Genomic DNA, 72,089 nt, shown 5'->3' with positions numbered 1-72,089 from the left:
TGAGCGCCTATGGATGACGTAGGAAGTGTCACGTTAGAGCAGAGATCCTTAGTAAAAGATAGAGATGGAAAAGAAGTTCAAGAAATGGTCAGACAGGCCACTTCCTGTAAAGGAATCTCTCAGGTTTTGACCTGCCATTTGAGTTCTGTTATACTCACAGACACCATTCAAACAGTTTTAGAAACTTTGGGGTGTTTTCTATCCATATGTAATAAGTATATGCATATTCTAGTTACTGGGTAGGAGTGGTAACCAGATTAAATCGGGTATGTTTTTTATCCAGCCGTGTCAATACTGCCCCCTAGCCCTAACAGGTTTTAATGACATTCAACTCAGCATTGAAAAAGGAGCAAGTTTAATGTAATTTTTCCACCTGAGCAATTCTGACCACACTCTGAGAAGACCATTACAATTATTAAAAATCCTCTTGACTGGAAATCTGACAAGACTTAGGTTTATTATCCTAATCGTATTATCTGTATTGAAGTAGAAAGCAATGGGTTAGAAGCCTACATAACCACAAGCAAAATGCAACATCCATTTATGCCCAGCTATGTAAACACCAACATTGATTTATCCTGCAATAGATGTTGTTCGCTTTGAGAACAATACAGTGCCACTGACACCAAAGCCTGTGGGCTCTCCTTCACTGTGGCCAACGTGAGTAAAACATTTAAACATGTTAACCCTCGCAAGGCTGCCGGCCCAGACGGCATCCCTAGCCGCATCCTCAGAGCATGCGCAGACCAGCTGGCTGGTGTGTTTACAGACATATTCAATCAATCCCTATTCCAGTCTGCTGTGCCCACATGCTTCAAGATGGCCACCATTGTTCCTGTTCGCAAGAAAGCAAAGGTAACTGAACTAAATTACTATCGCCCTAGACCCACTCCAATTTGCTTACCACCCCAATAGGTCCACAGACGACGCAATCGCCATCACACTGCACTTTCCCATCTGGACAAGAGGAATACCTATGTAAGAATGCTGTTCATTGACTACAGCACAGCATTTAACGCCATAGTACCCTCCAAACTCCTTATTAAGCTCGAGACCCTGGGTCTCGACCCCGCCCTGTGCAACTGGGTCCTGGACTTCCTGACGGGCCGCCACCAAGTGGCGAGGGTAGGAAACAACATCTCCACCCCGCTGATCCTCAACACTGGGGCTCCACAAGGGTGCGTTCGCAGCCCTCTCCTGTACTCCCTGTTCACCCTTGACTGCGTGGCCATGCACGTCTCCAACTCAATCATCAAGTTTGCAAACGACACTACAGTGGTAGGCTTGATTACCAACAACGACGAGACGGCCTACAGGGAGGAGGTGAAGGCCCTCGGAGTGTGGTGTCAGGAAAATAACCTCTCACTCATCGTCAACAAAACAAAGGAGATGATTGTGGACTTCGGGAAACAGAGGGAGCATCCCCACATCCACGAGACAGTAGTGGAGAAGGTGGAAAGTTTTAAGTTCCTCGGCGTACACATCACAGACAAATTGAAATGGTCCACCCACACAGACAGCGTGGTGAAGAAGGCGCAACCTCAGGAGGCTGAAGAAATTTGGCTTGCCACCAAAAACACTCACAAAATTTTACAGATGCACAATCAAGAGCATCCTGTCGGGCTGTATCACCGCCTGGTACTTCAACTGCTCCGCCCACAACCGCAAGACTCTCCAGAGGGTGGTGCGGTCTGCACAACGCATCACCGGGCAAACTACCTGCCCTCCAGGACACCTACACCACCCGATGTCACAGGAAGGCCAAAAAGATCATCAATGACAACAACCACCCGAGCCACTGCCTGTTCACCCCGTTATCATCCAGAAGGCGAGGTCAGTACAGGTGCATCAAAGCTGGGACCGAGTGTCTGAAGTTTTTCAGCTTCTATCTCAAGGCCATCAGACTGTTAAACAGCCATCCCTAACATTGAGTGGCTGCTGCCAACATACAGACTCAAATCTCTAGCCACTTTAATAAATGTTAAAAATGGATTTAATAAAGGTATCACTAGTCACTTTAAATAACGCCACTTTAATAATGTCTACATATCCTACATTACTCATCTCATATGTATATACTGTATTCTATACCATCTACTGCATCTGGCATATGCTGCACGGTGTAACGGCTGTCTTCTGTTGAAATGGACCAAGGCGCAGCAGGTATGTGAATACTCATCTTTAATAAAATAAAGGAGTAGAGCATCCACTTAACAATTCAAACAATATATAAGACAGGAACAGTTTTGCAGGCACACAACACGCAGTGCAAAAACAACTACCCACAAAACCAAGTGACAAACATACTCCTACATATATGACTCCCAATCAGGAACAACGATCCCCAGCTGTTCCTGATCAGGAGTCACAAGACCAACACAGAACAATCACACACACAAGACTGCCACGTCCTGACCCCAAAACTACAACAACAGCTCCATCTGCTGGTCAGGACGTGACAGTACCCCCCCCCCCTCAAGGTGCAGACCCCGGAATGCACCTAAACAACGAAAAAACACCAACAAACAAAATCCCCAACAAAACCCATAAACAATAACCCCTAAACAATAAGGGAGGGAAGGGAGGGTGGCTGCCGTCAACGACGGCACTGTGCTACACCCTCCCTCCCCAACCCACCTATCCTGGAGGTGGCTCCGGTGCAGGACGTGGACCCTGCTCCACCCTCGGCGTCGCCCACTTCGGTGGAGCCGATAGCTGCGCCAGGCAGACGGACCCCTCGAGCCGGGCCGGAGGACAGGAGGGCCCCTCGGGCTGGGCCGGGGGGCAGGAGGGCCCCTCGGGCTGGGCCGGGGGACAGGAGGGCCCCTCGGGCTGGGCCGGGGAGCAGGAGGGCCCCTCGGGCTGGGCCGGGGAGCAGGAGGGCCCCTCGGGCTGGGCCGGGGAGCAGGAGGGCCCCTCGGGCTGGGCCGGGGAGCAGGAGGGCCCCTCGGGCTGGGCCGGGGAGCAGGAGGGCCCCTCGGGCTGGGCAGGAGAGCAGGAGGGCCCCTCGGGCTGGGCAGGAGAGCATGCGGGCCCCTCGGGCTGGGCCGGAGAGCATGCGGGCCCCTCGGGCTGGGCCGGAAGGCATGCGGGCCCCTCGGGCTGGGCCGGAAGGCATGCGGGCCTCTCGGGCTGGGCCGGAGGGCAGGAGGACCACTCGGGCTGGGCCGGAGGGCAGGAGGACCACTCGGGCTGGACCGGAGGGCAGGAGGACCACTCGGGCTGGACCGGAGGGCAGGAGGACCACTCGGGCTGGACCGGAGGGCAGGAGGACCACTCGGGCTGATCCTGACAGGCCGGGCACCCTGGCAGATCAGGGCAGGCGGGCACCTCTGGCAGAACCGGGCAGTCTGGCCACTCTGGCAGAACAGGGCAGTCCGGCCACTCTGGCAGAACAGGGCAGTCCGGCCACTCTGGCAGAACAGGGCAGTCCGGCCACTCCGGCAGAACAGGGCAGTCCGGCCACTCCGGGCAGCTCTGACGACTGTTGACTGGCGGGCAACTCTGGTGACTGTTGACTGGCGGGCAGCTCTGATGACGACTGTTGACTCCTGATGCGTGGGGCAGGTCTGGTGACTGTTGACTGGCGGGCAGCTCTGATGACGACTGTTGACTCCTGATGCGTGGGGCAGGTATTGGACGTACCAGCCTGGAGACACGCACCTCCATGCTAGTGTGTCTAGCGGGAAACACCGGACCGAAAGGGCGCACTGGCGGTCTTGAGTGCAGGGTTGGCATCACCCCTTCCGGCTCGATGCTCCCCTTGCCCTGGCACCTGCGGGGCGCTGGTACTGGGCGAAGTGGGCTGTGCGTCCGTATAGGCGAGATGGTGCGCACCTCAGCGTAACATGACGCCCTCCACCTCGTACGCACCTCCCTGTAGTCACGGGTAGCTGGCTTACGGCTCTTCCCTGGCCTGGCCAAACTACCCGTGTGCCCCCCCCAAAAAAAATCTTGGGGCTGCCTCTCGGGTTCCCTTAGCTCCCTTAACTTGTCCGCCCAGAATTTTCTTTCGTCCTGCCAGGTCCATTCTTCCATTTTCTTCTCCTGTGGCTTCCTCCTCTTCTGCTGCTTGGTCCTTTGGTGGTGGGTAGTTCTGTAACGGCTGTCTTCTGTTGAAATGGACCAAGGCGCAGCAGGTATGTGAATACTCATCTTTAATAAAATAAAGGAGTAGAGCATCCACTTAACAATTCAAACAATATATAAGACAGGAACAGTTTTGCAGGCACACAACACGCAGTGCAAAAACAACTACCCACAAAACCAAGTGACAAACATACTCCTACATATATGACTCCCAATCAGGAACAACGATCCCCAGCTGTTCCTGATCAGGAGTCACAAGACCAACACAGAACAATCACACACACAAGACTGCCACGTCCTGACCCCAAAACTACAACAACAGCTCCATCTGCTGGTCAGGACGTGACACACGGCCATCGCTCATCCATATATTTATATGTACATATTCATCCCTTTACATTTGTGTTTATAAGGTAGTCGTTGTGAATTTGTTAGATTACTTGTTAGATATTACTGCACTGTCGGAACTAGAAGCACAAGCATTTTGCTACACTTGCATTAACATCTGCTAACCATGTGTATGTGACCAATAAAATGTGATTTGATTCTATTGGTAAATTTCCTTTTTGTATTATTCTAATCCATTTTAAGAGGAAATTAATCAGATTACATTACTGAGTTTGGGTAATCCAAAAGCTATGTTACGGATTACAATTTTGGACAGTTAACTAGTAACTGATTACATTTGAAAAGTAACCTACCCAACTCGTTACTCCCCAACCGTGATTACGATCCAGGTAAATTTAGATTGCGCACTAGGAGTTCTAGTGTGTTCAGGCAAGATTCTCTGGTTGACACAACACCACCTTGTTTTTTACTGATGTGGAACCAAGTAACAAAAGTTATTTCTGTACAGTATGCATCCCACTTTGTCCTGTAATGTGCCTGCTAGGAAGTAGGGAAGACGGTAGCCAACCTAGAACCACACAACGCATCACTGCACTGGCCTTCCTATCAGTCAAAACGAACAAAAGAGTGTAAACCGCAGTGCTTCAGCATGGACATTTAGTTAAGGGAATTAATGGATTTATTGACTATGGAAAGAGCGACGTCGGCCCTCCAGGACTATGACAATGGTCTAGGGTCTATGGGACATTATAACATATGTATATCAAAGAGCATAGCCTAATATATTAACGGTCTGTATTGGTGTGTGAACTGCACCACCCCAGGCTTGATTCCTGCCAGGTCACACACGATGCCTGGCTGGCTGTGGCAGGACTCGCTGGGTGTCCTGTATTTTCTGGTATCATGCTTCACTATGAGGGAAATGGGTTTCTGTGATGGACAACATGCTTCAAAACCACTGTCATACTCAACACCCCATATTTGCTTAAACAACTCAGAATTTTCCTTGCTGCACGCCTCAGTGATCACTCCCACATCCCAGTCCCCAACCTCAACATCCCAGCAATGTGTCCCGAGTCAAAACCCACAGAGCCTAGCACCATCCTATTGTCATCCATCCTCTCCGGGTTGGCAGGAATTTTGTCATCATCTTCACCCTGGTTGTACCTCAAGCTGACCAGACAGGTGAGAGTGCACAGGGAGGCTGTGTTGGGGTCCAGAATCACAGGGCTGTGTTGAGTTATTCCCTACATCTTCTCCCATACACTGAAGGACAGGTTGGAAAGCAGGGCTCTCTGAAGACAATCTGTCCAAGGAACATCGCACGTAGAACTCCTCAACCTCCAGAAGTCACGCCTTAGCTTCCTTGTTTTGCTTTATGTAACCGTGTTTCGCCACAAGCAATTGTCCTTGCAAGAGGCTGTATCACTTGGTTACAAATTATGAGCTATGACAGAGGACGACTGTGTATCGTTTGGATGTTGCAGGACTTGACCAGCATGCCACAGCTAACTAGCTAACGTTAGCTAGATACTCACACACAAACAATCTCAACTTCTTTCTAACCCCAAACCTTCTCATCAACTGTGTTGTTAAATATATAAAGCACGGTTTTTGTTGTAATACAATTAGTAGCACTACTCATAATATGTTACAAACCTGTGTTGTATGAATGATTGCACGTTTTGATCGTCGGATGAAAAACGTTTTTGTTTGTTTTTTACGCTAAAAGTGGGAAGCCACTAATGACGTCGCAAAACCGAAAGCTAATGTTCACATGTTATGTTAAAACATTTAAGAAAGACAAATTGTCCGATGTTTCTGTTTTATAATATATATATTTTTATCTAGGACTATTTATTATTATCAAAGTAAATATTTTGGTATGCTATTTCATCACCCACACTTGTGTAACTTACGTAATTGGTGTTTACGGAATTTATGCTGTCCAATCAACATTCAGATCTAGTTGCTTCCATCTTGTCACATGACATCAAGGTTGATATTTGTCTCAACTATAAATGTGTTGCCCTGCTCCCGAGCAGTGATGCCAACTTAGCAATTTTGTTGCTAGATTTAGCAACTTTTCAGAGTACCCTGGCAACTTTTTTTTCAAACAGCACCTAGCAACAAATGTAGCAACTTTAAAAAATGTATTTGTAACTTTTAGCAACTTTTGAAAAGTGACTCAAACGCTAAAATGCATTTTCCCTCTAAATGACACAAAAACGATTTTCTCTGTCACACACTCAGTCACAACACACGTGCCTGGCTGCAAAAGTGTATTGTGAGTGACGTCAGCAGCAGGCGCTCAGCTCGTGCACAGGCAGCAGCAGGCCAGCAGCAATTTCAGCAAATTAAAAATCATTGTTGGCTGACTGCAGCAGCAGTAGTATGCGTTCGACGAGACAAACCCAATAAATGTAGTTGGTCACAAATGTTTGATCTTGAACAGAACTTACAACATCAATCAACATGTCTCAAACAAAATTGTACAGACAGAAGTGCAGAAAATAGTGGGAGTCTGTAACGCCCTGGCCATAGAGAGGGGTTTTTGTTCTTTATTTTGGTTAGGCCAGGGTGTTACATTGGGTGGGCGTTCTATGTTCCTTTTTCTATGTTTTTGTATTTCTTTGTTTTGGGCCGTGTGTGTGTGGCTCTCAATCAGGCACAGCTGAAGTTCGTTGTTGCTGATTGGGAGTCACACATAAGGAGCATGTTTTTCCTTTGGGTTTTGTGGGTAATTGTTTCTGTTAGTGTTTTGCACCTGACAGGACTGTTTGGCTGTCGGTTTTCTTGTGTTGTTTCATATAGTGTTCTTTCTGTTATTAAATGCAATGATGAACACTAACTCCGCTGCACCTTGGTCTACTCTCTCTCACGACAGCCGTTACAGTACCTGAATTTAAAGGGTAGCTGAAGCCAGTATTTGGGGATGATTGACGGCCATACTGTGCGTACTGCAAATCAGATATGCTGCAAAAATGTATGACATCAAAAAACATTGTGCTACAGCAATGTATATAAATAAATCAAAACCGTACAACCCCACAACGCTGTCTACATTACCACAGTTGGTTAAAAAAAAGTGGATAACTGCAAAAGCGCAGAAGCTACTATGGCAATGGCCACTGCAGAGCATTGCTCGCTGCTAGCATGTGACCATTTAGGTATGGCTTGCAAAGCTGCCTTTTCAGATTCTGTGGCAGCAAACTTCCAAATGCACAGCACCAAGTGCACAGAAATGATTAGGGGAGTACTGGCTCTTTATCTTCTCAAAAGGGTAACATCAGATGTGGGGCATGTGAAGTTCAGTCTCCTTTTTGATGAGTACACTAATGTCAGTGTCTCGAAATACCTGGGTGTGGTGATTCGATATTTCAGTGCTAAAAAAAGAACCGTTGTGTCCACATTTCTTGGGCTGGTTGAATTGGAGGAGGGCGATGCCAGATCAATAGCAAAGGCGGTAGTTGAGTTTCTTGAGAAGTGTAACCTTAAAAAAGAGAATCTTCAGGGTATTGGCACTGATAATGTGTCTGTTATGACTGGGTTGCACAACGGGGTGCACAAGATTTTAAAGGAAGAATGTGCATTTCCCAATTTGGTACTCATCCGCTGTGTGTACCAGTCTTTACAATTGGCTGTCTGTCACAAAGCAGTGTATGCCACCATGAATTGTGCCAGAAACCCCTGCAGATCACCAAAGTGTGTGCCACACGTTGGCTATCAATTGAGCCTGCGGTAACTCGTATATTGAGCCAGTGGGAAGAACTGAAACTCCACTTTGAGTTGACCAAGGCCAGTGAGCGTTGCTACATGACGGATGTGCTCCACGCCATGTACATGGACAAGACCAACTATGTCTACCTGACATTCTTGAAATCATTCCTGTCCGACATACAAGTTGCACTGAAATCATTTGAGGGAGAGCAAACAGATCCTGTCAAGCTTTTGGACAATCTGGTACACCTCTTAACATCAATTTGCAGCAGAGTAGTCAAACCTATGGCAAAAATTGATGTCCTGAAGGATGCCATTGATGGACATCTCAGTCCATCACCATACCTTCGGTACCTTTTCGAGAGCACGGTGTACCAACTCAGTCATGCGCCAGAGGACAAAAAGGTCATTCGGAGACTGTGCATCAACTACATTATTGCTTTAAGCAAGGAGCTGCAAGCAAGGCTCCCAGACAACCTTGAAGCCTTGTGAAACATGGCCTTGTTCAGTGTTAAGGAAACGCTAAAGCACAATAAAGGCACCACTGAAATTATTAAAGTAGCTGAGCTACTGGGATACCAGCCCCAAACAATTGATACAATTGTTTCCCAATGGAGAAACATCCATCTGTTTAGGTGGGACTCAACTGAAAATACAGTCAAGTTTTGGAGTGAAGTCAATAACTACACGGACTCTTCCGGGTCAAATCCATTTGAAGAACTGTGCAAAGCTGCACTCTCCCTGCCACACTCAAATGCGGAGGTTGAACGGCTGTTCAGCCAAATGAGTGTGGTCAAGTCAAGGTTAAGAAATAGAATGTCACTGCACACTCTCAACTCCATACTCCTGGTGCGGTACGGACTGAAGCTGGCTGGTGATACCTGTTACCAGCATAAACTACCAAGTGAAGTTCTGCAGCAGTTTGGCACCACAGCAGCATACAGCTTTAAGGCCACTCCATCCTCTTCTGCTGGTTCCAGCTCCGTGATAATGCAGTTGGACAGTGAAGATGAAGAGGATTTCCTTGCCAATCTATGATTCATCATATTTACAGTACGTATGCAAGGAGTGGATTTTCTGGAACTGGTGGAAACACACAGCTGATGGTGGCAGTGTGTACTGCAGTGTGTGCGAGAACAGTGGCAATATCTGGAGGAAACCATTGAGCAGCTAGCCAGCCAGGCAGCACAACAACCTGGAGAGAGATGCCTAGCGCATACATCATTATTTGAGTTAATTTGCTTGTTCAATAAGATAGCATATATATCTTGTTATTAGCCTGTACCTATAATTGTTGATCAGTTAGGTAGCATATTAACTACCAATACACTGCTTAAAACTATAATTGTTCAGAATGTGTAGGCTTACTAGTTAAAATGAAAATAAATAAAATGTAATTGTTCAATAATGTGTAATTGTTCAATAATTCAATGTGTTGTGTTTAAAAATAAAAATGTGATCATATAAAATGTGTTGTGTTTATATTGCTTTTACAAATAAAAATATATAATAATAAACAAACAAATCTAAACTAACAAATGTCAAATCATATTTTTCGCCGAGATGGCCAGTCAATTTGAGTGACGTTTTTGTGTATTCCACGTAATGACGCAGATTTCCGTTATTACGTAATGACGTCATCACGTCATTTAGCAACTTTTAGCAACAAATCGACCTGCCTCTAGCAACTTCCCCTGAAAATTAGTTGGTAACACTGCTCCCAAGTGTGTAAAGTGTCTCTGTCTGTTTATACCTTCCTTCAAACGAAGACAATGAACAACCTAATTCGGTCTACAGTTCGCTGTCTTCGGTTGAGTTTGTCGGTCTATCCACCGAAGCAAGTTGATGGACAACATGTATCGTTAGTGTCCTCGGCCCGGCTCATGTGTTCTGCGGCCTTACAGAAAGACCTTGGTGATATGGTGAAGAAGGACAAGGTGGTGGTGTTTATAAAGGGGACGCCTGCCCAACCAATGTGTGGTTTCAGTAATGCCGTGGTTCAGATATTGAGGATGCATGGTGTGAATGAATATGCTGCATATAACGTGTTGGATGACCAGGATCTCAGACAAGGTCAGTACAGCTCGCTACTTTTTACTTCAAAATACTAGTCTAGATTTTATCCCGATCGTTTTTAACCTTGTAGTTAGTAACAATAGTTTAATTAAGATGACAGAAATTAACTATATGTATGTATGGTACATCAACCTGTCCAAAAGTAGTTGTGCTCCTTTTCAAATCTAGCTAACTAGGTTCACAGTATTTTTTTTTTTTATCAGTGTTTTGCAGCAAGGACAAAGAGGGTGTGGTTAATGTCAAACATTGTACTACTTATGTACTGACATTTATTAGGCTTGTTATAGCAATATGTTACTAGGTAGTCCCCTTCATTTTTACTGTGGCTGTTGCTATACAGTGGGACTAGTAGAGACGACATTGTGTAACAGTCTATGAACATAAGGAAATGCTAACTTGCAACACAACAAGTGCGTCAGAGGAAAGTCAGTTGGGGAATTGTTATCTGACAACACCAGCATACTGCTGAAATTGGGCCATAATGGAAATATTGTATGGATATTGTTAATATTTACACATGTTAACTCTTTCTGTCTCTCTCACAGGAGTGAAAGACTTCTCCAACTGGCCCACGATCCCACAGATATTCTTAAATGGAGAGTTTGTGGGCGGCTGTGACATCTTCCTACAGATGCACCAGAATGGAGACTTGGTAGAAGAGCTCCAGAAGGTTGGGATCCGCTCTGCGCTGCTGGACGCTGAGAAAGAATCCAAGTAGACAAACCAGTCGGTCGGTTTCCAGTTTAGAGAAAGCTGGTGGTTGACTTAGCCCCATAACCCCCTAGGCACTTGTGTAGATCTTAGATTTGTTATATGTACATGAAAGCGCACCTTTTTAAGCCACATAGTGAATGTTTTCAGAAGACACTGGCAAGGTGGAGCTACAAGCATGGTGTGAAGGCAGCTTAGTGGTTAAGAGCGTGTAACCCAAAAGGCTGCTTGTTTAAATTCCTGAGCCAACTAGGTGAAAAATCTGTCGATGTGCCCTTGAGCAAGGCACTTAACCCTAATTGCTCCTGAAAGTCACTCTCTGGATAAGAGCGTCTGCTAAATGACTAAACTGTTCTGTACATAACCATTTATTTCAGATCTACAAAAGAGCCTGGGGGCTAAGGGTTGATTTGGGATTGGGTGTATGAAATGTCCCTTCCACAAGTCCTATAAGAATGTGTGAAATACAACAGAACCTGCAGAAGATCAAACTGCCCTCAGGTGACTAGGATATGAGATATCAAACCAGCCAGGGGATCCCTTCAAAACGTACTGCCTGTATACGTTTACTGTTTGACTGCATTATTCCACTAACATGTTCTCGCTAAAGCATTTAGAGCCGCTCAAATGCAACAATCCACATCTTTCCTTTCTTCCTCAATATGATCACTGATCCAGTTTAATTATATAGCGAGAAGTAATATGATGAAGCTTGCTTTTGTCAAGTCAATAGTCTCATGTGGAGGAAGGGAGAGTACACATTAAAACAATATTCAAACAGGACTACTAGACTTCCTGACAATCAGTACATCAACATTTCCATCTGCTGCATACATTTATCTAATGCTTATGTAGTATACTATATATTTAAGATATTGTACATTGAAATATTATTACATGTATTTTAGGTGCACGTAAACTCTCAATTAAATATTTTCCCACACAAATGGTCAGTGTTATGGAAATTCTAGATTGTATGTTGCACTCTGGAATGCCTTTCAGTGTGAGGAAAGTATTTTGTAGTTGACTTGTGTGCATGTGCAGCAGTCTAGTGCCCTTGTAACTATTGATGCTAATTTTGTTGGAGCTGGTTGTTGCTTTAGGGGTCACTGTGCCCTGCCTGGAAAATGATCTAGCCTTACTTGGCCTATTTTCTGCACGTGCTCTCTCAGGAGGGTTTTCTCATTTGCGCAAAAGTCCATCTTTTTGCCGTGAACTGAAAACAGATGTGGTTGAGGAGTGTGTCAATTCGTTGGTAGGAAAACAGTGTCTTCCTCGATAGCCACCTTTCATTGAGAATACTTGTATCCTACCATGGAAGAGTTTTGAAACCTGACACTTCCTCTTTGAATCAGCTTTTGTTTTGTCAGAGGAGTCCTTTTTATTTCACCTTTACTTAACCAGATAAGCTAGTTGAGAAGTTCTCGTTTACAACTGCGACCTGTCCAAGATAAAGCAAAGCAGTGCGACACAAACACAGTTACACATGGAATAAACAAAACATACAGTCAATAACACAATAGGGGGGGGAAAGTCTATATACAGTGTGTGCAAATGAGGTAAGATAAGGGAGGTAAGGCAATAAATAGGCAATTTAGCAATTAAACACTGGAGTGATAATGTGCAGAAGCGGAATGTGCAAGTAGAGATACTGGGGTGCAAAGGAGCAAAAATAAATAATAACATTATGGGGATGAGGTAGTTGGATGGGCTATTTACAGATGGGCTATGTACAGGTGCTGTGAGCTGCTCTGACAGCTGGTGCTTAAAGTTAGTGAGGGAGATATGAGTCTCCAGCTTCAGTGATTTTTACAATTCGTTCTGGAAGGAAAGGCGGCCAAAAGAAGGGTTGGCTTTGGGGGTGACCAGTGAAATATACCTGCTAGAGCGCGTGCTATGGGTGGGTGTTATGGTGACCGGTGAGCTGAGATAAGGCGGGGCTTTACCTAGCAAATACTTATATATGATCTGGAGCCAGTGGGTTTGGCGACGAATATGAAGCGAGGGCCAGCCAACGAGAGCATACAGGTCGCAGTGGTGGGTAGTATATGGGGCTTTGGTGACAACGGATGGCACTGTGGTAGAGTGTTGGAGGCTATTTTGTAAATGACATCGCTGAAGTCAAGGATCGGTTGGGTAGTCAGTTTTACGGGGGTATGTTTGGCAGCATGAGTGAAGGATGCTTTGTTGTGAAATAGGAAGCCGATTCTAGATTTAATTTTGGATTGGAGAGGCTTAATGTGAGTCTGGAAGGAGAGTTTAAGGTCTAACCAGACACCTAGGTATTTGTAAATGTCCACATATTCTAAGTCAGAACCGTCCAGAGTAGTGATGCTGGACGGGCGGGCAGGTGCTGGTAGCGATTGGTTGAAGAGCATGCATTTAAGAGCAGTTGGAGGCCACGGAAGGAGAGTTGTATGGCATTGAAGCTCATCTGGAGGTTAGTTAATACAGTGTCCAATGAAGGGCCAGAAGTATACAGAATGGTATCGTCTGCGTAGAGGTGGATCAGAGAATCACCAGCAGCAAGAGCGACATCATTGATGTATACAGAGAAAAGAGTCAGCCCAAGAATTTAACCCTCCCCATAGAGACTGCCAGAGGTCCGGACAACAGGCCCTCCGATTTGACACACTGAACTCTGTCTGAGAAGTAGTTGGTGAACCAGGCGAGGCAGTCATTTAAGAAACTAAGGCTGTTGAGTCTGCCAATAAGAATGTGGTGATTGACAGAGTCGAAAGCCTTGGCCAGGTCTATGAATACAGCTGCACAGTATTGTCTCTTATCGATGGAGGTTATGATATCGTTTAGGACCTTGAGCGTGGCTGAGGTGCACCCATGACCTGCTTGAAAACCAGATTGCATAGCGGAGAAGGTACGGTGGGATTCGAAATGGTTGGTGATCTGTTTGTTAACTTGGCTTTCGAAGACCTTAGAAAGGCAGGGTAGGATAGATATAGGTCTGTAGCAGTTTGGGTCTAGAGTGTCTCCCCCTTTGAAGAGGGGGATGACCGTGGCAGCTTTCCAATCTTTGGGGATCTCAGATGATACGAAAGAGAGGTTGAACAGGCTAGTAATAGGGGTTGCAACAATTTCGGCTGATAATTTTAGAAAGAGAGGGTCCAGATTGTCTAGTCCTGCTGATTTGTAGGGCTCCCGATTTTGCAGGTCTTTCAGAACATCAGCTATCTGGATTTGGGTGAAGTTGAAATGGGGAGGCTTGAGCAAGTTGCTGTGGGGGGGTGCAGGGCTGTTGACCAGGGTAGGGGTGGCCAGGTGGAAAGCATGGCCATCTGTAGAAAAATGCTTATTGAAATTCTCAATTATCGTGGATTTATCGGTGGTGACAGTGTGTCCTAGCCTCAGAGCACTGGGCAGCTGGGAGGAGGTGCTCTTATTCTCCATGGACTTTAGTGTCCCAGAACTTTTTGGAGTTTGTGCTGCAGGATGCAAATTTGTTTGAAAAAGCTAGCCTTTGCTTTCCTAACTGCCTGTGTATATTGGTTCCTAACTTTCCTGAAAAGTTGCATATCGCGGGGGCTATTCGATTCTAATGCAGTATGCCATAGGATGTTTTTGTGCTGGTCAAGGGCAGTCATGTCTGGCGTGAACCACGGGCTATATCTGTTCCTGGTTCTACATTTTACTGAAGGAATGTGGCATTTGTCAGCTTCAAGTTCCTTGGCCTGCACATCACTGACAATCTGAAATGGTCCATTCACACAGACAGTGGTGAAGCAACAACTCCCCTTCAACCTCAGGATGAAGAAATTAAAATTGGTCCTTAAGACCCTCACAGATTACAGATGCACCATAGAGAGCTTCCTGTCAGGCTGTATCACCGCTTGGTACAGCAATTGCACCGTCTGCAACCGCAGGGCACTCCAGAGGGTGGTACGGTCAGCTCAACGCATCATCGGGGGCACACTGCCTGCCCTCCAGGACCCGGGGTCACAGGAAGGCCAAGAAGATCAAGGATTTGTCACCCAAGCCACAGCCTGTTCACCCTACTACCATCTAGAACATGGAGACGGTGCAGGTGCATCCAAGCTGGTGTGCATGACCAATAAAATGTGATTATAGAGCGTTTAAGCTATAACAATTGTTGTGAAATTAAGATTGAATTGTTCCTGTAAATTGTGGAAGTAATGCATAATGTAGAAGATTAGGCTGAAGTATTTGTAACACCTTGGCATTGAAGTGATGTGTTTTGACTAAATGGAGCCTAGTCTCTAGCAGTGCACTATGGGAGCATGACCAAGCTGGTTTTCATGGCCTCCAAGTGGCAGTATTCAGGAACTGCATGATCAATTATAATATAATCTCCCCAAATGACTTCTGTAAAGCATCTTCACTTACTCCTTGGTGGAATAAACAATCGCCTTCTCACCTTTTGTTGCTTTTCCCTGAGAGGCTAGAACAGGCTGGTGGGAGGAGCTATAGGACAGGGTCATTATAATGGCTGGAATGTAATCATTGGACTTGTACCAAATGCATGGAAACATTTGACTCTGTTGCATTAGATTCCAGTCAAGACAATGAGCCTGTCCTACAATTCCTCCCACCAGCCTTCTCTGGACTAGAATGAACAGTGTACATTTTCTACTGAATACAGGACTCTTCAGAAAGGATTTGAATATTGGGAATGGACATTTTCTTCTATCAAATTGATAAGTGACTCACTTTTTTCCTAAATGTAGTTTATTACAAAATACTATTTTACACATTGATATTACAAAAAGCACTATCTACATACAAGACAAAACAAAAATGACATCACTAGCTGTACAAATGAGAGGAGACAAGTAGAGAAAGCCACTTCCAACAATTGGGAAAGTGCGTGTTTGAGATTGGTAAATCAGCTAACTGAACTGTGGTCAATCATAATAAGAAGTCATTCAGGATGCGAGCCAGATTTGTCGAACAGTCATTCTGTCGTCGGGGGGGGGGGGGGGGGGGGGCTGGGTGTACTGCTCTGGACACACCACATGGAGAGGCTGTGAGGGGAGGTTATGGGCAAAAAAGTCAAATAAAAAAGAGTCCAAGATGAAAAAAGGAAGAACGAGGGGAGAAGTGCCTTCAGAAAGTATTCACACCTATTGACTTTATCCACATTGTGTTGTGTTACAAAGTGAGATTAAAATGGATAATGTCATTCTTTTGTCAATGATCTACACAAAATACTCTGTCAAAGTGAAATAAAAATTCTAACCTTTTTCTATTAATGGAAAACAAAACACCAATATATCTTGATTAGATAAGTATTCAACCCCCTGAATCACCTTTGGTAGCGATAACAGCTGTGAGTCTTTCTGGGTAAATCTTAGAGCTTTGCCCATTATTCTTTTGAAAATTCTGTCAAGTTGGTTGTTGATGTACTTTTTTTCCTATTGCTAGACAGCCATTTCCAAGTCTTGCCATAGATTTTCAAGCCGATTTATGTCAAAACTGTAACTAGGCAACTCGGGATCATTCAATGTCATCTTGGTAAGCAACTCCAGTTTATATTTGGCCTTGCTTTTTAGGTTATTTCTTTATGTAGTGTTGCGGTGTCTCGCTTGTCGGGATGTGTGTTTTGTCCTATATTTTTAATCCCAGCCCCTGTCCTCGCAGGAGGCCTTTTGGTAGGCTGTCATTGTAAATAAGAATTGGTTCTTAACTGACTTGCCTAATTAAATAATGGTTAAATACAATTTAATAAAATATAGTCCTGCTGAATGGTGGATTTATCTCCCAGTGTCTGTTGGAAAGCAAACTGAACCATGTTTTCCTCTAGGATTTTGTTTTCCTCTATTCCTTTTTTTTTTTTTTACTCCCTAGTTCTTGCAGACAACAAGCATACCCATAACATGATGCAGCCACCACCCTGCTTGAAAATATGGAGAGTGGTACTCAGTGATGAGTTGTATTTGCGCCAAACATAATGCTTTGTATTCAGGACAAAAAGTAAATTTCTTTACCACATTTTTTGCAGTATTACTTTAGTGCCTTATTGCAAAAAGGATGCATGTTTTGGAATATTTTTTATTCTGTACAGGTTTCCTTCTTTTCACTCCGTTTAGGTTAGTTTTGTGGAGTAACTACAAGGTTGTTGATCCATCCTCAGTTCTCCTATCAAAGCCATTAACCTGTTTTAAATCGCCATTAGTTTCATGGTGAAATTCCTGAGCGTTTTGCTTCCTCTCTGTCAACTGGGTTAGGAAGGACGCCTGTATCTTTGAAGTGACCAAAGAGTATGTGATAACTTCACCATGCTCAAAGGGATATTCAATGTCTGCTTTTTTTTTATTTTTACCAATTTACTAAAAGGTGCCCTTCTTTACGAGGCATTGGAAAACCTCCCTGGTCTTTGTTGTTGAATATATGCTTGAAATTCACTGCTGGACTGAGGGACCTTACAGATAATTGTATGTGTGGGGTACAGAGATGGGTTAGTCATTTTAAACACCATTATTGCACACAGAGTTAGTCCATGCAACTTATTATCTGACTTGTTCAGCAAATGTTTACTCCTGAAGTTATTTATGCTTGCCAAAACAAATGGGTTGAATACTTATTAGCTCAAGACATTTCAGCTTTTCAATTTTTATAAATTTGTTATGGCAAGCCTAAAACATAATTCTACTTTGACATTATGGGGTATTATGTGTAGATCAGTGACACAATCTAAATGTAATCTATTTTAAATTCAGGCTGTAACACAACAAAATGTGGGGGAAAAGTCAGGGGGTGTGAACTTTCTGAAGGAACTATACATGTATAATCGCAGTGCCTTCCTTATATAAGTTCCAGATGTGTATTGAGTACCTGGACCTCCTTGAGCAGCTTGGAGACCTGGTGGAAGTTGAGGCGAGTATCGATGGGACAGTACACACACTTCATGGCCAGTGGCTGGTACGGGGCTAACGCATCCAGGTAGAAGTCTGGTTCTGTGGGAGTAAGATATAACCATTTTAAAAAAACATTCATAGTTCAGTAGTTCATTCAGTAGACCACATATTTGGAACCTTGGGATCTAACCTTCTGTTTTATATAGTCTAATGGTATTCGAACAATGGAACAAAGTTTTAATGACAGGTCAAGTCTCTTGTGACAGACTAGCTAGCGCAGGATTTGGTTTTGGGTTCTGAGATTAGGGACAGGCTACCATGGTTGGTAAACTTGCCATGTTCTGGTACAGTTGTGCTCACCAGTGAAGATAATAGTGTTGAGGCTGGATTTGCCTCACAGTCCCATAAAGTGCACCACGTCGCCGAAGAGACGGGGGCCCGGTGAACACCACACACGTCTGACGGAACTCATTACTGAAGTCGCCATGGATACTAGGGTAGTGCTTCAACTTGTTGGTCTGGATCAACTGAGAGATACATAGACAGAAAGACAGACAAGTGTCTGAGATAGGCCAACATACAACTATAGCTAAATTATCAAAATAATAGTGTTCAAAATTCTGATAGATTGAGTAAATTAAAGATCAAACTGTAAAATATGGTGCAATGTAATTTCAATTGGCAGAAACTCTCTTTAAAACGAATCAATTTAAAGACCAGCAGCCTTACCTCAGCGTGAGGGAAAGGAGGTTCTGGAAGGTAGACCTTAGACTGCTTATTGTGACAAAGCCTTCCGGAAGATAAGGAAAAGGGGAAAAGACTGGGTGTCACTGCTCCACAGGCCAGTGGCAGGTCTGCTACCAACAGTAAGTTTTAATTTAACCCATTTATGCACAGAGCCCACTAATTATTGGGACAGCGAAGTCTTCTTTTAGCTCTATACTCCAAAAGTTTGAATTTGAAACGATGACTATGAGGTTAAAATGCAGCCTGTGAGCTTTCATTTGAGGCTATGTTTATACATATCAAGTGAACCATATAGACATTACAGCACTTTCTGTACATCGTCCACCCATTTCAGGGGACCAAAAGTTTTGGGACAAATTAACATGTCTATTGAAGTAGTAAAACGTATTTGTTCCCTGTTTCTAATGGTAAATAAATGTTGTGTCATTTTGGAGTCTCTTATTGTAAATAACAATAGAATATGGAGCATATGCTGCAGATGTGCGTGTAGGTTGTGTGTGTGAGAGTATGCAGTGATAAATAAGTCAATTGTCCATAAAGGAAACGTCAGACACACAACTATCAAATCAAATTTTATTTGTCACATACACATGGCTAGCAGATGTTAATGCAAGTGTAGCGAAATGCTTGTGCTTCTAGTTCCGGCCATGCAGTAATATCTAACAAATAATCTAACAATTTCACAACAACTACCTTATACACACAAGTGTAAAGGAATGAATAAGAATATGTACATAAAAATATATGGATGAGCGATGGCCGAACGGCATAGGCAAGATGCAGTAGATGGTATAGAGTACAGTATATACATATGAGATGAGTAATGTAGGGTATGTAAACATTATATAAAGAGGCATTGTTTAAAGTGGCTAGTGATACATTTATTACATCCAATTTTAAATTATTAAAGTGGCTAGAGATTTGAGTCAGTATGTTGGCAGCAGCCACTCAATGTTAGTGATGGCTGTTTAACAGTCTGATGGCCTTAAGATAGAAGCTGTTTTCAGTCTCTCGGTTCCAGCTTTGATGCACCTGTACTGACCTCGCCTTCTGGATGATAGCGGGGTGAACAGGCAGTGGCTCGGGTGGTTGTTGTCCTTGATGATCTTTTTGGCCTTCCTGTGACATTGGATGGTGTAGGTGTCCTGGAGGGCAGGTAGTTTGCACCTGGTGATGCGTTGTGCAGACCGCACCACCCTCTGGAGAGCCTTACGGTTGTGGGCGGAGCAGTTGCCGTACCAGGCGGTGATACAGCCTGACAGGAGCCTCTCGATTGTGCATCTGTAAAAGTTTGTGAGTGTTTCTGGTGACAAGCCAAATTTCTTCAGCCTCCTGAGGTTGAAGAGGCGCTGCTGCACCTTCTTCACCACGCTGTCTGTGTGGGTGGACCATTTCAGTTTGTCCGGGATGTGTACGCTGAGGAACTTAAAACTTTCCACCTTCACTACTGTCCCGTCGATGTGGATAGAGGGCTGCTCCCTGAAGTCCACGATCATCTCCTTTGTTTTGTTGACATTGAGTGTGAGGTTATTTTCCTGACACCACACTCCGAGGGCCCTCACCTCCTCCCTGTAGGCCGTCTCGTCATTGTTGGTAATCAAGCCTACCAATGTAGTGTCGTCTGCAAACTTGATGATTGATTTGGAGGCGTGCATGGCCACATAGTCATGGGTGAACAGGGAGTACAGGAAAGGGCTGAGAACGCACCCTTGTGGGGCCCCGGGGTGGAGATGTTGTTTCCTACCCTCACCACCTGGGGGCGGCCCATCAGGAAGTCCAGGACCCAGTTGCACAGGGCAGGGTCGAGACCCAGGGTCTCGAGCTTAATGATGAGTTTGGAGGGTACTATGGTGTTAAATGCTGTGCTGTAGTCGATTAACAACATTCTTACATAGATATTCCTCTTGTCCAGATGGGTTAGGGCAGTGTGATTGCGATTGCGTCGTCTGTGGACCTATTGGGGCGGTAAGCAAATTGGATGGGTCTAGGGTGTTAGGTAGGGTGGAGGTGATATGGTCCTTGACTAGTCTCTCAAAGCACTTCATGATGACGGAAGTGAGTGCTACGGGGCGATAGTCATTTAGCTCAGTTACCTTACCTTTCTTGGGAACAGGAACAATGAAGCATGTGGGAACAGCAGACTGGGATAAGGATTGATTGAATATGTCCGTAAACACACCAGCCAGCTGGTCTGCGCATGCTCTGAGGATGCGGCTAGGGATGCCGTCTGGGCCGGCAGTCTTGCGATGGTTAACATGTTTAAATGTTTTACTCACGTTGGCTGCAGTGAAGGAGAGCCCGCAGGTTTTGGTAGCGGGCGCTGTCGGTGGCACTGTATTGTCCTCAAAGTGAGCAAAGAAGTTTCGTTTGTCTGGGAGCAAGACATCGTGGTCCACTGTAGGTTAGTCACCCTGTTTTCACCCAGTTTTAATGAGTAAAGTCATTGCATATAAATTTTAAAAAATCACGACACAGCTGTGATGGAAACAGGAAGTTTCGGTACAATTTTATAAATGCCGACAGATAATTTGTTCATTTGAAATGGTGGGATCTTTTTGTGTCAGTATAATGTATATGAGAAATGGCGGTGGAAATTATTATATCATATATTGATTTATTGAACTATCATATCGACGTAAACTTGGAGTCAGGCGATGATGTGGTGTGTGGTCCTCCCACTAGGACTCGGGAAACCATGCAGTTTATTAAGCTTCAGATGAAATAAGTTATGATGAACTTCACAGGGTGGTGAAGTGTACGGTGATCTTGAGGCTCCTTTCCAATAAATATTGAGGGTCTGATTCTTGTGACATGATGATCGATGCTTGACTGCTGTTTCACAAATAAAAAATATTCTGTCTCTTATCCATAATAATGTCATCATGTAGACTAGCCTACCTGCACTGTATCTGCCAGCTGTTGGCTACAGTGCACATACCAAGACCAGAGTAAGGCACATTTGCTATTTAATTTAACAGTTTGTGACAAAAACTATTGGTAGAGTTTACTTTTATTCAGTACACGAAAACTTCAGCTAAAAAGTACATTGTTTGTGCACTATGTCATCACGCACTGATTTTTATCCGGCAACAAGTCTGTTTGGTGGAAACGCCACTGGTGGGGAAATTAGCATTTTTTCTTTATGTGGATTTCACCAATTGGATCGAAACCAAGCTAGTGAGATTAAAACATCTATTTTACAAGAGACCTGTTTGAGATAGCAGTAGTCAAATCCACAGATGACAGCACAAACAGACTTGGGACCAGGACACCACATACCTAGGTTACTGCAGAAGTCCCCTAGCATGCCATCTGGGTTGGCATCTGTGTTAGGCCAGTCAGAATAAGAACATCACTGTTCTTCAGGGCACTCTGATCCATGGGCTGTGGATGTGTAGTGAGGAGGGAGGAGCCAGATACATAGGAAACCTTCTCATAATGTGATTGGATGATCCAGTTAGAGCTACCCAATGAGTAGCCAGAGCTCAGTGGTGTGACCTGCACGGCACCAAACAGCTCCTGGAGAGAGACATGATAGAAGACACACGTTAGCTTCAGTTATTAGGTGAATTAATGCGTATGTGTGTTTGAATTATAGTGCACAAGACAGACTTCTTACCACTTTCTGCGAGTAGCCCACGAGTTGCACCTTGCTGAGAGCAGAGTTGACATCCTGAATACTGTAGCATCTCTTCCAATCGACACTTCTACAGCATCCTTCAGCGGGCTGGGAAGCAGCCTAAAAATAAATTAATGTCTCTGTATGTCTTTTTCTCATGAAAATAGTGTGCTCTCAGTTTGTGAATTACAAGTATAACATAAGCTGACAAATCCTAAAATAATACATATCCTAAACTAATTTGTGCAGGGCATTGGTCTGGCAGGTCACCTTTGGATTTCCTTATTCTTCCAGCAGGTGGCAGACTGGGCCTTGGGAACTCTCTCCATGAAGTTCAACAGCTTCTCCATCAGAAGTCTAAGGGCAGATAGGTAGAATCAGCCGGATGCTATCCAGAACAGTTTTTAGGCTTATTCAATCCCTTCTAAGATCCCCTTGTCATTTTTCTGGAATGTTGACATTCTAATAGTTTTAGAATGTGAATTGCTAGAATCCCATTCTTGAATCATTACATTTTCCTGCAATGATGCTAATCGAAGTGATTCTAGAATGTGTTTTTAAAATGTCAATTGCATTTTTCTGGAATGTTGCCAATTCTGGTGATTCTAGAATGTCGCAGATGATTCTAGTCACATCAAGTCACCCTCTCTACCTGCCGATCTGCAGCGTTGGCTCTGTGGCATACACTGTCCCAGTGAAGCCTGTGTGCTCCGTGATGTAAGGCATGGCCATCATACAGTGGTAGTTGGAGATCAGGATGACGTCTATGGTGGACAAGTCCAGCAGCTCTTTCTGAGTGAGGAGGATGGACAAGGATGCGAAAAGCATGACTAATATATCACCACATTATCAGGCGATGTTACCCACAGTGGCTTCTAGTGCCCAGGTTAATTTAATGTACAGGTTGATGGTTGGAATTATATCCAGGTATACATTACCTCAGGGAGACAGAACTCTGGCTGTGAGTCCACAAAAACACGCCCTGCACACTCCTTCAGCTTCTGAAGGTAGACGTGTGCAGGAATGTTGGTAAACTCAATTCATGAATAAATCCAAACTAGACAAAAAAAATGTGACCTCATACTTTCTCAAGGTTAATCGTGCTGTCTTTAAACACCCATCCTGGGAGCTTGGAAAGCCTTGGGTTGGAAAATATACAGGGTACTCTCATCATCATGGCATGGCACTTGTTGGGGCAAATATGTCTATTCACAGTAAATGTCTTTGCAACGTCAACCTAAGGAAGAAATACAGTATAAAAGAGGAATAACCCCGATGCATACTGCTGTGTGGCGGATGTACAGCTGCCTTCTTGATAACATCACTTCTGTCTCGCCTGTGTACCAGAGGCAGAAACTGTAGCACAGATGTGGTATCCAGTCCACAGTCCAACATGATTGTGGTGGATTTGAATTTAGGACATTGCAAGGCAGTGTGGGGTGACCTGCCAGACAGTACTGAAAGGAAGAGATGCTACACATGTCATCTCTCAACAGGCATGATAACAAGCTAGCTAAAACAACAATAGCAACTTGCATAGCAAATGCAACAGAATAAAACGCTGCGATACTGTCTTGTCAATTATTGGTTGCTGGCTTGTCGGTGTTCAAAAACTTGCAAATGTATGATAGGTAGCTAGCGGGGCAGCCATGACTAACAACATTTTTTTTTAAACTACTGTAACGTTAGTTAGCTAGCCTAGCCAAGTAACGTTTGCCATATGAACTACATTACTTAGCATACCAAAAAATAGCGTATCAGTTATGGGGTAAATTCTCCCCTCCCCGTGTTAAATCAACCCACCAATTTCATATTTATCGAGTATAATGACAAATCAAGTTAATCTTCAGCATGTCAGTATTGTGGACACAAACGTCGAGTTTACCACTGGAGTTTCTAAACTCAGAGGCACAACATCGCGAGACTTCTGGGACAACTTGCAAAACATGCCTAGCAGACCAGACCAGGGTTTGGGGTTTTAGAAGTCAACGAGAGAAGTGAATAATTCTTACTTGGTTGTTAATTTTCTCGAAATCTATAGGCACAACCTAGATTCTAACCAAGGTATTAAGTAGATAAACATGTTATTACTCCAATCTCGTGAAAAATACAAACTGACATGTTTTCATTTTAGTAAAAAACAACTTTATATCGAAGGAGTGCCTTTGATTTGAAGGTCAGTACATGCGCAGTTTGGCGCGAGACGACTGTTAGACTCGAATGTTTCTGCATATCTTCTTACTGTACTGTCTTTGGTCTTACTTCTGGACTACCCACATATAGTGATAGAGGCCTCTAGTGGCAAAAAGCTGTTATAAACTGGGTGGTTCGAGCCCTGAATGCTGATTGGCTGACAGCCGTGGTATATCAGACCATATACCATGGGTATGACTCAAAAACAATGCTTTTTACTCCTCTAATTACTTGGTAACCAGTTTATAATAGCAATAAGGCACCTCTGGGATTTGTGATATATTGCCAATATACCACGTCTAAGGGCTGTATCCAGGCACTCCGCATTGTGTTGAACATAAGAACAGCCCTTAGCCGTGGTATATTGGCTATAGACCACACCCCCTCGTGCCTTATTGCTACATTTTACCATGGTCAGCACAATTGAGGGCTTCCACCATGCATTTAAAGTAGTCAACTGGGTGGGGATTCCTATGGGTTGTAGTCTCACTGACGCTGCCCATGCTGTCACAGACGTTATAATGGCACAGATATAAAGATGAGATAACTCAGCGTTTCCCAACCTCGGTCCTCCAGTACCCCCAATAGTAGGCAGTTTGTTGTAGCCCTGGACAAACACACCTCATTCAGCTCATTGAGGGCTTGATGATTAGTTGACAAGTTGAATCAGGTGTGCTTGTCCAGGGTTACAATAAAAATGTGTACTGTTGGGGGTACTGGAGGAGCAGTGTTGGGAAACGTTGCAGCTGGATCTATGGGATTAGCACTTTGTTGAAAACTTCATGACATCAGTTGTTGCATTTACAGTCCCCTACAAGTGTTCTTGCATGAAAGAGTTCATGGCATGTCAAAGGTATACGCCATACAATGAATTATTAGCCAGAAAAACGTTGTGTTGTGTAAGGAATATGACATTTTAATGAAAGCTATTCCCAATGTAATCCTTACTTTACTGAAGGATTGGTCAAGCTTTTCATTACATGCACTAATATATTGCCAATATATATACAGTGATAGTGTAGAAATATTTTAGATAGATGTGAAAATATGTATCAGTGATAAGGTGGGTAAACCTGTAAGCATTGCCAAATTTGATATACAATTTTGATTTTACATACACACACAGTGACAGCCAATAATTTGTGAATTTGTTAATTTATTGTGAAATATTTTCTAATTGATTTAGAATTTTAGGTAACATCCTTGAAAGGTATACATAGCAAATGATCAAAAAAGTATCTACAGTATTTGTCAAAATCGAACTTGTCTAATTGTGTAATATATACTTTTTCAGTGTCTCTCTGGTTTTATTTGTTTACTTTTCTGTGATATTTTGTTATTTGTGATATTTGCATTTTGATCTGTACAATGTTTGTGTCATGCAATAAATATGCAAATAATCACAAGCGATTGCCAACCATACTATTATCACCGACAGAACAATGAGGCAGATATTTCACCACATGTATAAATGTGAAGCATCTGCTTGGCGTTTCCCTCACTACCAAATATGATAGTTAGAGGAAATCCAGTGGCCTGCAGTGGGAGAAGATGGAACGAGATGGATTTTCGCCGACATTCTGCAAAATTTCTCATCGACTAAACATTTCATCTCAATACAGTTTTCTGTTCCCAAAACTAGAATATGTTACGAACAGAGTGGACTGGTTTTGTAGACTTTAGCTTTTGCCAAAGGTTTAAAAAAATTACGTTGTTTAAAACGAGTGCAAAGGCGAATTGAGTTTTGGACATGCGCACTTTACAGAGTAGACGTTCCCCAACAGAAATATGCAAATATAAATTGTACGCGCCAATAGGATCTTGCTAGCTCGCGCTTGGCTCCGCCCACCTCCTTGTTTGTTCTGCCCACTATGACTAATTTGTTCCCGTTTAAAACGACAGGTTGTGGTGTATCTTGGTTTAGTGGTTTAGCTATACAAACATCTTTGCTACTACAGCAGACAGAAGCAATGAAGACACACGAGACCATGCTTTTTGAAGGCAGTCTGTAGCTAGCAAGTGCTAATGCTAAGCTAACCAGCTAGTAGCTACGTCAGTTGGTGCATCACTAGTCCCGATTTGTCTAACCCAACTCCTACTAAATGTGTGTCCACAGACAGTGAATGCACTAAGGAAGCCACTCCCGAATGACATACTTTAAACAGGTTTCACCTGATAATGTTGACCTAGCTAGCTAGCAACCCACGAGCAACTGGTACGTCTTTCTAAATAACTTTATCAGGCAACCTAGAGGTCGATGTTCGCTAATGGTGGACTCATAGTTATTAGCTAAAAATATTTATCAGTGGTCAAGGACAGGATCAGGTATGGATACGTTACTGAATTTAATCGAACTAATTTGTCATTTGTAGTTGTTAGCTTTAAAAGGTAAACCATATTATAAAACTAAAGAGTTATAACTAGCATCACAAAGCTAACAAATAAAAGTTTTAAACGTTTGGCATCTATCCATTCCTAGTTACTCATGATAGCTAACGTTAGTCAATTACGTTCATATTTGCTAACGTTCATTTATTCATGCCATGATCTAGCTGGTTGTAACTAAATCAGTCTTAACGTCGTGGCTAGTTAGTTAATGATTTATGTAATGTTTTAACTATCAGCTATATATACACATTGAGGATCCAAAGACAGCTTGCTAGGTGCTGTCTTTCATCACATAATTTGACTTCATGCTCCTTTATTGGGTAACTGTAGTCTCATGTAATATACGAAGACTGTTGAAATACACTTCCTACGCCGTATCTACCATCTAGATATGTGCTTATTCACGCTGACTCACTGACATTCTAATGCGTTTACAGATCACAGGTGCACATTGAGTCTCTTCGCAGCTATGGGAAACTCCTGTAGCAACAACCTGGGAATCCCACCAGCAAAAGGGCCTAATGCAGTGGGATGTTCAGATTTCATGATGGATCACACTGTAGAGGTAAACCGTGTTGTTATTTTTGTCATTTTCCTACTAGCTAGGAAAAAGTATCTTTCCCAAATACCAAACCAACTGGTAACAATCATTTAAACTGTCTGTCACCAGGGAACATTCTTTAGGTTATACTATCCATGTGTAGCGTCCGACAATGCTGAAAACCCAGACTGGATCCCTTGTAAAGGATATTTCTATGGGCTTGCAGACTTCATGAAAATCAACAGAGGCCTGAGTGAAAAGATTTTCAATTACCTCTTTGGTAAATACTTTTACCATTTAGTTATTTTAGCTATAGTGATCCTGGAACATCAAAATCAGGTGGGCTAGATTTACAATGTTTTATGTAGTATACAGTAGAGGTTATTAAATCACCAACTGTGCTTGAGTTGTTATAACATGTTGTTTCTGGTGTTTTATAAAGGATCTTTTAAGATACCTGCTGCCCTGAATGGCTCATATAAACAAAATGGGAAGTATCCAGTAGTCATCTTCTCTCATGGACTTGGAGCTTTCAGGTACAAACAGAAGTTTATTGTTCACCTTAAATGTACATCCTCCATTATATGGACATTATATTATGTCATTATATGGACATGATCTTATGCCTCACCTCTTTTCCTCCCAGAACTTTATATTCAGCCATATGCACAGAACTGGCCTCACAAGGCTTCATAGTAGCATCAGTGGAACACAGGTACTCCACACTCTCTACACACACACTGTAAACACAGTCTCTGTCCACTTCATTCATGAAAATAGACTTTGAAAAGCGCTCCCTAATCTAATGGACAGAGGAAGGGATGAGATTCCAGTCGACAGTTAATGTTCTTAAGCTAACAATGACATAGAACTCTCCATAAATACACAGACAGTCGCCCTCGTATAGGCAGCAGGCGTGAGCGGCCTGCCTGTTTATCTCAGGGGAGGAGTGGTACAATGGTACAAACTAGGTCATCACATTTTTATCAGTATGGACTGCTGGTACTATATGGATAGCATAATGGCTGGTCTGTGGCCTAACCCTGTCTGTCATGGGGTTATGGCCTAAAGCCCACCACAGCCTATACAGGTTAAGCTTGCTGCTGTGAACTTCTGTGAATTTCAGCGGCACTGAACTGGCTATTGTGTTGTGTTAAAGATGCAGTTAAATATATTGTCACTCTTGCACCTAACAATGGAATGCAATGGAGCAGAATTGTCTGTTTTCTCTTTCCAAAAGAGTTCAATTGCTATTTTTTACCCTGTAGGCACCTGCAACTTACCACAGATCAGATATATTACACATAAACGAGAATCACTTGCCTCCAACCAAATTCATTTGAATTTGGAATAATTTAGTCTTGAAAGTTTTTGACTTTCAAGTGAAAAACCTCTATTTCAGTTAAGATTGTTTTTTTTTTTGTTCCTGTGCAGTTGTAAATCCAACAAATACACATGTTAACACCAAACGTTTTATCAATCTGTATGAATCTGGTTAGTTTGTCAGCCGTTTTATCAATCTGTAGGAATCAGATTGGTTTGTCAGCTGTTTTATCAATCTGTATGAATCAGATTGGTTTGTTAGCTGTTTTATCAATCTGTATGAATCAGATTGGTTTGTTAGCTGTTTTATCAATCTGTATGAATCAGATTGGTTTGTTAGCTGTTTTATCAATCTGTATGAATCAGATTGGTTTGTTAGCTGTTTTATCAATCTGTATGAATCAGATTGGTTTGTTAGCTGTTTTATCAATCTGTATGAATCAGATTGGTTCGTCAGCTGTTTTATCAATCTGTATGAATCAGATTGGTTCGTCAGCCAAACGAGTGAGTGTGATAACGGAGGTGTTAATGCTATATGTGTTAGGCCTAGATAGACAATCTCTGACTAATGTACAACATTACTGTTTATCCACACTTAATATGTCATATTATATGTATGTATTAATGACATTTCTGTTTATTTACACTTAATATGTCATATTATATGTATGTACAGTACCAGTCAAAAGTTTGGGCACACCTACTCTTTCAAGGGTTTTTCCTTATTTTTCCTATTTTCTACATTGTAGAATAATAGTGAAGACATCAAAACTATGAAATAACACATGGAATCATGTAGTAGTGTTCAACAAATCAAAATATATTTGAGATTCTTCAATGTAGCCACCCTTTGCCTTGATGACAGCTTTGCACATGCTTGGGATTCTCCCAACCAGCTTCATGAGGTAGTCATCTGGAATGCATTTCAATTAACAGGTGTGCTTTGTTAAAAATTAAATAGTGGAATTTCTTTCCTTCTTAATGCGTTTGAGCCAATCAGTTGTGTTGTGACAAGATAGGGTTGGTATACAGAAGATAGCCCTATTTGGTAAAATACCAAGTCCATATTATGGCAAGAACAGCTCAAATAAGCAAAGCGAAACGACAGTCCATAATTACTTTAAGACATGAAGGTCAGTCAATACGGAAAATTTCAAGAACTTTTAAAGTTTCTTCAAGTGCAGTCGCAAGAACCATCAAACGCTATGATGAAACTGGATCTCATGAGGACTGCAAAGTAAAGGAAGACTCAGTTACCTCTGTTGCAGAGGATAAGTTCATTTTAGTTACCAGCCTCAGAAATTGCTGCCCAAATAAATGCTTCACAGAGTTCAAGTAACAGACACATCTCAACATCAACTGTTCAGAGGAGACTGTGTGAATCAGGCCTTCATGGTCGAATTGCTGCAAAGAAACCACTACTAAAGGACACCAGTAAGAAGAGACCTGCATGGGACAAGAACCATAAGCAATGGACATTAGACCGGTGTAAATCTGTCCTTTGGTCTGATGAGTCCAAATGTGAGATTTTTGGTTCCAACCACCGTGTCTTTGTGAGACGCAGAGTAGGTGAACAGATGATCTCTACATGTTTTGTTCCCACCATGAAGCATGGAGGAGGTGTGACGTTTGGGGGTGCGTTGCTGGTGACACTGTCTGTGATTTATTTAGAATTCAAGGCACACTTAACCAGCATGGCTACCACAGCATTCTGCTGCGATATCCCATCTGATTTGCGCTTAGTGCGACTATCATTTGTTTTTCAACAGGACAATGACCCAACACCTCCAGGCTGTGTAAGGGCTATTTGACCAAGAAGGACAATGATGGAGTGCTGCAGCAGATGACCTGGCCTCCTCAATAACCTGACCTCAACCCAATTGAGATGGTTTGGGATGAGTTGGACCGCAAAGTGAAGGAAAAGCAGCCAAGTGCATAGCATATGTGGGAACTCCTTCAAGACTGTTGGAAAAGTGTTCCTCATCAAATTGTATTAGTCACATGCGCCGAATACAACAGGTTTAGACCATACAATGAAATGCTTACTTACGAGCCCCTAACCAACAATGCAGTAAAACATTTTTTTTTTTTAAAGAATAAGAAATTAAAGTAACAAGTAATTAAAGAGCAGCAGTAAAATAACAATAGCGAGACTATACACAGGGGGTACCAGTACAGAGTCAATGTGCGGGGGCACCAGTTAGTTGAGGTAATATGTACATGTAGGTAGAGTTATTAAAGTGACTATGCATAGATAACAACCGAGAGTAGCAGCGGTGTAAAGGGGGAGGGGCATTGCAAATAGTCTGGGTGGCCATTTGATTATCTGTTCAGGAGTCTTATGGCTTGGGTGTAGAAGCTGTTTAGAAGCCTCTTGGACCTAGAGTTGGCACTCCAGTACAGCTTGCCTTGCGGTAGCAGAGAGAACACTCTATGACTAGGGTGGCTTGTGTCTTTGACAATTTTTAGGGCCTTCCTCTGACACCGCCTGGTATAGAGGTCCTAGATGGCAGGAAGCTTGGCCCCAGTGGTGTACTGGGCCGTACGCACTACCCTCTGTCTGCCTTGCGGTTGGAGGCCGAGCAGTTGCCATACCAGGCAGTGATGCAACCAGTCAGGATGCTGTCGATGGTGCAGCTGTAGAACCTTTTGAGAATCTAAGGACCCATGCCAAATCTTTTCAGTCTCCTGAGGGGGAATAGGTTTTGTCGTGCCCTCTTCACGACTTCACCACCACTATTGTGTCATCGACAAACATTAATATTGGTGTTGGAGTCGTGCCTGGCCGTGCAGCCGTGAGTGTACAGGAGGGGAATGAGCACACACCCCTGAGGGGCCCCTATGTTGAGGATCAGCGTGGCGGATGTGTTGCTACCTACCCTTACCACCTGGGGGTGGCCCATCAGGGAGTCCAGGATCCAATTGCAGAGGGAGGTGTTTAGTCTCAGGGTCCTTAGCTTATTGATGAGCTTTGAGGGCACTATGGTGTTGAACACTGAGCTGTAGTCAATGAATAGCATTCTCACATAGGTGTTCCTTTTGTCCAGGTGGGAAAGGGCAGTGTGGAGTGCAATAGAGATTGCATCATCTGTGGATTTGTTAGGGTGGTATGCAAATTGGAGTTAGTATATGGTTTCTGGGATGATGGTGTTGATGTGAGTCATGACCAGCCTTTCAAAGCACTTCATGGCTACAGATGTGAGTGCTATGGGTCGGTAGTCATTTAGGCAGGTTACCTTAGTGTTCTTGGGCACAGGGACTATGATGGTCTACTTAAAACATGTAGGTATTACAGACTCGGAGAGGGTGAGGTTGAAAATGTCAGTGAAGACACTTGCCAGTTGGTCAGCGCATGCTCTCAGTACACGTCCTGGTAATCCGCCTGGCCCTGCGACCTTGTGAATGTTGACCTGTTTAAAGGTCTAACTCACATCGGCTGCGGAGAGCGTGATCACACACTCTTCCGGAACAGCTGGTGCTCTCATGCATGTTTTAGTGTTATTTGCCTCGAAGCGAGCATAGAAATAGTTTATCTCGTCTGGTAGGCTCGTGTCAATGGGCAGCTCTTGGCTGTGCTTCGTTTTGTAGTCTGTAATGGTTTGCAAGCCCTGCCACATCCAACAAGTGTCAGAGCCGGTGTAGTACGATTTGATCTTAGTCCTGTATTGACACTTTGCCTGTTTGATGGTTCGTCGGAGGGCATAGCAGGATTTCTTATAAGCTTCCAGGTCAAGAGTCCCGCTCCTTGAAAGCGGCAGCTCTACCCTTTATCACAATCCGGATGTTGCCTGTATTCCATGACTGCTGGTTGGGGTATGTACGTACTGTCACTGTGAGGATGATGTCATCGATGCACTTATTGATGAAGCCAATGACTGATGTGGTGTACTCCTCGATGCCATCGGAGGAATTCCGGAACATATTCCAGTCTGTGCTAAAAAAACAGTCCTATAGCTTAGCATCTGCTTCATCTGACCACTATTTTATAGACCGAGTCACTGGTGCTTCCTGCTTTAATTTTAGCTTGTAAGCAGGAATCAGGTGCATAGAATTATGGTCAGATTTGCCAAATGGAGGGCAAGGGAGAGCTTTGTATGCGTCTCTGTGTGTGGAGTAAAGGTGGTCCATAGTTTTTTTCCCTCTGGTTGCATATTTAACATGTTGATAGAAATTTGGTAAGAAGGATTTAAGTTTCCCTGCATTAAAGTCCCAGGCTACTAGGTGCGCCGCCTCTGAATGAGCGTTTTCCTGTTTGCTTATGATGGAATACAGCTCATTCAGTGTGGTCTTAGTGCCAGCATCAGTCTGTGGTGGTATGTTGACAGCTACGAAAAATACAGATGATAACTCTAGGTAGATAGTGTGGTCTACAGCTTATCATGAGATACTCTACCTCAGGCAGCAAAACCTCAAGACTTCCTTAGCTATCGTGCATGAAGCTTTTTTGAGAGAATGCCAAGAGCGTGCAAAGAAGGTATCAAGGCAAAGGGTGGCTACTTTGAAGAATCTCAAATATAAAATATATTTTGATTTGTTCCACTTTTTTGGTTACTACATGATTCCATATGTGTTATTTCATAGTTTCTATCTCTTCACTATTATTCTACAATGTAGAAAGTAGTACAAATAAAGAAAAACCCTTGAATGAGTAGGTGTCTTAACTTTTGACTGGTACTGTATGTATGCCATTACTGTTTATTTATACTTAATATGTAATATTACACATGTACTCAAAAAGTTTTCCTATATCCTATTCATTAAAGCACACTTGTGTATTTTTTAAAAGAAAACACTTTTTTCAGATCTCTGTCAGCATTGTACAACAACCGAAAGGATATAATGTCAGTATAGCTGCCGCTGAACGATAGCTATTTGGTGTTTTACTCTAGGGATGAATCTGCATCTGCGACATACTTCTACCATCAAAAGCCTCAAGAGCCTGAGAAAGATGAGGCGTCGTCGCCTAAACCCAACCCTGAGCCCCCAGAGAACCTGGTAGAGGAATGGATGTACTACCGATCTCTGAAACCAGGCGAGAGTGAATTCCCCCTTAGAAATAAACAGGTACACATTGAATATGTCACATACAGTGTAATCATGTGTAGACCCTTTTATCTGCTTGTCTGAGCCATTCCTCAGGACCATACATTTGAGTAATACATTTGTTTTATGAATGTGATATCACTACTGCCATAACATGGAATATTGCATTTGTATTATATTTTTACATTTTAGTCATTTAGAAGATGCTTTTATCCAGAGCGACTTACAGTAGTGAGTGCATACATTTTTGTACTGGTCCCCTGTGGGAATCAAACCCACAACACTGGTGTTGCAAGCGCCATGCTCTACCAACTGAGCCACACTGGACATAATACTCCGCATTGCATTCTGTTAGGAAGAGAATTTCATGTATTTGAGAACTAAGCATAATATTGAACTGTCTATTTCTAGGTGAAACAGCGAGCTGACGAGTGCATAAAGGCTTTGGATACACTCATCCAAATCAACTCAGGAAAAAAGATGGAGAACGTGCTTCAGACAGAGTTTGACTGGACGACTTTGGAGGTGAATATTTGATGTCTTAAATGAAACAATCAGTGACCAGCGGCTTTTGAACCCTTTTGTGTTCTCTGCCGCTGGGAATGGCTAAATTAACTTATTTTAGACAATACTCTGCCTACTCACAACACCACTTGACCCTTTATGTAGAGCAGGTGTTCCCAAACTGGGGTAAGCGAAATACCGTCGGGTGTACGCCAAATAAAAATATGATTCACATAAAAAAATTCAAACAGTCCATTTATATTTTCCAACGGGGCTATACATTTGGGTGAGTTTTCTTTCCGCCCGAGTAGCCTCGTTTCACTGCCAAAAATAAAATTAAACCATCTAGTGTTCAACGAAATAACAACACAATGTCAAATACAGGTAGCCTAGTCAAATAATTAACATCCAATCATATTAACCGTTACTCTCTCGCGGGAATTCCACTAACGGTCCGTATGTAGCCAAATGTAGCTGCTGCTCATTCCGTTTTCTCAAAAATGGATAAATGGTTAAAAAAAGTAAGGCCCGCGTCCATAGAGACATACCAGCTCTACTGGTAGTACTGCTACTACCATCAGTACTACATCTGCACCTGTCGACGACACAAGTTTTTCTGCTTCCACGAGCCCATCCAATGCTAGCATCAGTAATTCTACATTTGTTGTTAGCCCTGCTAGCATGGACACTGACAGTTGTGAATCTGATGCAGCTGAAGAGCTACTGCCCCCTTACCCGGGAAAGCACCTAACAACAGACAGGGACGTTGGACCATCGAAGAGGTGCAAATATGATGAGAACTATATTGATTTGCGGTTCACTTATATTGGGAGTAGTGCCTTTCCTCAGTCACAGTATGTTATATGTGCAAAAGTACTATCTCACAACTCGATGAAACCTTCACTCTTGCGCAGACATTTAAAACAAAACATGCCAATTTGAAAAATAAGCCACAGGAGTTTTTTGAGCGAGAATTAAGACAACTTTCGAGTAGTGAGATATGTATAAAAGCAACAGATACCATTAATAAGAAGGGGCTAGAAGCGTCTTATATGGTAAGCTACCAAGTGGCTAGGACAGGCAAGCCCCATACTATTGTGGAGGACTTAATTCTTCCTGCTGCCGTGTATATGGCTGGGACAATGCTGGGGGAAAAGGCCAAAAAAACTATACAGACAATTCTTCATCAAACAACTTTTTCACGACGCATCAGTGACATGGCAGGAGATGTTTTGAAATAATTATTGTTTCGCATACAAGCCAGTGAATTCTATGCGTTACAGCTGGATGAGTCAACAGATGTGGCGGGCCTGGCTTAGCTCCTGGTATATGTCCGTTACGTTTATGGGAGGTCAATTAAGGAAGACATCCTCTTCTTCAAACCACTGGAAACCAGGACTACAGGAGAGGGTATTTTTTTAAGTACTGGACAGCTTTGTGACATCAAGTGGACTTTGATGGTCAAGATGTGTTGGTATCTGTACTGATGGCGCAAAAGCCATGACAGGGAGACATAGTGGAGTGGTAACGTGCGTGCAAGCAGTTGCTTCCGACGCCACTTCGGTACACTGCAGCATCCACCGAGAGGCTCTTGCTGCCAAAGGAATGCATGACAGCTTGAAAGACATTTTGGACACTACAGTGAAAATGGTTAACTTTGTTAAAGCAAGGCCCCTGAACTCTCATGTATTTTCTGCAATATGCAATGATATGGGCAGCGACCATGTAACGCTTTTACAACATACAGAAGTGAGCTGGTTATCAAGGGACAAAGTATTGACACATTTTTTTAAATTGAGAGACGAGCTTAAAGTTTTCTTGACTGACCATAATTTTCACTTGTCTGACCGCTTGCATGATGACGAGTTTCTCACACGACTGGTCTATCTGGTTGATGTTTTTTCTCGCCTGAATGATCTGAATCGAAGATTACAGGGACTCACCGCAACTATATTCAATGTGCGGGACAAAATTGAGGCTATGATTAAGAAGTTGGAGCTCTTCTCTGTCTACATTAACAAGGACAACACACAGGTCTTTCCATTGTATGATTATTTGTGTGGAAATGAACTCAAGCTTACGGACAATGTCAAATGTGATATAGCGAAGCACCTGAGTGAGTTGGGTGTGCAATTACGCAGGTACTTTCCCGAAATGGACGACACAAACAACTGGATTCTTTATCTCTTTCATGCCCTGCCTCCAGTCCACCATACACTAGGTTGTAGTCATTAAAACTTGTTTTTCAACCACTCCACAAATTTCTTGTTAACAAACTATAGTTTTGGCAAGTCGGTTAGGACATCTACTTTGTGCATGACACAAGTAATTTTTCCAACAATTGTTTACAGACAGATTATTTCACTTATAATTCACTGTATCACAATTCCAGTGGTTCATAAGTTTACATACACTAAGTTGACTGTGCCTCTAAACAGCTTGGAAAATTCCAGAAAATGATGCTATAGCTTTAGAAGCTTCTGATAAGCTAATGGACATAATTTGAGTCAATTGGAGGTGTATCTGTGGATGTATTTCAAGGCCTACCTTCAAACTAAGTGCCACTTTGCACTGGGAAAATTTTTAAAAAATCAGATAAGACCTCTGAAAAGCAATTGTAGACCTCCACAAGTCTGGTTCATCCTTGCGAGAAATTTACAAACGTCTGACGGTACCACGTTCATCTGTACAAACAATAGTACGCAAGTATAAACACCATGGGACCACGCAGCTGTACTACCGCTCAGGAAGGAGACGTGTTCTGTCTCCTAGAGATGAACGTACTTTGGTGCGAAAAGTGCAAATCAATCCCAGAACAACAGCAAAAGACCTTGTGAAGATGCTGGAGAAAACAGTTACAAAAGTATCTATGTCCATAGTGAAACGAGTCCTATATAGACATAACCTGAAAGGCCGCTCAGCAAGGAAGAAGCCACTGCTCCAAAACCGCCATTAAAAAAATCCAGACTACGGTTTGCAACTGTACATGGGGACAAAGATCGTACTTTTTGGAGAAATGTCCTCTGGTCTGATGAAACAAAAATAGAACTGTTTGGCTATAACGACCATCGTTATGTTTGGAGGAAAAATGGGGAGGCTTGCAAGCCAAAGAACACCGTCCAAACCGTGAAGCACGGGGGTGGCAGCATCATGTTGTGGGGTGCTTTGCTGCAGGACGGACTGGTGCACTTCACAAAATAGATGGCATCATGAGGCAGGAAAATGATGTGGATATATTGAAGCAACATCTCAAGACATCAGTCAGGAACTAAAGCTTGGTCGCAAATGGGTCTTCCAAATGGACAATGACCCCAAGCATACTTCCAAAGTTGTGACAAAATGGCTTAAGGACAACAAAGTCAAGGTATTGGAGTGGCCATCACAAAGCCCTGACCTCAATCCTATAGAAGATTTGTGGGCAGAACTGAAAAGGCGTGTGCGAGCAAGGAGGCATACAAACCTGACTCAGTTACACCACCTCTGTAAGGAGGAATGGTCCAGAATTCACCCAACTTATTGTGGGAAGCTTGTGGAAGGCTTCACAAAACATTTGACCCAAGTTAAACAATTTAAAGGCAATGCTATCAAATACTAATTGAGTGCATGTAAACTTCTGACCCACTGGGAATGTGATGAAAGAAATAAAAGCTGAAATAAATAATTCTCTCTACTATTATTCTGACTTTTTACATTCTTAAAATAAAGTGGTGATCCTAACTGACCTAAGACAGGGAATTTTTACTAGGATTGAATGTCAGGAATTGTGAAAAACTGAGTTTAAATGTATTTGGCTAAGGTATATGTAAACTTCTGACTTCAACTGTATGTGCAACCTTTCAAACACACCCTTCTCATTAACCTGTGGTGAGTTATTCACCATTTTTGATGAACAAATTAAGTTTTATATGTAAGATGGCTAAATAAAGAGCAAAATGATTGCTTATTATTATTTGTGCCCTGGTCCTATAAGAGCTCTTTGTCACTTCCTATGAGCCGGGTTGTGACAAAAACTCAGTCATTGTTATGTTTAATGAATGTATTGTATAGTGTGTGTGTGGCAGGCTTACAATGATGGCAAAAACAACATTTGAGAGTGCGCTGACCCTAGAGGGGGTACGCAGCTGGAGGTTGAATGTTTGAACGGGTACGGGACTATAAAAAGTTTGGGAACCTCTGATGTAGAGCAAACTAAAGAAACAGGGCCACCTGTTTTTTATTTTGTTGAATGACAGTTTTTAATAACTGTTTTGACATATTCCTCCACATTGGATAATTAACAGGACCTACAAGTTGTGCATGTTGGCTGAAAGTTCGATTGGTATTCAGTCAACTCGTGTTCAAACTTTTAGTACGATTACTTTTTCTGCTGTTTGAATCATATCCGGTGTTACTGGTAATGAATGACATCACCCTGTATCTTCCTTCTTTCCCAGAACTCTATGGACTTGTGCCGGATAGCGGTGATGGGCCATTCTTTTGGGGGAGCAACAGTGATAGAAGCCCTCTGCAAAGACGTCAACTTCAAGTAAGAGTTACCCCTCTCAATTTCATCACATTCCAAGTCGCTTCAGTTTTCACATTTTCATAACATTTTCCTCTCTCTACTAAAGTCTAATCAATTTCATCAAATGGCACATTAAGGTGAGATGGTTCAAAATGTTTCCTTGGAACATGGTGCTTGAATCAAACCAAATCAAATTGTATTTGTCACATGCATCAAGTGTAGACTTTACCGTGAATTACTTACGATCCTTTTCCCAACAATGCGGTTAAAAAGTAAGAAAATTAACAAATAGATAAAGGTAAATAGTAACACAATAAAACACCAGAGTTGTGAGTTTGATTCCCCCACAGCCCCATATTTTACACTGAAAATAATACACACTATACAGTGTCGCTTTGTATAAAAATATATTCTAAATTAGTGTTTCTTAAACCTCAATGTGATGTTGCAGACCAGTCCCCTGTCATGGAAATTCAACACCTTGTCGTGGAAATTACCACCAGGGACACCTGAAATCAATCTTGAATGAATCATTGTTTATTAACAGCAAGCTGGAGAGGTCACAGTCAAACTTAGATGCATAAAGTACCGGTCTGAAGTGAGCTCTGTCGGCGCAGTCCCGTTTGTTCTCTTATATACTGCTGACACAGACAAGTTATATTTGCATGGTTCATAGGGTTGGTTCCTGCATGTGTCTGGCACTGTCTCCTATCTTAAAGAACATATTCTGGCCATTCTGCCAGATGGTCCTAAGGAGGGGGTGATGTCACCTCGCATATCTTTACCAAGCACAGGCAGGAACCAAAGAGTATTTATGACACGAAAAACAAGATGAACATTTTCAAGGCTGTCTCTTCACACAATAACATTTTCCCATCACATCCCTCAGATGGTTGTTGGCGTACATCAATTAAGTCTGTTTTTCTAGTGCTGGAGAAGTACCTAGCTCTCTTGCTAAATTAACCCAGTGCCGTAAAGTACTTAAGTAGAAATACTTTACAGTACTACTTAAGTCGTTTTTTGGGGTATCTGTACTTTACTATTTATATTTTTGACTACTTTTACTTCACTACCTTCCTAAAGAAAATAATGTACTTTTTACTCGCTACATTTTCCTTGACACACAAAAGTACTCGTTACATTTTGAATGCTTAGCAGGGCAGGAAAATAGTCCAATTCATGCACTTGTCAAGAGAACATCCCTGTTCATCCCGACTGCCTCTGATCTGGCGGACTCACTAAACACAAATGCTTCATTTGTAAATTGTGTCTGAGTGTTGTAGTGCCCATTGCTATCCGTACATTTTTAAACCAAGAAAAGGGTGCCGTCTGCTTTGCTTAATATAAGAAATTTGAAATGATTTATACTTTTACTTTTGATACTTAAGTATATTTAGAACCAAATACTTTTAGACTTTTACTTGAGTAACTTTTTATTAACGTATCTATACTTTTACTCAAGTATGACAATAGGGTACTTTTTCAACCACTGAAATGACTATATTATAATATTGTACCGACCTTAACATAACACCTAGAAACCTCGTCAAGAGGTTCAGATCTCTTGGCATAACAGATAAGATGTTGGGTTGATTGTTGCTGGACCCAGGTTCGAGTCCTGGTTGGGGCACCCCCCGAACTCACAATATTATTTGTATATTTATGTTGATCTCCTCAGGTGTGGCATTGCCCTGGACGCATGGATGTTCCCCCTGGATGAAGAGATCTATGTCAGGGTAAAGCAGCCGATCTTCTTCATTAACTCTGAGAAGTTCCAGTGGGCCGGGAACATCAGTCGCATGAGGAAACTGGACTCCTCCTCCACATCCATGCAGAGGAAAATGATCACCATCAAGTATGGAAAGAAAATACATTCACTGTTACTGAGATGACAATGTGAAAGACGATAGATTAGTAGATTTTGTTTCCACACCTATAGACTGGTTGGTTGTTTAGCAACAAAACCGATCCGTGCGCAACTATGGGGCAAAACAGACACAGTTAGCTTAAATTGTTGTAAGCTATCTTTGGTCTCCAATGTTTATTGAAAACATAAATAAATTTGCAGTCTCAAATACATCGTACAATTGTTGGTTAGCTAGCTAGCGATTTTTTTTGCCATTTAGCGCTGTGGTTCCCTTTTGATTAGCCATATTAGCATTGACATGAAATCAGTCAAAACAAGAGAAGGTATCAAGAACAAGATGAAATTAGCCACTTTCTTGTCATTCTTGCGAGTAATCTGGCTGTCCAGAATCACAACAACCTCTCCCTCAACGTGATCAAGACACGGGAGATGATTGTGGACTACAGGAAAAAGAGGACCGAGCACGCCCCCATTCTCATTGACGGGGCTGTAGTGGAGCATGTTGAAAGCCAAGACAGTCGTGAAGAGGGCACTATTTCCCCTCAGGAGACTGAAAGGTTTGTCATGGGTCCTCAGATCTTCAAAAGGTTCTATAGCTGCACCATCGAGATTATCTTGACTGGTTGCATCACTGCCTGGTATGGAAACCGCTCGGCCTTCCGACCGCAAGGTACTACAGAGGGTAGTACGTACGGCCCAGTACATCACTGGGGCCAAGCTTCCTGCCATCCAGGACCTCTATACCAGGTGGTGTCAGAGGAAGGCCCTAACAATTGCCAAAGACTCCAGCCACGCTAGTCACAGACTGTTCTCTCTGCTACCGCACAGCAACGGTACCGGAACGCCAAGTCTAGGTCCAAAAGACTTCTTAACAGCTTCTACCCCCAAGCCATGAGACTCCTGAACCAATTATCAAAGGCCCCTCTTTTACGCTGCTGCTACTCTGTTTATCATCTATGCAGTCACTTTAACTCTACCTGCATGTACATATTACCGAAATTACCCGGTGCCCCGCACATTGACTCTGTACCGGTACCCCCTGTATATAGCCTCGCTATTGTTATTTTACTGCTGCTCTTTATTTTTTACTTAACACTTTTTTTCGTAACTTCTTAAAGCATTGTTGGTTAATGGCTTGTAAGTAAGCATTTCACTGTAAGGTCTACACCTCTTGTATTCGGCGCATGTGACAAATCAAATTTGATTTGACTCCTGTCCAATGGAAGCATGCAAATCTTTTTCGTGATGTTGTCGGCTCAGCCCTCTCTTTGGTCCAGTTGAGTTGTGCAAGAGAACAAACAAGCACCCTTGCTAAATCTGCTTTCCTGCTGGCCTTTATAACTCGTGTCTGGCACTTACAATGCCACTTCCTGATTTTGAAACCAGTATGGGTACAATAAATACCTCAGTCGTTTATTGCCTTCCAAGGAGGATCTTCTTTTCACTCTTTAAATGGTTTCAGTTCACCATTCAAAGAACACAGTTGCCTCAATTGTTATGTGAGGGGCACATCATGACATTAAAAAATATATATTCTGTAGCTGACCCTGGCATCCAACTTCTTTGTGTTTCTCAGGGGGTTGGGTTAAGAATTGTTTTATTTATTTGATATGAAAATGACAATGGAGTAATCTTATATTCTCTTCTTCCCGCACAGGGGAACCGTTCACCAGAGCTTCCCAGACTTCACCTTTCTGACTGGCAACTGGATAGGGAAGATCCTGAAGCTGAAAGGAGAGCTCGACCCTCAGGTCGGCATTGATCTCTGTAATAGAGCATCACTAGCATTCCTGCAGAGACATCTAGGTAAGGATCTGTACAGAGTTAATTTGATTTGTAAACAAGGGTTGGTTGGTTCAACAGGTGCATCAGACATGTCCAAATGTCATTGTGTGTGTGGAAGCTTTTTTCCTTAGAATATATTTTAATTTGATAAAACAGAGGAATGTGTCAAACGGGTTTGCCTTTGTTTTGCAGGTTTAGATAAAGACTTCAATCAATGGGACCATCTAATAGAGGGCAAGGACCACAACCTCATTCCAGGCACCAATGTTACCGAAATATCTTAGTTCAGTTCCATCTGCGCTATGGACCTCACACAGAGGAATGCATGGTTTCCAGCCAATTCCAAGTGCCAATATTTATTGCACTGAGCCTTGAATGTAGTTTTAATCATGGATATGTCAAACAGAGCACAGTGATTTCTACTACAGTCAGTCTTCACCAGTACATAAATGATGATTGCTTGGAGAGGTATACTGTATCTCCAAGTAATGTCAAGCTAATCAAGTTTTACGGTTTTGTAGGAACACTGCACTCAACAGTATCTTTGTACCTGAACTAATTATGGTTGTAGTGTATAACATTTTACACCTGTATGGGATATTAAGTCAATTTTGAAAAGGCAGGAGTCTTTGGAAATATAATTCCAAGACTTTGTTTATGACGCCTAGATGGTTAATTTATGTATCTAGCATGATTGCACAGATTGATAGAATGTAGCAAAATACTACTTGAAAAGACGCAACAAAAATAGCAAATTGATGATAATAGTCACAAGGATGAGATGTTTGATTCCTTTGAACCAGCTCCATGAATGTGCCTTAATCTACCTGTATTTCCATCCTTTTGGGTCATATTCATTAGGCACTAAAACAACCTGAACTTGTCCAATGAGGACAACTCATTTCAGTTCTGTTTGGCACAAATACAGCCCATGATCACTCAAACGTATCAACTTCATTTCCATGTGTTTCAATTCGTACACTACTGTAATCCAATGCATCTGATTTGTATACAACTATAAAATGATGGATACTGAGTCCGTGATCAATTATTCTGTGGGGAGAAATGACCAATGTGAAGATTATGAACTCTTTGTAGTAATGTCATCAAATAATGCAAACAGCATTGACACTAGACTGCTGAGGACATTGTAGTAGTAGTGGTGGTGTGACAAGATTAAAAACAATCATAGCTGCTGGTAGGACAAAGAGAACGACATGTGGAAGGAAGTGCAAGATTATGTATTGTGTAAACAAAAAATTCTCAGAACACACTGCACATTTCTATACAGGAACAAACATCTTGTGAAAGCCTTTCATTGTCCATATTCAATGTTTAAACGTCAACAATAATTGAATATGGAAATATATAGAACTTTGGCAAAATGACTCAAACTAAACAGATCAATTGTGCAGTGTTCCATAAATACACTAGGCTGACAGACACTGGATGAAAGGAGTTTCCATTTAGAATACTGATGAAACATATTGCAACAACCATCCAAAGACAGTGTCATGTTATTTCAAAGATTGTCAATTTTTCTAAACTTGGTATGGACAGAGTAGTATACTACAAAGCACAATTAAGGAGTTTGCCAGCTAACTAATATATATTAAAAAGAATAATTGGCATAGTCTAATTGATTCAGCCAACTAAAACATCTAAATTTCACTTTTTTTATATTCCAGAAAATCAATAGCCATTTCTGGTTGCTTATCAAAGTTAGCTGGCTAACTCATTGAACCTGCTTTGTAGTAAACCCTCTGAGGTATTTCTGATCTAGAGACAAATGGCTAACTTGAGCGAAATGAGGTGACGATGGGTGCTTACAGCTAAATAAAGGAAAAAGCAAAAGCAAATTACCAAATAAACTAGACACAGAATGCAAACAAAATGCCACTGAACAGATTGATTTAACATGGAATAGAACTGAATGTGTGCCTGCACAGCAACACACTAGTCACTGGACTGGCTTTGTTCCTGGGTGGTCCGAGACTCTGACACAAAGATGATGTCATCATCGGAGTTCTCCTCCACTCTCAGGCTGAGATGGGTCACCTGTGACATCACAACTTCTGTATGGGAGAAAGGTGAGGGCAGAGAGATGTGATAAGAAAATCAGAAATACAAATATCCTATTTTTCCTGGTTAGGAATGGTTGATCATATCAATGAGCTCTAGGCCCTCTATTCTTTTCACCAATGACCTGCCACTGGCAATAAACAAAGCATGTGTGTGTCCATGTATGATGATGATGCCCTTCCTTTTTTCCACATTGTTACGTTACAGCCTTATTCTAAAATGTATGACATAAATGTTCTCAATCTACACACAGTACCCTATAAATGACAAAGCGAAAACAAGTTACCATATATAAATAAGTATTCAGACCCTTTGCTATGAAATTCGAAATTGAGCTCAGGTGCATCCTGTTTCCATTGATCATCCTTGAGATGTCTCTACAACTTGGGAGTCCACCTGTGGTAAGTTCAATTGATTGGAGGTGATTTGGAAAGGCACACATCTGTCTATATAAGGTCCCACAGTTGACAGTGCATGTCAGAGCAAAATCCAAGCCTTGAGGTCAAAGACAGGATTGTGTCAAGGTAAAGATCTGGGGAAGGGTACCAAAAAAATTCTGTAATACTGAAAGTCTCCAAGAACACAGTGGCCTCAATTTTTAAACCGGAAGACGTTTGAAACTCCCAAGACTCTTCTTAGAGCTGGCCGCCCGGCCAAACTGAGCAATCGGGGAGAAGGGCCTTGGTCAGGGAAGTGTTCAAAAAGCCGATGGTCACTTAGAGCTTCAGAGTTCCTCTGTGGAGATGGGTGAACCTTCCAGAAGGACAACCATCTCTGCAGCACTCCGCCAATCAGGCCTTTATGGTAGTGGCCAAACAAAGCCACTACTCAGTAAAAGGCACGACAGCCCACTTGGGAGTTTCCCAAAAGGCACCTAAAGGACTCTCAACAACCACAGCTAATGAAGTCACTGAAACCCTTAAGAGTCGCAATCTATTTTGGAATGGTTGGCCAGTAATAAACTGGTCCTGAACATCTCTTAAAGAGCATTGTATTTGGTACAAATAATTCCCTAAATTCTAGACCTCAGCTGAATTTGGTAATGAATGGTTTCATTACTTAGCGTTACCTTAGATTGTAAACAGTCACGGTCAAAAGAAATTCAATGGCTGTAAAGATGGGGAGAGGTCTGTCCTCAAAGAGATGCTCTGCTTTATTGACACCACACTCCAAAAAGCAAGTCCTGCAGGCTCTAGTTTTGTCTTATCTTGACTTTCATAGAGTCGTGTGGTCGAGTGCTGCAATGAAAGACCTAAAGCTGCAGCTGGCCCAGAACAGAGCAGCACGTCTTGCTCTTCATTGTAATCAGAAGGCTAATATAAATACTATGTATGCCAGTCTCTCTTGGCTAAGAGTTGAGGAAAGACTGACTACGTTTTGAAAATTCCAAATTGTTAGCATAGTCAACTTACACACAGCTCTGACACACACACACTTACCCCACCAGGAGTCTTTTCACAGTCCCCAAATCCAGAACAAATTCAATAAAAAGTGTACAGTATTATATAAAGCCATTATTGCATGGAACTCCCATCTCATATTGCGCAAATGAACAGCAAACCTGGTTTTAAAAAACAACAGATAAAGCAACCCCTCACTGCACAACGCCTCTCCCTATTTGACCGAGACTAGTTTGTGTGTATGTATTGACATGTAGGCTGTGTGAGCCATTTTTAAATTGATGTAGTTCTGTCCTTGAGCTGTTCTTGTTTATTAATGTTCTGTATTACCGTAAATTCCGGACTATAAGCCGCAACTTTTTTCCCAGGCTTTGAACCTCGCTGCTTAAACAATGACGTGGCTAATATATGGATTTTTCCCGCTTTCAATTTTTTCTCTCCAAAAAAACACATTCTGTGACGTGCTCAGTTTTTTGGCGGCATGAAGCTTTCATTAGACCAATGAAATTGCCGAACGGGTTAAGGTCAAACAACTTTTTTGTTTACTGTTTAGATTAAATCGAGCGCTCTCAAAACTTCCCATCATTCTGATTACGGTAGTCATTTTGTCACCCTCATCGTGGCAAAGACACAGAGAAATGCATAGGATGCAGCTTTCAAGTTGAAGGCGATTGATCTGGCTGTTGGAAAAGGAAATAGAGCTGCTGCACGGGAGCTTGGTCTTAATGAGTCGATGATAAGACGTTGGAAACAGCAGTGTGAGGAATTGACTCAGTGCAAAAAGACAACTAAAGCCTACTGCTAATTTCTTATTTTTTGTTACAAGCCGTGTTTCGTTAAAGCCTATTTATTTTTGTTACAAGCCGTGTTTCGTTAAAGCCTGTGTAAAGTTCATTTGTTTCAATGTACCGGTAGGCACCTGCGGCTTATAGACATGTGCGGCTTATTTATGTTCAAAATAATATTTTTTTAATTCAGTGGGTGCGGCTTATATTCAGGTGCGCTTAATAGTCCGGTACGGTGTCATGTTTTGTATGGACCCCAGGAAGAGTAGCTGCTGCTTTTGTAACAGTTAATGGGGATCCTAATGAAATACCAAATGAGTGTCAGAAATGAAAAAAAATTAAAAAGTAATATCCCTTCATTGGCCTGTTTTATCAGACAGTATTATTGACCAACTAGTAACTATGGATCCCGAAGATATGAACACATACCTGCAGAGTCTTCGCCAGGAAAAGACATCTCTTGCTCAAGCTGCACATCATTCTTAAATTAAATAGAAAATCATTAGTGTCATTCAAAGTTCAGACAATGAGTGCGGTTACATGCACACAATAATGTGATTATTGATAGTCAGATTATTATAGTTTAATTAAAATGTTTGCATGCTTTCAAGAAGAACGATTTCCCTAATAATCCGGTTTACACGGAATCAGGCTACCTGATGTCACTGATAAATGAAAAAAATATATATATAATAAATAAATAAATCACTCCTCAAAACAAATGTACCACAGTGAACATGTTATTTTTGGGAAGCATATTTGACTCAGAGTTTGGACATAAAGTTTGTATGTGAAAACTAAGACGCATACATTGTTGTTCCGAACACACTTCTACACGCGCTAAAGAGGGAGGCTCACTTGGCTGGTGCTAGCACATGCGCAGATCAAATACATCGCTGGAACACCGATCAAAGTCTTAACATTTCTTAACAATTCGAAAGATTGCTCAGAAAACCAGGTGTTTTAATCGACATATGCCAACTTCGATTTTGACCTTACAAGAAGTAGAGTAAGGCGTTTACATGACTATTTCATAATCTGACTACCGCCATAATCAGTTTAATATTGAAATATTAGTGTGCATGTTAACCTACTCACTGAAGAAGCACCCCTCCCTCCAGTGTTACTCAACACTTGTTACCTTGTCCTGTGTAGCAGCACTGGACACTACCTCCACATCGGTCGCCTCTTCAATCTCAGCAAACTGTTCTGCATAATCTACAAAGACATTTACACTGACAATTCACATCAACAAGTCACTAAACACATAAACAGTCATCCCACAATTGAGAAAATGTCTGAGTTTGTTTTGGAAGTCTGTTGTGTAAAGAGAAATCTTATACCTGAACAGACTTCTTCATGACAGAGCAGATCATCCTAAAATGGCATAGAATAATATTAGTTAAAGTTTGTTGCAGAAAATGTTAAGATACCCCTCTACTACAACTCAACTAACATATACACACATATACATACACACACACACACACACACAGCAAAAAAAGAAACGTACTCTCACTGTTAACTGTGTTTATTTTCAGCAAACTTAACATCTGTAAATATTTGTATGAACATGACAAGATTCAACAACAGACATAAACTGAACAAGTTCCACAGACATGTGACTAACAGAAATTGAATAATGTGTCCCTGAACAATGGGGGGGTCAAAATCAAAAGTAACAAAATCGGTATCTGGTGTGGCCACCACCTGCATTAAGTACGGCAGTGCATCTCCTCATGGACTGCACCAGATTTACCAGTTCTTGCTGTGAGATGTTACCCCACTCTTCCACCAAGGCACCTGCAAGTTCCCAGACATTTCTGGGAGGGAATGGCCCTAGCCCTCACCCTCTGATCCAACAGGTCCCAGATGTGCTCAATGGGGTTGAGATCCGGGCTCTTCGCTGGCCATGGCAGAACACTGACATTCCTGTCTTGCAGGAAATCACACACAGAACAAACAGTATGGTTGGTGGCATTGTCATGTTGGAGGGTCATGTCAGGATGAGCCTGCAGGAAGGGTACCACGAGGGAGGAAGATGTCTTCCCAATAACGCACAGCGTTGAGATTGCCTGCAATGACAAGCTCAGTCCGATGATGCTGCGACACACTGCCCCAGATCATGGACCTTCCACCTCCAAATCGATCCCGCTCCAGAGTACAGGCCTCGGTGTAACGCTTATTCCTTTGACAATAAACGCAAATCCGACCATCACCCCTGGTGAGACAAAACCGCGGCTCGTCAGTGAAGAGCACTTTTTGCCAGTCTTGTCTGGTCCAGCGACAGTGGGATTGTTCCCATAGGTGACATTGTTGCCGGTGATGTCTGGTGAGGACCTGCCTTACAACAGGCCTACAAGCACACAGTCCAGCCTCTCTCAGCCTATTGTGGACAGTCTGAGCACTGATGGAGGGATTGTGCGTCCCTGGTGTAACTCGGGCATGTTCAGATGTCCCGATCCTGTGCAGGTGTTTTTCATTTTTTTTAAATGTAATATCCGAAACATACAATATACTTGCAGTGAAGCCGCTCAACAACTACATCATACCAGTCATCCAACAGACTCCCATGCAGAGCGACACACAGAAGCATCCAGGGTCAATGCCCTGCTCAAGGGCACGTTGACAGATCTCCCACCAGGCCAAAAAATGTGAACCCGAACCCCCCCAAGATCCCCCCTCCCCCCACAGTTACCCAAAAGCTGCCCCTCAATCATTCGAGACCCCTCCCACAGCCCCCCCCAGAAGAAAAATAAACAATTCCACTCCCCACCAAGAACCCCCAAATGCACCAACAACCAAGAAAATGAGATATATATATATATTCTTTTTAAACAAAGGGCATCAAGGACAACTAAAATCATAACAGCAATGCCAAATGTATATGTTTGTGCGCATGTCTGGCACTATTACATGTATGTGTGTGTTCTTGTATGCGTTTATTGAATGAGTGTGTATATGCATATGTACAAACACCTGCATGTCGTCAACCTCAGGCAAACCAGCATTAGTTGTAAAAACACTGCCCCCCAGTGTCATTCAAACGTACTTTTTATTATGTTTTATTTTGACTTTTATCTTTGACCATCATTCTAACTCCACTCCCACATCCCAGCCCATTCCATCTATCTCTGCTGGCCACCCACTTCGGGTTTCTACACAACACATATCTTGCAACTATGCTGTGATGTTTCATGTACAATTTCAATCTATCGAATAGAATCCACAGATTGCAAGTTGAAGACAAATACTTTTACTAAGAGTATTAGTACAGTTACATTTGTCATTTAGCAGACGCTCTTATCCAGAGCGACTTACAGTAGTGAATGCATACATTTCATGCATTTTCTTTTGTACTGGCCCCCCGTGGGAATCGAACCCACAACCCTGGCAAACACCATGCTCTACCAACTGAGCCACAGGGAGCCACAGGGAAGCCAGTAATTAACTGACCCGGTCTCTCCAGATCTCCTAACAGTACTATTTCTAGGGTCAATTTTAGATCCATGCTATGCATTTTCAGCCATTCCTGAACCTGAGACCAGAAATAGAGCCTACCTGAGGGCAATACCAAAATATATTGTCTATTGATTCTGTATCCTCACAAAATCTGTAGAACTTCGATGATTTTATGCCTCAAATATTCAACATTTTGTTGGTGGCAAGAATTCGATATAATAATTTCAGCTGAAAAGCCCGAAGTCTTGATATATATATATCTATCTATCTCTCAACTTATACACCCTGTACCATGGAATCAGTACAAAAATCTCTTCCCAACTATTTTGCAATCTGTATGGCACAGTTGTCAACATCCTGGTCCTCAAATGAAACTGGTATACTTTCCTATTTATGCTATTTTTATTCCTCCGCAAGTTTTGATCCTTTACATTGGGCAGACAGACCAGTTCCCTACCTCCTCCCGCTGCCACCTGCCTCCTCCATTTTTGGGGTAATGCTGTAATCAATTGGTTGTACTCTTGGATTGAGCAGACCTTCCTGTACAATTCTGATAACTCCATGAAGGACATAACTCTACCATTCCAATTTACAATATCATTTAAGGACAAAATACCATTTTCAAACATCTTTCCAATAAATACAGGTATTTTATCAACCAGCACATTTGAGTAGAGCCATAATATTTGTTCTCTTTTCAGGGGGATGAAATTGAAATTGTAGCCAGCTCTGCAATGCTTGTTAGAAAAAGAGAGATACTTTGAAAAAAGTATAATTTTCAATTAATTAAAAATGAGACATGGCAATCTGCAAAGGCAAAAAGGCAATTTTTTTAAAACAATGGATGAGCTTTACTTAGTAATCTACTTGAGAACAATTTAGGGTTCAAATAAAACGTTTTAATAAGTGAAGCTTTTAGAGAGAGGTTTAGTGCTTTTATATTTAAATCATCTCAACCCACCCAATCCATATTCATTATATAGATAGGCACGCTTTATTGTCTGATTTAGCATCCCAGAAAGCGAAATATTTTTTGCTCATATAATTTGAAAAAACGAATCATCAGGAGTTGGCAGCGCCATAAGTGGGTCAACTGAGATATGACTAAGGAGTTAATCAAGGCAATCTTTCCATAAATAGACAGGTATTTACCTCTCCATAGTTGCAGGATCTTGTCTATTTAAAAAAATATATATACTAAAAAAAAAAAAAATCTATTGAAATTCATTGTGGAGAGCTTATTTAAACATTTTGTGATATGAATACCAAGTATATCTACTTCACCATCAGCAAATTTTATAGGTAAACTGCAGGGTAATGTAAAAGTTGTATTTTCTAAAGATCCAATACGTGATATTGTACACTTATCATAATTAGGTTTTAGTCCAGAGAGTACAGAAAAGTTATCTAGATCGTCAATGAGACATTGCAGGGATCTAGCTTTCAGACTTAATATAAAACTTGAGTCATCGGTATACATGGACAACTTTGCTTTTAAGCCTTGGATTTCTAACCCTCTAATGTTGTTATTGGATCTGATTTTAATAGCTAGCATTTTGATGGCCATAAGGAATAGATATGGTGAGAGGACACCCTTGTTTATCTCCTTCTTGACAATTCAAAACTCTGAGAAGAAGCCGTAATTTACTACTTTACACCTGGGGTTGCTATACATAATTTTACCCATTTTATAAAATAATTACCGAAATTGAAAAATAGAGGCATTTATAAATAAAATCCAGTCTTACTTTATCAAATGCCTTTTCAAAATCCGCTTTAAATACCAGGCCTGGCTTTTTAGATTATTCATGATGTTCTATTATTTCTAGTTGTTGTCGTATATTATCTCCAATGTATCATCCACACAAAAAACCTGTCTGATCAGGATGAACAATACCTGGTAAAACCCTTTTAATTCTGAGTGCTATGCATTTCGCTAGAATTTTTGCATCACAATATTGAAGTGTAAGGGGCCTCCAGTTTTTTTTTTTTTAGATAGACTGGGTCTTTATATTTGCCATCTGGGTCTTGTTTAAATAGAGAAATCAGACCTTCCTGCTGAGTACCTGACAGACTACCATTTCTATAAGAGCAGTTAAAACAATGGAGCTTTTAGTATATCAAAAAAGGCTTGATATACCTCTACCGGTATGCCATCAAGCCCTGGGGTTTTTTCAGACTGAAAGGATTTAATAGCCTCAAAAGTTATTCCTTTAATTTGGCATTCGCACTGATCTTTCTGTACATTTGTTAATTTTCAATTTTTTATATTATTTGGAAAGAATTCCTTACCGTAATCTTCATTCAGCGGGAGAGGATGAGACAGAAAAGAGAACATCTGCCTAAAATAATTAGCTTCCTCTTTTAAAATATCATTCGGAGAACAATAGATGACTCAGTCTTCAGTAACGGGTTTCTGCAAATTATTTTTGTTAGCGTTCCTGTATTGGAGATTATTTTGTGCATTTTTCTCCATATTCCACCCAGTTTGCTTTATTTTTGTAATAGATTACATTAGATCGTTTTTAAGTTCCTCAAGTTATTTTTGTTTTTCCTGTAACTTATTTTGCATCTCTGTAGTATTGTTTTTATTGCTATCTACCTGTACTATTAGTTCATGGATTTCCCTTGTTAGTCTTGTCTCTTTAGCCAGAAACTGCTTTAATTATTGAATGACCTCTAAAAGGTACATTTAAAGGTATCCTCCCAAACAATAAAGGGATTTGCCAAACCTATATTATACTGGAAAAATTCTGTTATAAATTATTTTGTCTTAGTTAAAAATAAGTTGTCCTCCAGTAAACTTTGATTACATTTCCAATATCCCCATCCACGTGGAAAATCTATAAGAGTTATGTGAATGCCAATTAGATGATGATCTGATCACATTCTGTCTCCTATTAAAACTTTTTTAACCTTTGATGCAAGAGAGAAAGAGACAAGAAAGTAGTCAAGACGACTAGCTTGATTAAGTCTCCTCCATGTATATCTCACTAGGTCTGGGTTTTTTAGTCTCCAAATATCCACTATTTCTAATGTATCCATAATATTTGTGATTTCCTTAAGGGCACGGTGATGATAGTTTGTAGAGTGATTACCTTTACGGTCCATTGAGGTACTTAACACTGTGTTATAGTCTCCTACCATAATGATTTGATCATTTGTTGCCTGTAAGTTCAATAAATTGGTATAAATGTTTTCGAAGTATGGATCATCCTGATTTGGGCCAAATCTCTTTTTCGAATGAGCCAAATCTCTTTTTCGACCACAGTCATATTAAAAAAGGATCCACCTTCCTTGAAAATCATTCCTGACCATTTACACAGGTTGACATTTTTGTTAATTAATAAATCACACCTTTTGAGTTCCTTTGTCCATGACAGAAAATGATTTCACCACCCCAGTCCTTTTCCCACGCAACTTCATCTAAGGATGTAGAGTGAGTTTCCTGTAAACAGTATATTGTTATATTCCTTTTCTTTTAGCCATGTAAAGACTGATCTTTTTTATAATCTGCTAAACCATTACAATTATAACTGGCTATACTTATTTCAGCCCTTACCATAAGTAGATACTATTCCCAGTCTAAATTGACCATAATTAGAGCTTGTAGCTGCCATCAGAGGTATTATGACGGTCAAAATTAGAGCTTTCAAATGTCTGATATTTAGAATTCAAGTAAAAGGTTCTAGCAATATTTGTTTTATTCCCTTGTCTGTTTGCCTGTGAGCCAATGCCACAGATGTTGGAAAATTGAGACAAGATGTGTGTAGTAAATCTGAGTAGGTTGATGTGTATGATATTGGATGTGATTTAGTGAGTGTGTACGATGCCTGTATAAGAGTAAGACTATAATGTGTGATGTCCAAATAAATAATACCTTCGCCAATTTGCATGGATGAGTGTCTATGTGTGTAACATCTAGTGCGTATAGCCTTAATATTTCATGATGATAATTGTAATCCATATCGTATCACCGTCATAGTTGCATCATAATTACATTTATCATTGAAAAACACATCCCAGCATTTCCATAGCAATTGATGTTTCACATGATCATGAGACCTTGCATTACTCTAGAGACGGCTTCACTACAGTACAAATGTATTCCGTACAATGTTATTATTCCTCAATGCCCCTATTCTGATATCTTCCCCTTGCTTGTTGTAAACATATATAAACCTGTAGACAAATAGACAAACAAAACACATTCAATTATAAAACAGTTCGACAATAGAGAGAGGGAGAGTAGAGAAAAGCAAGTGAGAAGAGAGAGAGAGAGATCAGGTGTGTGTAAGCGAGCATGTAATTGAGTACGTGTGTTCATATCCACTTCATAGTGTTCAGATATTTTTACAGTTCCAATACTTTCTTTTTTTCGTAACCTGAAGTCCCTGTAGAATTTAGTACAGCCATGGTGTTATGGAGCCGTCTCGGAATAGCTGTCCATCTATAAAGAGTTGGTCCACAATGAGAAAGGCAGGCTTACCCTTCTCCCTTTGTTGCCTTTGTACCGGATACAGTCTCTTACGACATTTGTTTATCTCCCTTGGAAATTGGTCATTGAGACCAAATTTGGTCCCTTTAAGCTCCCTTCCCCTGCTTTTGATCAGCTCCTTTTGTTGGTTGTGTTCAAATTTTGCGATGATTGGTCAGGGACTCGGTGGAAAGCCACCTTGCTTGCAGTCTCGATAGGAAGTTTCAAGGCGGATTGCATGAATTCTCTGATCGCGCCCTTTGGATTAGTCCTCATGCCTCAGGAATCCCAGAAAAAAAATGGATTCACGCATGCTACGACTTTGTATGTCTAGTAGCAACTCCATCACCCCATTTTCCCTGAGTAGACAATCCATGTTGGAACCGTGGATTTTTACCTTGGCTGTCAGTGCCTTGTTCTCTCCTTGGAGCGTGAGAATTTCACTCTGGCTAAACTCCAAACTCCCCCTCAGCCCTGCTACATCCTGAGGTAGTTGAATCTTTCCATGATGGAGTATGTTGTTCCTCCATAGCGTAAAACTGTTGGTACTCATCAATTTCCCTCAGGCTCTCCTTGGAATCCAGATAGGCTCTACACTGCAACCAGTTGTTTTCCGAAAAGATAACAATGAGTCTTTCTCAAGACGATGACAGGCGTCTGTAGTACAGCGAGCTAGCACTCGCAGAATCCACGCAAGAAAATGGAACACAAACTTGCAGTCCCAGCCGTGAAGGCTAACCACGTCGTGGAATCCTTAGTGACAAAACTTTAGTTCTGATTAAAATTGATTTAGTGAAAAAAATTTAACAAACAACAAACTGAGCGTAGACAGTACAATGTTCTGTTGCGCGCTCTGATGACGTATCTTATCCTGTGCAGGTGTTGTTACACATGGTCTGCCACTGCGAGGACGATCAGCTGTCCATCCTGTCTCCCTGAGCGATGTCTTAGGCGTCGCACAGTACGAGACATTGCAATTTATTGCCCTGGCCACATCTGCAGTCCTCATGCCTCCTTGCAGCATGCCTAAGGCACGTTCACGCAGATGAGCAGGGACCCTGGGAATCTTTCTTTTAGTGTTTTTCAGAGTTAGTAGAACGGCCTCTTTAGTGTCCTAATTGTTCATAACTGTGACGTTAATTGCCTACCGTCTGTAAGCTGTTAGTGTCTTGATGACCGTTCCACAGGTGCATGTTCATTCATTATTTATGGTTCATTGAACAAGCATGGGAAACAGTGTTTAAACCCTTTACAATGAAGATCTGTTTAGTTATTTGGATTTTTACAAATGATCTTTGAAAGACAGGGTCCTGAAAAAGAAACTTCCCAATTTCACTGCACCTTTTATAGACTGTGTACGTCACGAATAGAATTCGATTTGAAGAGTTCTGTTACCTTGTCCTGTGTGGGAGCACTGGATGTAACCTCCACAACAGTTGCCTCTTGAGCATCAGTTCTCTGTTCTGTGGACACTACAAAAGGCATTTACATTGGCATCAATAACTACACAGAAATACTACAGCCTGAATCCACAAAATGTCAGCACAAACCTAAACAGTCTTCATCAGGACTAGACTTTGATTCCCCTCGAAGGTCATCCTAAAAATGAACAGAAATCATAAGCGTCGCAATGCCTACCTGGTTAAATAAAGGTGAGAAGAAAAAAAAAGGGGGGGGATACAAAAAAAACAATGCAACAACTCCTCTCTACTGTACCACTACAAATATGTTTACCCTTTCCTGCGGGGTAGCACTTGATATACCATCTGCATAGGTTTCTTTCTTAATCTCAGCACCATCATCTGTGGATGTAACTGTAAAGGATATTTACGTTCATAATTTAAAATCAACAAAACAATAAGAGTGCCTTTGTCCATGTATGGATTTGTCTGACACCAATCAAATCAGATGTGATCACATACCTAAACAGTCTCCAATGAGACATGAAGTCACTTCTCTAAGACATGAGGGGTCTTCCTCAAGCACGTCATCCTAAAATGTAACCAAATATTAAGAGTATTCATAGTTCCGTTTTATGATGACAATGTGAATGTCACTTATTATAACCAACCTCTTACCTTATTATCCTGTGTGGGAACACTGGATACAACTTCTACATCAGTTGCTGGTTCAATATCAACTAGCTGTTCTGAAAGCACGTCTGCAAGGGCATTGATCATGTTCAGAAACAGTACTTTTTTGGTTGTTTGCATTTAGCTAAACCCGTCAAATGATCAAAGTTGTCAAAATGGGCTCTCGCAAGGTATAGATGAAGAGCGATGTCCAACTTCCATGTGTCTTCAGTACACCGGCATAAATTAAGACTGAGAATCAACATCACACACTCTTTGCTGATGTGTCATGTACTGCATTAGGTTTTAATCTACCATCTACAGAATTATGAAATACCACTCACCACTAGATTCATCTAATGGTGCACACACATCAGCTAGAGTAGAGTCATCCTGGACCTGCGATAGAGCATGCTGGAGTTAATTGTGAGTAACAGGAAATCATTCTCATGTGGAGGAAAAATGGGAAAACCAATGTATTAACATCTTGTTACAAAACACGCTCTAGTTTTGCACACTACAACAACGTTTTTGTACGGATCTACAATCTCAGTGTCGAGATCCACCAGAAAGCCCTATAAAATACATTTTACAATGGCTCCATTTTAAAAACAGAGAAGATGCATAGAATCGATACAAAAAGATTACAATTACACCTACCTCTGAGGCAGCCTTGCTCAGGTCATCTCCTGCAACAGTGCTGTCACTGTCATCTGTGTCTTCATGATCTATATGTTAGCAAACCTGGGATAAGACTCCAAAATAGTGCAAGACACTTTCATGTCACTGTGTTCTGTATGAAGATTAATCCTTTGAGTCATATCAAAACACTGCGTCTTTAAGAGATCTGAGACACGCTTACCACTTTCTGACCCAGCATTCGACGACGCTGTATCGAAGTCATCGCTCTGGTCAAGTTCAAAGTGTAAACATATGATGCTCAGATTAACAAACATCACAATGAAGTAAATTATAAAGGCCATTATCTCTATAGGAAATCTTTGTCATGTGAAGATGGAGGAAGAAACATTCCTTGTTACAAACCTCTTCTGGTTCTGAAGACAACGGCTCAAATATATTGTGTGGGTCTACTATCATTTCAGTGTCGTGATCCAGCAGCAGAACCTAGCGTTTAAAAAAATGTATTTAGATAACAGCTCAGGGTTATATTTCAGATACAAATATATGCAGTGATACGTCTCACACATCAGTTGGTCGTTTTTAAACACAGGGTGTGGAGGAGCTTGCTTACCTTTATGGAGTCCTCAAAGATCTTCAAAATCTTTGCTTTACACCAACTCTTCTTAGCAGAGGACCAAACGACACAGGATGATGACCCAACTGGAACAGTCGGCTCAACTCTCTGAAGTTTACCAAACTCTAAAACAGACAACAAAAAAAAATGTTTATATTAAACAAACACTCCCAGTGTAATACGTACCAGAAAGTACAAAAAATGTATGTACTCTACTGCAAGTCGCTCTGGTTAAGAGTATCTGCTAAATGACAAATTTAAAATGTAACAAGTACTCAAATTTGATGGAAAAGAATCCAAAGTTCAAATAGTAAATAACGTGTAGAACTAACCAGATTCAGGTACAACAGCAGAGATGTTGACATCCTCATCTCTGATTCCAGATTCCTCTTTTTTGGTCTCCAACTCCAAAGCCAAGGTCTCCAGTTCCTCATCTTTGGTGTCTGACTCCTCTGTGACAGCATATTCTGACTTTGCACTCTCGACGACAGGCTCAGCACACAGTTTGAAAACTTCCTCATAGATGTCGTCTTGACCTTGGGAAATGTCTGAAAGAGAAGTCTGGTCAAAGTGTTCGTCGAAGTACAGACGTGACTCTGAGTCATCCAGACTGAAGGCTTTTTCCAGTACTGATACACTCCCACTTTCGTCTTTGTATACTTCCAATGTGTCCTTTTTAGCCCTTGAAACCAAGATGTCTTTGTTCCCTTGGGAGGTTGCCGCTTGAGCCTCACATGAATCTCCACTCTCTGAGAGACATTCGAGTCCTGCATCACTGGGTTCCTCACAGATGATGATGGGAATGGACTTAGTCACTTTCCCTTCGTTGGTTGTCTTTGCACTCAGACCCTGTATGGCGGTCATGGATTCTTGGATCTCAATTGTGTAAGACAGTTTTTCTTCCTCTTTGTCATGGTCAATTGACGCTGTGTTGCCAAGGTGATCAAAACAGTCTGCATCTACTTGGAAACTTATCAGATCCACATCCTCTGCGTGACCTTCATCTGTTGCTTGGGTGAGTACTGAGTTGCCCTGTTGCTCATCAGAAATGTCTGCGCATTTGTCCTCATCCACTAACTCATGAGTTTCATTACGGGCCAAAGCGTAGTCTTTGTCGTGCTCTCTGACGTTTTCATCTGGCTCTTCGGGTCTTGAGTTGAGCACTGCTGCCTCTTCCTCAACCAACTTAAATTCACCTACCAATGAAGGCGTGTCACCTGACATTGCAACTCCTGAAGGATCAGACTTGTCTTCGTCTTCAGACGTTTCTTTGTCAACAGAGCTCTTCCAGTACAGCTTCATAGTGTCATTTATAATTTCTTCCTCGCATTTCACCTTGAGGAAACATGTGATCCCACCCCGATTTTGACTGGATACTCTCAGAACTGTCAGGTGTAGAAGCTTGTCTTTTATGAGTTCTGATAACTGGTCAGCAGCAGTGTCATGCCAGGATCCTTGTGAATAATCAAACCCTTCAAGCTGACACTGGAACGCCTGTGGGGGAGTGTCAATGAGCACAGTTGGCATTGGCCTCACATCTTTCAGATTGACTGTAGACTCATTTCCATAGTCCACAAAGAGAATGGATAGGGCATCTACATCTTTCCTTAGGACTTCTGCACGGTACCACTGTTCATCATCCACAAATAGAGCAATGCAAGGGCTTCCAATGCACAGAGTTTCAGTGTCAATTAACGTAGATGCCACAGCATTCCCAGCGTCTGCAACGACTTCAGTGATCTTATCAAGCTTGTCCGATTCAGCAGATTGACACCAAAAGGACTGAGGTCCATTTATAGTAGAGGCATAGACTTCTACAGTCTGTCCCTCTGAAATGTCAGGCTTACTGTAACGAGCAGTCTTAACGTCGACCAAAGTGCTCATCTCTGGTGGCACACTTCTAGCAGAAGGGCTTTGTTGGGGCTCTTCGGCCTCTTGGTTGGAGCTTTCTGATGTCTCAGGTATCACATCAGACGAGGCTGTTGGGCTGCTGGGAGATATGTTGCATGTGATTGCTTTGCTGCCATGCACTAAGCCAACCTCCCAAAAAGATCCAGACTGTTTCATGAACATGCACCCTAACCGTTTGTTACCGTTTAAACCAACTTTCTCTTTGAAGTTAGACACAACTTCCGGATTCAGTTCTGCTTGGTTTCCGACAGCTGTCACTCCACTTAGGAAGCAGAGAATACTGAACCTGGGAATTTCAAGGAAGTGTTTGTCGAGTTGACATATCTTGGAGACTGAAACTGTTGCTGTATTTCCAAAGTCTATGAACTCAACAAGAGCTGTTTCGTTTCCCAGTATTTCACTTACAACTGCACGGTACCATGACGAATCATCTGGAAACTCTGCACTGACCAAGTCTCCTTGACTCAAGTCCTTAGTGTGAATGGTTGCAGCAGTTGACTGTTCATCATTGAGTTTTTCCACAATGGAATAAATGTCGTCTTCCTCCTTGATCAACTGTACAAAGAAACTCTGTGGACTATTGCAATGTGAGACAAAGACATCGGCTACCATGCCTGGATTTATGGATTTTGAGGGCAGGTCTGAGAGTTTTGGAAGATGTTTCACCTTTGCTTTGGGAACTACAATCTCCTTTTGTGGTTCACTGAGGGATGGCTTTGGCGCTTGTGGGCCTTTCGTTTCCGCCTGAGGAATTTTTTCTGGTTGTTTCCTAGCCTCTGAACAAACTCGCTCATTAGGTCTCCTCAAAGGTACCCGTTTTTGATATGTCCTGTAGGGTGCTTGAGGGAGTTTCTCAAACTTTTGGGTGTCCTCATCTGTTTTTTGTTGTACCTCTTTAGTTGTAGACTGAGGTTTGGCCTCAAGAGCTGATGTGTGGCTGCTGGTTCCATCATGTGGTCTCCTGCTCTGGTGTAACACTTGCTCTTCTCTGTGCATCTCAAGGTTGAACTTCTCCTTTATCTTTGCATTCACTTGCATTTTCCTGTCATAGAGCTCCACCAGCAACTTGCCCCCAGGTTCTTTTGCCACCACAAGAGCCCTGAAGTTCCGGTCAGTCATACTGGTCTCAAACCAGCCGTTCACCTCACTTGTAACCTCTCCGGGGATATCAGAAAGCCCACACTGGACAGCTTGTACAGGCACAGACATGATCTCACTGGCCTCAATGGGAATGGGAAGCAGATCAGATTTTTTTACTTCCAATGTGTCGCCATAATCCACAAAGTGAACCAGGATTGTTGGATTTCTAGACTTGATCTGCCCTCTGTACCACTCTCCGTCTGTGTATTTCGCAAAGCACACAGTTCCAAAAGTTTGGGGACAGTTGGTGATCTCCAACTGGCGGCAAAGCGTGTTGATGGTCTCTGCAAGTCCTTTAACTGTATCTGCATTCCTTTTCAGCTGGCAGTAGAAGTGATTGACATTTTTCACACTTGTCACAGTGACCTCTTCTTCACTCCCCGTTTTGATGTTGTGAGTGGAGTAGTAGTAGGTGTCCAACCGGAAAGGGGAGGAAGGGACTTTTTTGGCAGGTGCACGGTTTGCCAGTCCTTTCTGAACCATCAAGTTGCAGACACTCTGAAAGGGTGTTTCCAGATCCACCACATTGAATACCACTTTCTGGGCATTGTACATGACAGCATATATGGTGCACTTCAAGACCCTGTGGTCGGATGCTGCGGTGTCCACAAAGTCCTGGAACTGTCTAATGGCATCTTCAGGCCATTCAGTGGTGTGTGAAGTAGGGAGGATAAGGTTGTACAAGCTGCAACGAAAAGCTTGACCTTTTAGTTGCACGAAGTTGGGATCTATGCGGCGCAAGTCTTGCAGGGAGACTGTCTTTGTCTGACCATAGTCTATGAACAGCACATCAACGTGCAGTGTTGCATGCTTTTGAATGACCAGGGCTCTGTACCACATTCCGTTGTCTGGGTGGCGGGCAACACAGGCAGGTTCCACAGGTTGCCCAAACTCGGTGTCAGCATAGTGCTGCTGTATGTCTTGCATGAGCCATTTTAGATGATTAGAATTTTGTGCTAGTTGGCACCAAAAGTCATTTGGACTCTCAATGTAAGACACCGTGACTTCAACTGAACTTCCTATTGGAAACAGGTATTCCTTGAAGGCAGTTCTGGACTCTTTGACAGTGGAATCGCTGGTGGACAATCCTTGAGGGCCAACACTTGCCTTGAACACATCATAAGGAATAGCACGTGGGTTCTGTGTTGTGGGGGCGATGATAGGCCTTGAAGAGGCCTTGTGAGGTGTCTTACTTGTGTCACCCTTCTCTGCAAAGCCAGCACTGCAAAGCAGCTTACTGACATCTCGCTCTCCATGTGCAGATGAGTCCATCAGTTGAACAATGTAAGCACCATGAGACTTTGCAGTTACGTGTACATCCAGGATCTTGTCTGCTATTGATTTTGTGAAGAAGTCTGTAGCATTTCGGCTCCATTTCTCTTCTTTTGGTCTAATACCGGCCAGCCTACACTTCAGTGCAAGTGCTGGCAACTCTTTAAACTTGTCAGGAAGGACTCCGAGATTGAACCAGTCAATCATCTCTGTGTTTCCGTAGTCAAAAAAGAAGACCCTGGCCTTGTGCCCAGTGACTTCAGACACAGTCGCCCTGTAAAAAGAGTTGTCTTGTGATCTGGCAGCACAATAAAGGCCAACTTTTGGACATTCGACGACTCCCGCACTGACTGGGTTGCTGTACAAATCAGCAAGATCATTCATCATTTGATTAAATGCATCTGCATACATTTGTGTATGAATCCAGAATTCTGAAGGGTTCTCCACATGTTGTATAACTGCCACGTGTGAAGAATTCAGAGGGAGATCTTCGGCAGGATACTTAGCCTGAATTTCCTTGGGATCACCAGAGCTTGGTGGTGCAGTTTCCTCAAATTTGATTCCATCTGGATGTGGAGGACTTGCACAGTTGTTGCGAACAGCATAATCTCCATGTGACTTCTCAGAGTCCAGCAAACATCTCTCCTTTGTGCCAAACAGTTTGTTGATGTTTGTGTTTTCATTCCCGTAGAGTGTTACGTAGTGGACTCCCTCTGACAGACTCTGGTACTCGAACTTTGCAATCACAGTCCTGTTCAGAAGTAGGGATTTCAGATATTCAATCTGGGCAGCCGTCCATCCAACGCCTTTGTCGATGACACCGTGGAGAGAGCAGACATAAGTGACAACAGGCATTCTAAAGAACTCTGTGGCCAGTGGTCTGATGTTCTCCGCTTGGACAAACTGTTTCTTCCCATAGTCGACATGGAGCACTTCAACCACATTATTGGCTGTAAAGACCTGTTGTAACATAGACCGATACCACCTTCCGTCACTTGCTCTTGAGGCACATGGGGAACCCAACATTTCGGGTCTGGTGATGCCCGTTTCCACTCGGCCTTCATAGTGTTGTGTAATCTGCTCCGTTAGTTTCTTCAACTCCTGAGAAAACACCTTCAACTGACAGAAGACGCGCAATGGGTTGGTTACCTCCGTGACAACAACCGTCTCTACGGTTTCCGTTTGCAGCTCTGGATACATGTAGTGCTGCTGCTTCTCAATTTGCTCACGGGTCTCTATTGGGTCATTTCTCATGGAGGACTTCTGTGGATCTTCTGTAGAGTTTGAAGCCCCACTCTGCAATGACTTTGAAACGTAGAGCTTGAACTTATCGGTGCTCAGCTTCTTAGCAAACCCCATTTCGTGCATCTGTCTAGATACGCAGGGAACATCCAGGAGGAATGTTCTATGGGGCACCAAGATGTCCTGGACACATGCATCAACCGTCTTTCCGCAGAGGGATTTCAGAAATTCTAAGGCCACTGGTGACCACCTGTTCTCAGGTGACAGGGGCAACACATTGGAGAGAACACAGAATTCTACCTCAGGGGGTAGGTGGAAAAACTCTTTCTGACCCCAAGCCAACATGCTAGTGGTGACACCAAGCATTCTCCCTTCGTCAATAAGGAACACATTGTAACTTGAGCCATTTCTTGAGACTATGCGTACCCTATACCAAGTTTCATATATCTGAACCAAGCACACATCTCCAGGATTTCCCTCCAACTCACGAAAGATTTCTCTGGGAAACTGAATGTCTTTTCGCAGGCGTTGATAGGCAATTTCTCTCTCTTGATCAAAATTGCCCCATAGCTCCACAATATCACATTGGGGATTGCAGTTCACCCTTGTTATGAGAACTGAAACGTTTGAACCTGGTGTTGGGAGCCCAGGGATTGAACACATTTTGACGTTGTCAAAGTATTCCGTCTTCCATCAACTATCAATGTCCATCCAACCAAATCCTAAATGTCAAGGTCCAATGAGTCTAAGAAAAGAAGTCAGTAGATTAAATTCAGTATTTTGGACACAGTGCCATTGAGAAACTTAGATAACAATAAAATAAAATAAATACTCAGTAAATAAGTCATTGGGAACATTGAAGGAGAATGTAGCTTTTTTCCCCCCACCTTTTACCAAATCTAAACTTATGTAAATGGTATCTTAAAAGGAAGGATCCAGAGACTTTTTTTGCGATTTAACTTGTTTTTGAGAAACTTACCCCAACCCGGCGAGTCACTTCGTCATCCTCGTTGTGCTGTACAGGGCTCTGAAAAAAAACATGAACAAATGCAGATTGAGTCGCATAAAATCGAATATAACCTTGCGGATAAAGTTCGGAATGACAAATTCATATGTCTAAAGACCTGCATCACTATAATGAGAGCTTTTCAGTTTCTAAAAGGACGTATTTGTATGTTTTCAGAGCCCCTGTACTGCACAACCAGGATAAGAACATTATCATTATAATGATAAAAGGTGGGTGCTTCTATTTGTCATATTTCAGAAATGTACAAGTGTGCATTACACGCATCTGTGATTTGGAAATGTGTTTTTGCATATCCCAACTCCCCCATAGACACCCTTGGAGAGTGGGGTCGCAGCCAGGATCTGCCATTATCAATGGCAACCCTAAACCAATTAGGGCACCGACAGATGTTGCACCTTGTCGGCTCGGGGATTCAAACTGGCGACCATTCGAATTTCTGGCCCAACGCTCTAATCGCTAATCTATCAGCTGACTCGCTGGTTGGGGTAAGATTCTCAAAAACAAGTGAAATGACAAAGAAACCTGTCTGGACCCTTCAATAACATGCCATTTACACCAACGATAGAGATTTGGTTGTAAAAAGCCAACTGATTAATCTAACGATTTGTAATATATATATATGTAATAATGTCAATTACAACAAAACTGGATGAACAATATGCACTTATTTTAACTTAATTTTATACATAAATAAAATCAATATAGTCTCAGATAAATAATGAAACATGTTCAATTTGGTTTAAATAATGCAAAAACAGTGTTGGAGAAGAAAGTAAAAGTGCAATATGTGCCATGTAAAAAAGCTAAAGTTGAAGTTCCTTGCTCAGAAGATGAAAGCTGGTGGTTCCTTTTAACATGAGTCTTCAATATTCCCAAGTAAGAAGTTTTAGGTTCTATACCATTTGTATTTCATAGACCTTTGACTATTGGATGTTCTTATAGGCACTATAGTATTGCCAGCCTAATCTCAGGAGTTGATAGGCTTGAAGTCATAAACAGCGCTGTGCTTCAAGCATTGCGAAAAGCTGCTGAAAATGGAGGAAAATGCAGTTTGAATGAATGCTTAGGAGCCTGCTGTTGCCTACCACCGCTCAGACTAGAGGTCGACCGATTAATCGGAATGGCCGATTAATTAGGGCCGATTTCAAGTTTTCATAATCAGTCATCGGTATTTTTGGACACCGATTTGCCGATTAAAAAAAAATACACCTTTACTTATCCTGTTAGGGCTAGGGGGCAGTATTGACACGGCCGGATAAAAAACGTACCCGATTTAATCTGGTTACTACTCCTGCCCAGAAACTAGAATATGCATATAATTATTGGCTTTGGATAGAAAACACCCTAAAGTTTCTAAAACTGTTTGAATGGTGTCTGTGAGTATAACAGAACTCATATGGCAGGCAAAAACCTGAGAAGATTCCTTACAGGAAGTGCCCTCTCTGACAAGTTCTTGTTCTTCTTGGCTGTTTATTGAAAACTGAGGATCTTTGCTGTAACGTGACACTTCCTACGGCTCCCATAGGCTCTCAGAACCCGGGAAAAAGCTGAATGATATCGAGGCAGCCCCTGGCTGAAAAACATTAGCGCGTTTGGATAGTGGCCGGTCAGAGTACTATGAGACTCAGGCTCGTGCACGAGGTGATCCCATGCTTTTATTTTCTCTCTCTTTGAACGTAAACACGCTTTCCCTGTCTGAATATTATCGCTTTTTTACGAGAAAAATGGCATAAAAATGGATTTTAAACAGCGGTTGACATGCTTCGAAGTACGGTAATGGAATATTTAGAATTCTTTTGTCACGAAATGCGTCGTGAGCCTGACCCTTATTTACACTTCGGATAGTGTCTTGAACGCACGAACAAAACGCCGCTATTTGGATATAACTATGGATTATTTTGAACCAAACCAACATTTGTTATTGAAGTAGAAGTCCTGGGAGTGCATTCTGACGAAGAACATCAAAGGTAATAACATTTTTCTTATAGTAAATCTGATTTTGGTGAGTGCTAAACTTGCTGGGTGTCTAAATAGCTAGCCCTGTGATGCCGGGCTATCTACTCAGAATATTACAAAATGTGCTTTCACCGAAAAGCTATTTTAAAATCGGACATATCGAGTGCATAGAGGAGTTCTGTATCTATAATTCTTAAAATAATTATGTTTTTTGTGAACGTTTATCGTGAGTAATTTAGTAAATTCACCGGAAGTTTGCGGTGGGTATGCTAGTTCTGAACATCACATGCTAATGTAAAAAGCTGGTTTTTGATATAAATATTAACTTGATTGAACAAAACATGCATGTATTGTATAACATAATGTCCTAGGTGTGTCATCTGATGAAGATCATCAAAGGTTAGTGCTTCATTTAGCTGTGGTTTGGGTTTATGTGACATTATATGCTAGCTTGAAAAATGGGTGTCTGATTATTTCTGGCTGGGTACTCTGCTGACATAATCTAATGTTTTGCTTTCGTTGTAAAGCCTTTTTGAAATCGGACAGTGTGGTTAGATTAACGAGAGTCTTTTTTAAAATGGTGTAAAATAGTCATATGTTTGAGAAATTGAAGTAATAGCATTTCTAAGGTATTTGAATAACGCGCCACAGGATTCCACTGGCTGTTACGTAGGTGGGACGATTTCGTCCCACTGGCCCTAGAGAAGTTAACTAGGCAAGTCAGTTAAGAACACATTCTTACTTTCAATGACGGCCTAGGAACTTGTTCAGGAGCAGAACGACAGATTTTTACCTTGTCAGCTCGGGGATTCAATCTTGCAACCTTACGGTTAACTAGTTCAACGCTCTAACCACCTGCTTTACATTGCACTCCACGAGGAGCCTGCCTGTTACGCGAATGCAGTAAGAAGCCAAGGTAAGTTGATAGCTAGCATTAAACTTATCTTATAAAAAACAATCAATCAATCATAATCACCAGTTAAACTAGTAATATCATCAACCATGTGTAGTTATCTAGCCTGTCCTGCTTTGCATATAAATCGATGCGGTTTGCATTCGCGAAAAAGGACTGTCGTTGCTCCAACGTGTACCTAACCATAAACATCATAAACAACATCATTTGCGAAAAAAAGCACAATCGTTGCACGACTGTACCTAACCATCAATGCCTTTCTTAACATCAATACACAGAAGTATATATTTTTAAACCTGCATATTTAGCTAAAAGAAATCCAGGTTAGCAGGCAATATTAACCAGGTGAAATTGTGTCACTTCTCTGGTGTAACTGATGGTTACACACACACACACACATATATATATATATATATATATAAATGCTGAGCATACAATATAGCTAGTAATTGTATTAGACTTTTTTGCTCATCTTTATCAAGAGTGCCAATAGATATGGACCTGACTGTATATAAACTGATTATGCACTCATGTAAAATAAGATTGCCACTTTGAATTCCCTTGATATGCCAACATCCAGTAAGATGTGTTAAGTAGGCCTAAGCTATTTTTTATTTTATTTTTAAACCGCAATTCCTACTTCAACCTCAATCACACGGGAGATATGAACATTCAATATTAATGTAAGGGGAAAAAAACAGTGAAATGACAAAGAAGCCATTAAACTTTTCCTATTGGGTGTACTTGATAGAGCAGGGTTCCCCAGCTCATTTTATTTGGCCTCCCATGTTCTGGGCTTTTATTGTATTTTTTATTATTGTTGTTGGACATAAGATGTAAAAACACCAGCAAATCAAATCCAAGTCATTTAAAAATGTAGGAAATCTGTCCAAAGTATTCCCTCACATACTAGAGAGATACACTGAGTGTACAAAACATTAAGGACACCTGCTCTTTACATGATAAACTGACCAGGTGAATGCCATGATCCCTTATTGAGGTCACTTGTTAAATACACTACAATCACTGTAGATGAAGGGGAGGAGACAGGTTAAAGAAGGATTTTTAAGTCTTGAGACAATTGAAAGAAGGATTGTGTATGTGTGCTGTTCAGAGGGTGAATGGGCAAGACAAAATAATGAAGTGCCCTTGAACGGGTATGGTACAGTAGTAGCTGCCAGGCGCACTGGGTTGAGTGTGTCAAGAACTGAAACGCTGCTGGGTTTTTCACCCGCAACAGTTTCCTGTGTGTATCAAGAATGGTCCACCAGCCAACTTGACTTGGGAAGCAATGGATTGAACATGGGCCAGCATCCCTGTGGAATGCTTTTGGGGAGTCCATGCCCCGATGAATTGAGGCTGTTCTGAGGGCAAAAGTGGGTGCAACTCAATATTAGGAAGGTGTTCCTAATGTTTTGTATACTCAGTGTATGTGATCTTATGTAAGCAAGGTTTGAAATTATTATAGTTTTAGTCAAATGTTTTACCTTTTTGAGCTTGTTGCAATCCATTTGCAGTCTACAAATTATGTGTAATTATGTTCCGACCCCTGACCATCTGCTCAAGAAAAATGTATCAGCTAGGGGCTTAATCTAGTTGATGATCCCTGTACTAGAGAAATATAGTGGAATTCACAATCTTGATACTGTAGCTTACCTTACCCTATAACCTAGGCAATCTTTTCAAATCATTCCCATTAGCCTACTCTCTAGGAACATCATACACAATCGATAATAACCCTTCCAATGAGCAAACCTCTCATTTAGGCCGATTTTACAGACATTTTGAGGTACCACACAGACATTTAAATAATGTAACTAAGCAGGCAAATGATACAAAAGGCATCTCTTCTAAACACCTTCTAAACAGTTGTAGCCAACCAATGAAATGTTACGATACCATCAATCTCAGTCTGTCTGGTTATTTATTTCCATAAAGTCACTATCAAGTTTGACGTTACTGCCACCATGTGGGTTAAAATGGTTATGGTTAGTATTCTTATTCGACTCCACCAAGTTGACATGTATTTGTGCCATTATGGGTTCACAATCACAACAATATGTGTCGGTCAAATGTGTTTATCGTGCAGTAACATGTGGTATACCGTTTTAAAACACCAACCCTGAAAGGCGACGCTCTAACTACTAACGTTAGCTAGCTAACTACAGAACATGGCCAATGCAACTGCCTGTCGAACCAGTTGGGATAGCTAACTTAGCTGGGTAGCCATCTCAATAGCGATCTATGAACATGAATAAACCAAATTCAGTAAAAACCCGTTAACTACACAATTTCACAGTTAAAATGCCATGTGTTAGCTGACAATCCACACAAACGACTAAGGTACAATAACTATAGTAGCTAGTTTGTTAACGTTTGTTTGGCTAAAATGCGACTAAGTTAGCCGGAGCAGCGTGCAAAAGACATTAGCTAAAGAAAAGCATGCTGAAGTCAAAATAAGTTGGCTAACTAACGTTAGCTAGATGAATTTAGCGTTCATCATCCACGTCAAAATAAATATCAGTAGTAGCTAGCTGCTCACCCTTGCTTTGCAAATAGTTGTCCTTCCAGCGCTGATCAACGACGTTTCTTCAAGAAGGTAAGAACAGGCGCTTTCGAAACTTCCCTCAATTAACTCGTTAGCTACGTTATCTAACTAGGCGTCGCGCCATGGCGGGAGACTTCTCGTTCTCAAAATGAATAATAACGTTACTCACGTAATCAACGTTCGGAAGCTAGTATTATTGTGCAAGTTAAATACAATATTTGATGCGATCCGCTTATCAATAGGCTATAGCTACATTTGAAACGGTTGGAAATTTGCAAGCAGGGAAAGTAATAATATGATTTGAAGATGCCGCTGTTGTATGCAACTAGCTAGCTTCTTCTGCAGAAAGTGGAGTGAGTGACCGGATGAAAAAAAATGCAACGGCAAAAAAGATGTTGCACTTGGCATCTGTTTTCGTATCCACCCCACTCAACAGGAGGAGACAGTGGTATCATCAAATCACAGATAAAGAGTTTTATTATCCTCCGTATATTTAGCTTTCCATGCATTGAGAAAGGGCATATGCCCTACACAAATCTACAAAAATAATGTTAAAAAAATATGTATGCTGTTGGATGGAAAACCTAGGTTACTTATAATGACATATTATAACGAAAGGTCAAAAGATCAAATACATTTACCCTAAATTCTTTGAGGGACATGATGATCTGGGTTCGAGGACCAAAGAAAGTAGCCTGGTTGCTGTCTCTGTTCAGCTATTACATTCCACCCCTTGCCACTCCTACATTTGGCAAATGACCGGAGTGACAAGGAGTGGAATATTAGCTAGAAAGACTGGTACCCACACTACAAAGACGGGTCCACAGAAAACCCTCTTTGACGGGTCTTTGCATGTCAGTTTTATTATCAAGAGGCACTGCATAAAGACATTTCATCCTCATTGAAGGCAGAGGGTCTTGAGTTTGACCCTAAATGACAAGGCAAGGCCCCAACACATAAGCCTATGTTTTCAAATCAAATTGTATTAATCACATGCTTTGTAAACAACAGGTGTAGACTAACATGCTTACTTATGGGCCCTTTCCAACAATGCAGAGAAAGAAAATAGATAAATAATTGAAAATTAAAACACATAATAATAAAAGTAATACGTTTGCACTCCCCTCATCTCCAAAGTTGATCTGAATAGGTGAAAGCAATATTGTGGGAGTGTATTACATAGTGTAATACATTGGGAGATCATTCAAAGAGCTTGAGTCAGATAAAAATGGTGGGAAAAGGGGAGATGGTTTGTCAAAGAAGAATGGTAGAAAGTGTAAGCAGAGGGAGCTGAAGACAGGAGGAGAAATGGAAGTGAATGAGGGTGAAGTATCGGAGGTGGTAGGTGCGGTAAAGTCATCGGAGACCGAGGTATGCACCGAGGATCATGATGAAGAAGATTCTGTGACAGTAGGAGTGAAGTTTATGGAAAAAGTGGACTCTTGCCTTTTGGCTGATCTATTTGTGGTTTCACGGTGGGTGAAATCGGTGAGGGTAACTAGAAGTGGTCTAGTGATAATTGTTTGTGTTTCTGTTGGGCAGAGGAAGAATGCACTCAAAGTAAAATGAATGGAGGTAAGTAAAGTGAAGTGTTTCATTCTCAAGAAAAAGGCACCAATGAAAGGAGTGATAACTGGGGTAGCAGTAGATATAAACGTTGACCAGTTGAGGGCAAAGATTCCCGGTGTATGTGATGCTCGTCGTTTGATGCGACGCAGACAGGGTGGCGAGAGTGGGGAAACAGAAGAGTCATTGTCTGTTCTTTTGAGTTTTGAAGTTGAGTCTTTGCCTGACAAAGTGAAGTTAGGATATATAAGTTATCCTGTACGAGCGTATGTGCCGATTACGTTAAGACGTTACAGGTGTCAAGCTTATGGGCATGTGGCAGCAGTGTGTAGGAGGGAGGGTCCAAGGTGTGAGAAATGTGCAGAAGGGCATGAGACAAAGGAATGTGTAGTATTGGGGAAAGTAGTGGAATGTGTTAATTGTAGGGGTGCCCATTGAGCTGGGAATCAGAAATGTCCTGTGCGAGAGAGGCAGGTTGAGGTTTCCACAGTTAGAGTAGAGCAGAAGTTGTCATATGCTGAGGCAGTGAAGAAAGTAGAGGAAGATGGGTTAAGGGGGAGGAGTGGTGAGAGTAGTAGAGATATACCAGTACAGAGGGATAGGCCAAAAAGTGAAATAAGTTTCAGTAAGATTGGATTTTTAGCATTTATAACAATGGTTATTATTTGTACTGCAGGGATGGATCGGAAGTCT

The 72,089-nt window shown here is 41.9% G+C and overlaps 3 protein-coding genes and 1 pseudogene across 5 annotated transcripts; 2 read left to right on the top strand and 2 right to left on the bottom strand.

The window, feature by feature from the left end:
• Positions 1–9,852: 9,852 nt before the first annotated feature.
• glrx5 (glutaredoxin 5 homolog (S. cerevisiae)) lies at positions 9,853–11,726 on the top strand. The gene is given in 2 exon segments (NM_001141232.1): positions 9,853–10,230; positions 10,779–11,726. Coding segments are annotated over 2 exon segments (474 nt in total). The 5' UTR covers positions 9,853–9,929; the 3' UTR covers positions 10,952–11,726.
• Positions 11,727–15,649: 3,923 nt separating this feature from the next.
• Positions 15,650–23,952, bottom strand: LOC106608100 (integrator complex subunit 9-like; annotated as a pseudogene). Its single transcript, XR_014392533.1, has 12 exons — positions 23,944–23,952; positions 23,481–23,597; positions 23,225–23,295; positions 23,079–23,141; positions 22,793–22,932; positions 22,411–22,497; positions 22,141–22,260; positions 21,692–22,040; positions 18,504–18,645; positions 18,135–18,301; positions 17,752–17,873; positions 15,650–15,941 (listed from the first exon to the last, which is right to left on the bottom strand). The product of XR_014392533.1 is annotated as an integrator complex subunit 9-like (transcript).
• Positions 23,953–26,262: 2,310 nt separating this feature from the next.
• LOC106608114 (platelet-activating factor acetylhydrolase) lies at positions 26,263–43,324 on the top strand. Of its 2 annotated transcripts, none has more exons than XM_014205832.3 (11): positions 26,263–26,658; positions 27,159–27,286; positions 27,392–27,542; positions 27,705–27,798; positions 27,909–27,977; positions 33,475–33,649; positions 34,040–34,153; positions 38,566–38,657; positions 40,315–40,491; positions 42,161–42,309; positions 42,481–43,324. In XM_014205832.3, exons 2-11 carry the CDS (start codon positions 27,191–27,193, stop codon positions 42,570–42,572), a joined length of 1,209 nt encoding a protein of 402 aa, XP_014061307.1. In that variant the 5' UTR covers positions 26,263–26,658; positions 27,159–27,190; the 3' UTR covers positions 42,573–43,324. The 2 variants fall into 2 exon arrangements, with proteins under 2 accessions (XP_014061307.1, XP_014061308.1); XM_014205833.3 differs by having other exon boundaries at positions 26,264–26,548.
• A 139-nt stretch (positions 43,325–43,463) lies between these two features.
• tdrd6a (tudor domain containing 6a) lies at positions 43,464–70,218 on the bottom strand. Its single transcript, XM_014205831.3, has 17 exons — positions 69,825–70,218; positions 64,366–64,413; positions 58,154–64,131; positions 57,819–57,946; positions 57,611–57,691; positions 57,429–57,474; positions 57,227–57,294; positions 56,911–56,965; positions 56,573–56,655; positions 56,417–56,486; positions 56,229–56,308; positions 56,045–56,093; positions 55,890–55,966; positions 47,899–47,932; positions 47,697–47,773; positions 46,985–47,036; positions 43,464–44,363 (listed from the first exon to the last, which is right to left on the bottom strand). The coding sequence occupies exons 3-17, from the start codon at positions 64,047–64,049 to the stop codon at positions 44,245–44,247; spliced, it is 6,915 nt and encodes a 2,304-aa protein (XP_014061306.3). The 5' UTR covers positions 64,050–64,131; positions 64,366–64,413; positions 69,825–70,218; the 3' UTR covers positions 43,464–44,244.
• Positions 70,219–72,089: the final 1,871 nt, after the last annotated feature.

This window comes from Salmo salar, chromosome 06 (genome assembly GCF_965601325.2).
Source record: "Salmo salar chromosome 06, fSalSal1, whole genome shotgun sequence".
In the NCBI taxonomy this organism is placed as follows: Eukaryota; Metazoa; Chordata; class Actinopteri; order Salmoniformes; family Salmonidae; genus Salmo; species Salmo salar.
Note: the sequence above shows the minus strand (reverse complement) of the source record. Positions and strands in the feature narration are given on the sequence as shown.

Bases quoted from the DNA above. Each gene is read 5' to 3' on its own strand.
- LOC106608114 (XM_014205832.3), top strand. From the start codon at position 27,191: ATGGGAAACTCCTGTAGCAACAACCTGGGAATCCCACCAGCAAAAGGG. The intron at 27,799-27,908 runs GTACAAACAGAA...TTTTCCTCCCAG, and splicing joins CATGGACTTGGAGCTTTCAG to AACTTTATATTCAGCCATAT. The intron at 33,650-34,039 runs GTACACATTGAA...GTCTATTTCTAG, and splicing joins TCCCCCTTAGAAATAAACAG to GTGAAACAGCGAGCTGACGA.
- tdrd6a (XM_014205831.3), bottom strand. From the start codon at position 64,049: ATGTGTTCAATCCCTGGGCTCCCAACACCAGGTTCAAACGTTTCAGTT. The intron at 57,947-58,153 runs GTTAGTTCTACA...TGTCTGTTTTAG, and splicing joins TGCTGTTGTACCTGAATCTG to AGTTTGGTAAACTTCAGAGA. The intron at 56,094-56,228 runs GTAAACATATTT...GTTCATTTTTAG, and splicing joins GTGCTACCCCGCAGGAAAGG to GATGACCTTCGAGGGGAATC.